Here is a 60059-nt window from a genome sequence, read left to right as displayed (position 1 = left end):
AGTAAAATTAGAGTTTAAGAGAGAGAGAGAGAGAGAGAGAGAGAGAGAGAGAGAGAGAGAGAGAGAGAGAGAGAGAGAGAGAGAGAGAGAGAGAGAGAGAGAGAGAGAGAGAGAGAGAGAGAGAGAGAGAGAGAGAGAGAGAGAGAGAGAGAGAGAGAGAGAGAGAGAGAGAGAGAGAGAGAGAGAGAGAGAGAGAGAGAGAGAGAGAGAGAGAGAGAGAGAGAGAGAGAGAGAGAGAGAGAGAGAGAGAGAGAGAGAGAGAGAGAGAGAGAGAGAGAGAGGTAAAAAAAGGCGCGAAAGTCAGTTCAGATAAGGGGGAGGGGTCATGGAATGGGAAGGAGAACGTCAGCATCAATGGCATCGTCGTCCCCATGATTTCGTACAAAAACAACTCAGTTTCTGTAGGCAGTAAGCACATGATGGCCCCTTTTGTCTTCTCTCTTCTCTATAGAGTGCGCTGCAGCAAAAAAAACAAATCATAAAGCTATGTATTCACAGGTCACGTGAACACGATAGCCAAAAACAATTGTTCTAAATATATATCTTGAAAATGATCATTTTAGCTTTGGGATATCATTTTACTTGGTTAATTTTATAAAGTAGTAAGAGTAATAATAATATTTTGATCAAAAAAAAAAGTAAGAGTGATAATACAAGTTTGTCAAAATTCAGACATCAGTAAGTTCGCACATGTATTTTTTTTGTGCAACTTTCGCACGTGTATAAATTGTTAGATAAGAACCATAACATTTGTTCAATCAACACGACAAAAGGTAAGTCTTGTCACGTGAAAGGAAACATAGTTGGCGCGTGACTTTCACTGCCAGTTCTTTGCCCAAATTTGTTTGGATAATATTTGGAAGATTTTAGAGATTTATGATCAAATTTATCTGATGATTAGTGTTATTGTAATATTTAAATTTGTATAATAATTATATATTCATGTATTTTGAAAAAAAAAATTTATGATATTTCTGTTGTCTAAATATAGTTTTAAAATATGTTAAATTTTATATTAAAGTTTTCTATTTTATTTTATATGTACAATTTAAATTTATAAAATTTAATTTGAAATATTTATGAGATATAAAAAATTTAAAGGCTTAAACGATAAACGAAAAAATACTTAATATTTTTTAAATATTTTACTTTTTTGAGAGCAAAAATTATATATTAAAGTTATTGTGTTTCGGAGATGTTACTTTGAGAATTTTGGTTTTGATAAATGATTGATAAATTCAAGCACTCTTTATATTATGAACAATAATTATTCAAATGATATAAATGCGCATCTCTTTGGGCAGCAGTTACATCAAAAGGCTAATTATTTTGGACAAAAAGAAAAACAAAATCAGTCAGAGCTATAGATAGAGTAGTTGTGTCAAGCTCCTTTATTTAATGATCTCTTTGTAGCCTCGTCCTCGTGCATCATCTAATCACATCATAAATATGGCTGCCAATAAAATATTGCTACTTTAGTACTATTTAAAAAGAAAACAAATTTAAATAGTAAAATCATAAAAGGAAATCCAAAACGTAGAGAAGGCTATGGCTGTAACACAGTAGGGGTTACGTAAGCATCCCTATGCAATGCACATGTCCAGTCAAAGAGGCGGCACCTTATGTTCCCTCTTGGTAAAATACAAAGCTCTTGGTCTTTTTCTTTCTGAGAAAAGCATCGACGTTGTTTCGATCAGTTACTTGAACTGAGTTTTTGTTATGTTAATTTTCATATATGTATAACATTGTTTGTGTTTTCATCAAATGTTAAAATGATTATGTGTAGTCTTTCTTTTTTACCGTTACAACTTACATTTAGATTTATGGAGAGCATCAAGATTTTTTCAGTTCATCGATTCTCTAAAAAAATATATTAAAACTAAGAAATTTTTGACAAATGGTGTGCTTTTTATGGTTAGAGCATCTCCGACTTACCATATGTTTGCTTTTATATGCTATAATAGAGTAAAATCTATTTCATTTCACTTCTATTTTTTCCTCTAAAATAGAGATAGTTATTTTATCTTCTATATTTAGGGGAAAAATAACATTCATCTATAATAGAGGCATACTTTTTATTTACATAATAGTCCTTTAACTTTTTATGATTATAACTAAAATACATATTTATGTAGAAATACATTATTTTTACATATAAAACCCAATTATTTTTGTTTACATATATTCTTAATTATTACATTTATAAATAAAATAAATAATTAATATTTTATTTTATTTGAAAGTCAATTTTTAACAAATAATACTTAAATTTTAAATTTAAAACTAAAATTATTAATCATAGTTAATTAAAAATTTCACATATATTCTACATATTGATAACATTTTTAAGTTGAACTTAAATATTAATTAATATAACATATTAAAATAACTTAATATTCTGGTAAATTACTTTAGGATCTACAAAGATCGTTAGAATATTGTTGTCCAAACGAAATGGATGGACATGGAACTTGTTGATTTATTGCTGGTTGCTTCAAATATTAGATGATGAAGATAGCCAATTCCAAAAAAATTTAAGTCGATTCAAAAATATCAAAGATAAAAAAATTCTCATTTCATAATGCATTAATTGATTATTTATGAGAAAAATATAATAATAATGATGGTTAGATAATGTCTACTTTGTTTTATTATTTTTTTAATATTTTTGTAATAAAATATTTAAATTAAATAATATTTCACTTTTATGAAAAAAATACAAAAAATATAATGAATGGGTTAATTTTTAACATTTATAAGTTAAAAGGGTGTTAACTGTAAAATAAAAAAAGAATCTTTTAAGAATATTTCTTTTTAGAGGAGAAAATAGAGAAATAGATTGGAAACAAATTCACCTCTGTTATAGAGTTCATCTATTATAGTTTTTCTATTATAGATGACAAAATAAAAGAATTTTGAATAGAGTAACTCTATTATAGAGCATCTCCATAGGGACTCTATTTTTTTCTCTATAATTTACACTAAAATAGAGTAACTCTATTATAGAGTTGAATTTGCTTCAATGGTTCACTCTATAATAGAGTTACTCTATAATAGAGTGAAATATAGAGTAATCTTATTTTTTTACTCTAAATATAGAGTGAAAAAAACAAGATTACTCTATATTTCACTCTATTATAGAGTAACTCTATTATATAGTGAACCATTGGAGCAAATTCAACTCTATAATAGAGTTACTCTATTTTAGAGTGAAATATAGAGAAAATTATAGAGTGTCATTGGAGATGGTCTTAATGGCTTACTCTACTTTTTACTCTAAAATAGAGTAACTCTATAATAGAAGTTGAATTTGCTCCAATGGTACTCTATTTTAGAGTAGAAAATAGAGTGATGAACAAAAACAAACAAATTACTCTATATTTGGAGTAAACCTATTTTTTACTCTATTATAGAGTGAGAAATAGAGTACCATTGGAGAATTTTTTACTCTAAACTCTATTTTAGAGTGAAAAATAGAGTGGAGTTGGAGATGCTCTTAGGAAGTACAATGTGCCCGATTTAGACTTAGATCATCTCCAATGGAACACTATTATTTTCTCTATATTTTACACTAAAATAGAGTAACTATTATAGACTTAAATTTGCTCTAATAGTTCACTCAATAATAGAGTTACACTATAATGGAGTAAAAAAACAACATTCTTTTATATTTTACTCTATTATTGAGTGAATCATTGGAGCAAATTTAACTCTATAATAGTTACTCTATTTTAGTGTAAAATATAAAAGAAAAAATAGTGTCCCATTGGAAATGCTCTTATCGATCAATATAGACATTGAAAATGTCTTTTTTTTGGGTGCACCCATCAAAAATGTTATTTGTTGTATTATCTTACCCCTAAATTAGATATGTGCTACTTTCTATTATAAGTATTTTCAATAAAAATATCACTAATGTTACAGTTGTTATAAGAAATAAAAAATTACAGTTTTTTTTGGGTGAAGATTACTGTATGGGCGCTATCTTAGTTAGCTAGCAATGATTTTCATTTTACCGTATGACACTAAAACAATTATGCGTTCATTAGCTTCAAAAATCAAAAGTAAGTTAATTTATCAGCGAAGACAACTAATATTCCATGGCTTATGATTGGGAAACACGATTTTTCGCATCTGGACAAAAATAGTTCATCAGTCAAATCTTAAATGCAATCTGTTTGAGAGTGGAACTAGTTTGCTTAATAACTTACTTATGTTTTAACAGAACTTATAAAAGGTAAATAAAAAGCGATTAATGCATACTGTCCGCCGTTAAAACTAATCACTTTATAAAGTATGTTATTTGCAGATAACATAATATTCAGTACATTCAATTATTAGAACACTATACTTTGGTGTAAGAACACCCACGTGTAGGGGATCGTTCAGTATAACCAGTCACATCGGCAAACAAGCAAAAGAGATCAACGGTGCTTGATCCTTCAAAACCCTAGATGGATAAAACAAGCCGAGGATTACGGGTGTCTTAAGTGGACCCCAGAGACACCTCTTGTTCTTTTAAACTCTCTCTCTATCTCTCATTTTGAGTCAAACAAGTCAACAAAGCAAAAAACTCTCTCTTCTATGCTCTCTCTCTAGATATATCTAGAACAATGGCGTCGACGACTTGTGGAAAGGAGGTGCATTACAGAGGAGTAAGGAAGAGACCATGGGGTCGTTACGCGGCGGAGATTAGAGATCCTTGGAAGAAAACTAGGGTTTGGTTAGGCACTTTCGACACTCCCGAAGAAGCTGCTCTCGCTTACGACGGCGCCGCCCGTTTCCTCCGTGGTATCAAAGCTAAAACTAACTTCCCTTCTCCTCTCTCTCTTGACCTCAACCACATCCCTTCTCCCTCCGCCGCCGCCGCCGCCGCGGATAACCACCACAACCATCAACTCTGGTTCTCCGCTCCTCCTCCTCCTCCTCCTCCTCTTCGCATCCCCGGAAATTACCGCCACCACGGTCTCTATCTCCGAACCGGAGTGCTTAACGGGAGAACCCCCTCTACAGAAGCGCCGCTTTACTTCGCCGCCTCGCCTGCCGCAGCTACGTCGTCGCCTCGAGTGCTTGAGTTATTGAGTTCTTCTCCTTCCTCCCCTACGGCGAGACGTGGCTTAGCCATCGATCTCAACGAGCCGCCGCCACTTTGGCTGTAAAACAGACGATGGAGACGGAGATTAATGGCGCCGTTTGCAACACTTTCGACCGAACTATTAGGGTTTATTTTTTTTGTAACTTTAGTTTCTTTTAGCAAATATCTTTTTTTTAGAGTCGTATGAGTAGTTTTCTTTTCAATTTGTACACTTTTTGGTTTATGTAAGAACGGAGATTGATTGTTATGATCCATCTTGTGGAAACAAAAAAAAACTCCTTAATTGGCAAAATGAATTAACGCTTCGAAGGATTAGGAAATGAATCTAAAGAAAGTAACTTTGATTGATGTTGTGGATTGTTACGACCGTCGCTTATGTCTGGTTTCGAGGGGTTTTTTTTAACCTTATTGTATTCTGTGGCGTGTCGTGAAGTACGGACTGACTTGTGTTGGCTCTTTCATTACTTCGCATTGCGTTCTGTTTGACTCACGCGCCTCCCTAACAACGACAAAAGACTGAGAAAGAGAGAAACAGACAAAATAGATAGTGACTAGTGAGAAGAATAGAAACAGAGCAAGCGTGTGAGTTTGGACTGCCATTTTCACTTACGGACAAAATATCTTAGATATGTATTATTAGTTTTGAGTTTGTAAATACTTTCATTTACCAAAACATTGTGCCATGGAACCATTAACAAATGTGTTACTTGTATGCAATAGCCAATACTAGGGACAAAGTTCATGCATTCTTCTCTTTCTTTTTTGAAACTTTTGCATTCTTTTGTTTTAAACCAAAATTTATTTTATGTTTAGAGGACTCATTTTTATCATATTCTATATTTTTTAAGAGACTTGTGATTGGACTCCTGTTTAGTCATGTGATATTAGAGATTAGAGATAGAGAGACAGAGTTGGGGAGTATATTTTTAGTATATGATTAGAAAGTAATAAAAGAAACTTTAAACTAATCTTGTTTACACATTATGAATATATTTTGTGCTCAGAAACCGGTTGTAAATTTTGAATTTAAACATGTCTCAGTCTCTATGACAAGCGCTGCATGTGTTTCTGCGATGACATAATTTCATTTTGGCTCTTGTGGAGACCCCACGCGCCGTCGCCTGACTTCGCTAGTGTTATAAAAATATCAATTTCAACATTGGGGTTACTTCTTTAGTTATTTTCTTATACATCTATTTCTTTAGTTGTTTACTAAAGGCTAGCTAGGTGTTTAGTTTGGTCCTTCTTTGTGAGTCTCTTGTCGTTTTGACCTCTATCTCTTTTACCTATCATTTAATTGAGGTCTCTATTGTCTATCCACTACATATCTCCAAGTTTTTGTTTAATAAACCTAAGGTATAGCATTAAATTATTTGACAAAAAGTTCTTTTTATTTAATAACAGTTTAGAAATGTTTAAGTTATCATAAGTTTGGCGGCAGTGGCCGACCATAAGTTTTTGAGGTGTTTTTGAGGTGTTTTTGTAAAGTTCAAGAGTTTGAATAGCGTTGTAGACAACTGTTCAGATGGTGTATTTGTACTATACTTTTATTAAACGTATAATTTTCTAGGGCTACTCCAATCCGATAACACTAAATTTAGTGTTTTGATTTCTTATTTTATTTTTCATATTTAATCATAACATCAAGATTATTAATTTTTAAAATTTTAATAACTTTTAAATTTTAATTATTTATATTTAATAATTATTATTTTATACCATTTATAGTCTATGTTTGTTCGTCAAAGTTTTATATTTTTGTTTTATAAAATATTTTAAATACATCTAAAATTTTATTTTATTAAAACATAAATACAAAAGTATCTAATATATTTTATTTTGTTAAATAATAATACTCACATAGTGATACTATTAACGAAAAATTAATTTTAAACTTTTTGAAAATAAAATAAAACCATAGCAAAACAATGCAATGTATTTATTTTTAGTTTCAATTAATTATTATTAATACTAGCTCAACTATATTATTAATTAAACATAATATTTTCTAAGATTTGGTGGAAATTAATAAATTGATGTTTCACAGGTGATGAAATTAAACCAAATTAAAAAGTATACCAAATCTAATGTTTTAATGTTTATTTTAAGTTGGTCTAAATATAAACAATTGACATATTGTTAACGCCTTACAGGAAAATTTGTTGGTTCGGAGTGGAGCAAATTCCAATAAATATCATTTCTGAATTCAAATTCTATTCTTATAGTTCCAACTTTCAAGATTACATTTGGTCATATGTTTGGGCCAAAAGATTTGATGGGGTGTTACGAGGTTTGAGGTCAAAATTTCCCGTTTATTTTCATTTTTGAAATGACAATATTTTTTTTTTGGCCATTTGTAATTTTATTAAAGGGACGAGACCCGAAATCAAACCTAAACACCAATACTACAAAAGCCCATGTACATAACTCAAAATTACATTAAAACCAATGGAACAAAGCCCAAAGAAAACCCATTACAAAAGAGGTTCGACCCACCTACACGTGTAAGAACACACGCCGATCAACTTGACACGTGCCCTAACGAAAGTCACCCTTCTTTCTCCGGCTTCAGAACAGCGACACGACGGCTCTCAGTCGACGGCGAAGTTGGATCCGGGACGAAAACCAACCAAACTTCACACTAAAGCTCAAACAACGAGCAATCATACCCACACAGATCTACAAAATCACCAGAGAAATTAAACGCCTACAATCAATCCTCCATCTCCAACATACAAACATGCGGTAACATATATTAGATCGAGAGGCATATTTGCAGATGAAGCTCAGAATCATAGATCAACAAGAACAAGATAAGCCCGAGGAAACAAACCGGCGATAGAGATGCTAAAGAAGCTACCACTTCCCAGGATCATAAGACGGCGATAGCGATGCTGAAGAAGCCACCGCCTCCCGGAATCATAAGCCAGATGACCACCACCGTAGATTAGGTGCACCTCCAAAACCAAAATAAGAGCAAGCAAGCGAGGCAATAAAGAAACACAAACTGGACTGACGGTGGCTAGAGGACCCTCGCCGTCGGCCGAAACGCAGTACAACTTTTTATTTTTGTGGAGGTTTTGTGGAACAGCTAACTATGAAATGACAATAAATGATTTACGTAGGTTCCGAATAAAGTCTAATAAATACTCCTCTTAGTCCTTATTAAAAATTAATCAACGTAGATTTTATCAAATTGTGAAAAAATTTATTTCAAAATGTTTATGAGTTCCTAGATCTCATGGCTAGTCCTACATTGGCACTATATTTAAATGTGCCTTTAAACTCCAAACAAATAAAAAATCATATATATCCTAACAGAATATAATATCTATATAAACACTACTAAAATGGACACTGATCTTATAAACAGAATAATTATGAAACAAAAATAGAACTATTACATCAAATTTTAGCATCACATATACATTGTCTTTGACATTGATAACCATAAAAGAAGAACTGATTGGGTGGCGACATCCCCGATAATCCATAACATAACAATGCTGGATGAACAACCGTTTATACAACTCGGAGGATGAGTGATAAAGATTTGCTTTGGACAAGACCCTTAACCCAACAAGTAACAATGCTGTTTTTTTTTAACAAGTTATTTCAAGTCGACTTTCTCTCTAGTGAACAAGAGCAAATCTCAGATCTAGGGTAGCCACGGCCTTCCGAACGGCGCGTGAGCGTCCGTTCCGGTGCCGACGGCGACCCCTCTTCTCCCCTTCCATCTCATTTTTTCTTTGCTTCAACCTGGCTTCTTCCACTCTCCTCGTCTTGCTTGGTTCTCTGCTCTGGAGGCTTTGCTGGATTTATCTTTGCACGTGAGAAGCTCTGAGTCCGGTGAGGTTTCAGCCAGCTGTTGGAGTCTCAGCACGAGGTGGGTGTGGTTTCTCTCGGTGAAGTCGGTTCTTAGGGTATGGCAGGAGGCCCTTTTGCTTCATGTAGGGTCAGCTGCGCGTGGAAGCGTAAGCTTGTTAATCTCCCCTTCCGGTTTCAGTCTTGTGCTGCTGTTCGGATGGTAGGTGAGTGGTAGGTTAGAATCGGTTTCATTGTTGCTTCCTTGGTGTCTCGGAAGACGCGTGTTATGTTTTTGCTTGCCTTAGGAATTCTGGAGTTTCAGATTTGCTCAGATGCGGGTTTAGTCTGAATCACTGGCGTGTGTCGGGGCTTGTGATGTGTGTTCGTGGTTGCGGCGATGTTGCGGTGTCGGTGGTGGTCGTCTATGGCTCCTCCGAGGCGGCACAGTCTCTCCCTCTCAATTTGCTTCCTCTTCTCGGTTACTCGTTACGATCCTTTGTGGAGCTATGTCGACTTAAGCTCTCAATTGTGTGTGCTCTGGATGTTCGTGAGATTGTACTATGCCACTAGTACATCTCTAGTCAGATAAAGCTTACCTCCCTTCGGTTTTCGGAGATGGCGATTGGCATTTTGGGAGGAGGCTTCTTGTGGTCTGAGAAGTTCTTCACTCATCGGTGGCACACTCGGCGTGTAGCATATGGATGTGCCGTGAGCGGAGCTCTCATGGTAATGCTACACAATAAAGCTTTTGCTGGTCATGGAGCACTATTCAGTTTCGATGTAGCAGCGGTTGGCTCGTATCCGCTTTTTTGTTTCATCGTTTTCAGGTTAAAGGCCTTTTGGTCTCAACGTCTGTGGGGATTTGGTGTTGTGGATGTTGTGCGGCTGGTTCAGCTGGTTATCGAGCATTTTTCAAAGGTCCGTGTTCTTTAACCCTCTTCTACACTGCCTTCGAGCTTAATGATAGAGAAGACTACAAGTCTTGAGGCGTTCTTCGGGAACTAGCTACTCCGGAGACAACATGGGTAGTCCCGGCATCCGAGACAACGAGGAGAACCTCACTTATCTATAGTCATCTTCAATGGTTGAGAACAGTTACTGATTCCTAGGAATTTCAAAAATGGACTAGCAGAATGTCCCGGGTTTAGTGGGTGGACGAAACTGGTTTTGTAATACATTAACTTAGGAAATTTTGTTCAGTTCGGGCTTGTAATTCGGATCTGATTCCCCGTCTTCTAGTTTAAATTAATATAAGATATAATTAAGAAAAAACAAAGACAATGCTGGTTTTACCCAAAAAAAAGACCTAACAATTGATGCTGGATGAACAACCATTTATTCAATCGGGCTATGAAGATGCGATATGTTGTTACATAAAGATAAAAACAAATAGTACTCTCTCTATTTCATAAAAAATATCATTTTGATATTTTTCACACTGATTAAGAAAATGATTGAAATGCATTTAAATTCTTATTAATTACACATATTCAGCTAATAGTATTTCAGATAAATGAAATTATTTATAAAATCAATGCATTTGTAATTAATAGTAAACTAAAAATTGTATTGGAATTTTAAAATGATACTCTTTTTGTAATAAGAAAAAAATATTAAATTGATATTTAATATGAAACATGAGGAGTATTTAATATATAAATTATACCAGTGCCAATTTATTTTATAGTTTTTTTGTTAGCTTTTGAAGTTAGTCACTCAAATTCTCTAATCACTTATAGCCAACGTTGATATGTTTTTCACTTTTTTGGATTACGTAATTGATTTAATTAGATCGCTTACAATCAACAATGTATAGTTCTCATATTTTTTTAACTAGGAAAATAGATAGTTTGTTTAAGAATCTGATTGACAAAAGCTGTAGCTTTACTTTTTTGCGGTAAAATTATTGCTCTAAACTTTTGACGTAGCTGTAAACTTTATTACTCCAAAATTTTGGTTGTTATTAGCTGTATTTTTTTTTCTTTAAAAGCATGATTGTTATAATTAGCTGTAGATTGTAATATGTTCATGTATAAAAAAATATTTTATAATTATGAAATAAAAAATGTAATAATTTATAATTATATTAAATAAATAAGATAATATTTTTTTAAAAATTCCATAAAATATAATAATTTTTAAATATTAATAATAAATAAATTAGAAATAACAAACAAATACATAACCATAAGAATAAAAAGAAAATATTAATTTTTAAATTAAAATTAAAAAAAAAGAAACATATAAAGGATATGACATCATATATATTCAGAACTAGGGTTTTGTTGCTTACAAATTAATATTTAAAGAAAATTAATGTAAATATACTTTTAAACCGGGAAAGTCCATAAAACTAGGCTGTGGATATACTGCTCTCTAGAGTAAATTTTTAAGAAGCTTTAAGAACAAATTATTATTTTAATAAAGTTCGATTACTGTCAATAAAACTGTGGGCAGCATCTACAAAACATTACCAATCACCATTGGAGTTTGATTGGTTGAAGTTGTGGCTTTATGGTTTTTTTGCTTTATGATTTCAATTTTGAATTTTGAATTTTGGATTTAATTTGTTTTGCTGTACAAAAATTTCCACAACGCTAAATAAAAACTATAGAGAAAATGCCTTCTAAAGCTAACATATTTCTTTTTATAATGTTGGCTTTAGATTTAGTTTTAAAAATAAAAGCGCGATTGTTTTAAAAGAACACTGTAGAAATTAAAGTCGCTGTCCATGACTCTTACAGCCTATACTAATCAATCCCAATATCTTTGGATACCATTTACAAAGATATAGGGCTTGCTTGATAGAAGATGTAGCTTTTAGTTTTGTGCTTTAAATTTTAATTTTAAATTTTGCGACTTAGACTTTAGATTTTAGTGATGTAGAATTGTTTCAAAATTTTTAAAGCACTAAACATAAAAATATTACCTTTTAAAGATTTTGTGATGTAACTTTAGTTTTTTTTATTAAACTTGATTATTTGATTTTATTGTTGTAAAAATAATTCGTGTTATATAGAGCACTCAGAGTCATCATCAACCACTCGGGTAAGTTTCTGTTCATTATTTTTCTATCGATCTCTGAAAATCTATGCAACATTTATATGTTTTAGTTATTTCTTTCGTAGCAAAGAAAAGTCTGAAACAAAGTCCAATTTTGTTGGGAATCCATAAGTCGGAAAGGAAGCTTCATATCAACTATCAACTATTCACTACAAGAAAACATATCATATTTTGACCATATTTCTGACTTATAAAAATGATCAAAAATAATTATAACCTTATCAGGACTATTTTGTGATGACTAAGAAAAATGGCTAGAAAATGGTTAGAAATTTTTAATCAAAACATATAGTGAAGAAATGGTCAGAAACAAATATTACATTTTGACCATATTTCTGACCAACATAAATCGTCAAAATTAATTATGACATTATTTTAACCACATCATGATGAAAAAAAAATTGGTCAAAATATGGTTAGAACTTTATAACCAAAAATGGTCAGAAAATTTTGACCACATTGTTACTATTTTCTGACGATGTCTTTTCATTTTACCTAAATCTTAGATGATATGTTATCGTTCTCGGGTGTGACTGGTAACCATCGAGAAACATTAGGAATGAATAAAAAAAGAATGAATATGAATAAAATTTTGGGAATCATGAGGAATGAGGGTTCCTTATCAAAATTAATAAGGAACAAATTTGCATTATAATTCTCTACAAAAAAGGAAATGAGAAGGAATGAAGAGAAAAAAATATTCCTCATGAATGGTAACATTTTTAAGGAACGTTAAGGAATGTAGTGTTCCTCTTCATTCCCTTGGTTACCATTCAAAGCCCTCATGAATCTAGGGTTTGATTTAGGGCTGTGCAAATAAACCGAACCCGAAAATCTGAACCAAACCCGATCCGATAAAAATGAATCCGAACCGATCCGAACCCGACATAAATACCGAATGGATCCTGTTTTTTGGTATATTGAGTTATGGGTATTATCCGAACCAAACCAGACCTAAATGGATATCCGATAGAACCCGAAACATTTATAATAACAAAAAGAACTTCTACCAAATATGATTTTAATTCTTAATATGTATCCAAAATACTTTAAGATATTATTGAACTTCCAAAATAATTATCTAATACATGAAGGTTGATGGTGAAATGTAGCAGTTAAAGCCTATAGTTTTTTTTATTTTGGTTTTGTTTTCATTGAATAGTGTTTCTCATTTCATGAGAACTTAGTTTTTGTTTTATGATTTCATTTATATGGTTTTCTTTCTATCACTAACTATGTTTATGTTTCGTTTGATTTTGAATGATCACGTTTAATATTTTTTCTTATTTTTGAATCGATTTTACTTATGTTTTGGGTATTAAAATATGTACAAATCATGTATTTTAAATCTGAAGAACCGATTTCATTTATGTTTTAGTTACAAAATAGGTACAAATCATGTATTGTTAAACCGAAGAACCGATTGGGACCCGAACCCGAAAATACAATGGGTTATACCGGTTCTTTGAAGATTTACTAACCCCGACCTGAACTCGATATAACCCGAACCGATCCCGAACCGAACTTTTATATAACCCAAATGGGGTTGATTTTGATAAACCCGAAAAACCGAAACCCGAATGGATAAAACCGAAACTCGATTGGGACCCCGAATGCCCACGCCTAGTTTGATTGGTTGAAGCTATACCTTTCTATTTTTTGCTCTAAGATTTAGGCTTGAAATTTTTAACTTTGGCTTTCATTTATTTTGCTGTAGGAATTTTTTCAGAGCACTAAATAAAAACTCTGGAGAAAGTGCTTTCTAAACTAAAATATTTTCTATTTTAATGTTTTGGTTGTAGATTCAATTTTAAAAATAAAAACATGATTAGTTTAAAATGATTGTATAAATTAAAAAACTGTCTACAATTTTTGAAATAAAAGCATGATTGCTTTAAAAGATGGCTCTAAAAATTAAAAAGGTTATCCACAGCTTTTACAGTCATTGCAAATCACCCCATAGTTTCATCCTCAAGCGGCACCGTTGAGCATCTTTTTCATTTTTTTTGTTTTACTGCTTTTCTCCTAATTTGAGAGACCTCCTTCGCACCCCTTCTCGATCTAGTTTCATTTTTTATTTTCTTCTCTGCTATTCCATCATCATAACTTATTTTTTCATTCATTACAGGTCATGTATGAGAAGCTTCAGTGTTTCTGTTGTCACTGTCCATCCCAGCCTTGCTCCAGCCATAGTTCCTCTACTCCTTGCAAGGTTAGATCCATGCTTTCTGTTTCAATATTTAGCGTCACAAAGAGATCCCAACTTGATTATCCAAAATCAATTATTAAAAAGGTAGTCAGAAATTTATCAGAAACTGGAAGATTATTTTTTGACCATTTCATGACGATAGTTTATGACGACATTTCTAACCATTAGTATAGTCAAAAATTTCTGACCACTTTCCAACCATTATCAATTTCTGACGAAGTTTTTGTCCATTTTTTAACCAAAATGAAGTCAGAAAATGAACTATTTCTTGTAGTGATTGCTGGGTGGTTGGCAACTCTATCTTCGATTGCTATGACTCATCCGCTTTGATCGATCACTATAACTTAAAAGCCTTGATTATTTGACATTTTTGACTATCTAAGATATTTTTCTTCGAATTTTGTCAAACCCTAGCTAAATGCTAACACATGTATGTCATGGTGTAGAGTTTTTTCATTCACTCGTTAACCATTAATTTAGTTAGCGGATTTTTTTTTTTTTTGACAACAATAACTAAACTATGATAAGAAACCTACCGGTTCGGAAAACCAAACCGGTGGAGTAGAATCAACATAAAACACAGCTGAAGGGGAACTCCGAGCACCTCGTGCAAGCTTGTCCGCCACTAGATTAGTTGCTCTTGGTATATGTCGAATCTTGAAGGAAGGAAAGAAACACTTACTGCGTCGAAACTCCTCCATGTGTGTAGCAAAAGGTGGCCATTCGTCTGGTGAGGACATCATCTTCACCAATTGAGAACAGTCTATTGCAAAAACTACGTCTAAAAAATCAAGGGTCTTCATGCACTCCATAGCCATATCAAAGCTTCACATTCGGCATGTAGAGCTGATAAGCTTCTTCGGAGATTCATCGCCCCCATCATCTTCTCTTCTGATCCTACTACTCTGCAGAACCATCCCTGCCCCGTGAATTTGTCATTCTCTTTCCACGCACCATCTACAAAACAAATTCTTGACTGTCCTGATGCTTGTCATTCAAAGTTTTGTGGGCCCAAAACTTGTTTTTTTTGGAATTGTAGTCTGAGCTTCCGCCCATACCTCGCTCTCCACTTCTGCATATCTAAGTATTTCCTGAGGATTTTCATCCCTATTATTGAAAACTTTATTATTTCTATTTTTCCAAATGTACCACATAATCCATGGAAAGTTACTAAAATCATGCTCTTTTGGCAATCTCCAGAAGAGATAATCCATATTGGTAAATACCGAATTCGTTGGAAAAACACTAGGGGCTGAGGGGATTTTTGATAAAGCCCAAGTTTGCAGAGCTGGAGGACAATCAAATAAAGCATGATTAACTGACTCTTCCTCTGCGCCACAAATACTACATCGGGTATCACAATTAATCCCCCGTGACCTTAAGTTTTTTGAAACCGATATAGTACATGAGAGAACTTGCCAAACAAAATGTTTCAATTTCGGGGGACATTTAAGTTTCCAGCAAAAAGCCAAAAGTGGTTTGATATTCGGACCATAAGGAACTAAATCATGTGCTGTATCTGGAAATAATGTTTCAACCCTATATCCAGACTTAACATAATATTTTCCTGACTGTGTGAAAGACCACCCAAAAGAATCCTTCCTATCATTCCGGCTTATAGCCATGCCTCTAATAATCTTAACATCATCCGGATGTATGTATGCATTGAGCAAATCCACATTCCAAGACTTAGTCAATGGATCGATGAGATAATCCACCTTTAAAGAAGGATTTAAAAATTGGGGTAGCGTTTTTGGTTTAGCTGACCTCGGGCGAGGAGCAGGAATCCACGGATCATTCCATACGGAGATGGTCTGTCCTGATCCTACTCTTTTGATTAGCCATTTATTAACCAGAGATCTAGCTGACCAGATACTTCTCCAACCATAGGAAGGTGAATAAGATCTGTGAGGATCCAATGGATCAGTATTCCAAAAATATCGGCCTTTAAATACCTTTGAAAACAAACAATCTGGTTTATCTATCAACCGCCATAATTGCTTAGCCAATAAGGCCGTATTAAAATCTTGAAGATCAGGAAAGCTAAGACCTCCCTCCTCCTTAGATTTACATACTTTATCCCATGAAAACCAATGTATACCTCTCTTATTGTTACCACTACCCCACCAGAAGTGAGAAATAGCCCATGTAATTTTCTTTATAACTGTCTTTGATAATCTATAACAAGACATAGTATGATTTGGCATTGTCGAAACCACTGAATTTATCATCACCTCTTTCCCGCCCTTAGTTAGGAACCGGACCGTCCAACTGTTCACCTTATTATTTACTCTTTCATTCAAAAAACCAAAAATTTGTATTTTAGATCCACCCAAACTTTCTGGTATTCCCAAATAATTTCCCATACCACCTAATTTAGTTATGTCAAGTTTATTTTGAATTTCCACCCTTTGTGACTCTGGTACCTTATGACCAAATTGCAAAGATGATTTATCAAAATTTATCAGTTGGCCCGACATAGCTTCATAGTCTTTGAGGAGCTTGAGGATAACATCACATTCAATCACATTCGCCTTACAAAAAAACAAACTATCATCCGCAAAGAGAAAATGTGAGACCGCAGGTCCTCCTCGCGATATCTTAAGTCCTGTTAACCTTTTGTCTCTCACCTCTTTCCTAATATTTGCAATAAGAGCTTATGTACATAAAATGAATAAATACGGAGATAGGGGATCCCCTTGTCTCAAACCCCTTTCTGGAATAATACTTCCCTTAGGTTGTCCGTTAAGTAAGACGTTATAAGAAACCGAAGAAATGCATGTCATCACCCTGGCTACCCAGACAGAACAGAAACCCATTTTCAATAATAACCGCTCCATAAAGGACCATTCTACCCTATCATAAGCTTTACTCATATATGTTTTGATTGCCATAAATTTTTTTTTACATGCATTATTTGTTCGCAGTCCATGAAACATCTCCTGAGCAATAAGAATATTATCCGAAATTAAACTTCCTGAGACAAATGCCGATTGGGTTTCTGATATAAGGTTTGACAGTAAAATAAAAACGGATACTATAATTTGTAACCAAATAAAGTCTATATTTACCATGGATATTTTTTCTTCGGGGTTTGGTAATGGTATGCAAATACATAGTGTCCATCATTTATCTATAGATCTGTAACTCTACCAATGTTTATATGTTTTACTTATTTCTTTCGTCGCAAAATAAGTCCGAACAAAGTCCATTTTTATTGGCAATCCATCGATTAATCAGTCGGCAAGGAATCTCAATTTCAAGCATTGCTTGGTGGTTGGCGATTCTATCTTCGATTGCTGCGGCTCATCCGTTTTGATCACCAAATTTTAAAGACCTTTATTTGTCATTTTGATGATATAAGATATTTTCTTCGAATTCTATTATAAGCCCTAGCTAAATGCTAATGCATGTTTTTAAATTCACTCATTAACAATACATATTCTGATAGTAGACTTTTGGTAAATAGAATTAGATACTTTATAGTTTGTAACTAATAAAAGTCAATATTTTATCATGGATATTTTTTTCCGGGTTTGTCATTAATGTTTTTTTAACGCTGGATAATTATGCTATTACAACTATGAGAAATATTACAAATGATTTTACAGCCGACAATTCTACATGTCGTATGAAGATTCATGCCTGACAGCATCACCTGAACCCGCCTTATGAGATCTATGTTTGACGGTATTCCTTGCGCCATGCTGCAGATCTCTTGTAAGTCTTTTTTCTTTTAATTCGCATAGTTCTAGTTGCTCCGGAAATTGAAACACAGACCTCTTGATGTAGAAACAATAATGAACCTTTGGTTAAACCACTAGACCAAGGGACTTTCACAGTTTTGTCATTAATTAACCCTAGCTAAATACCTTTTTTTAATGAATAACCCTAGCTAAATACTATACCCCGTATGACATGGTCTCAGGTTGTTTAATTCACCTTTCAACAATAAGTTTAGTTAAATAGCTTTTTGATTTTGAAGGATATCCTTGTACTAAACATAGAAAAATACAGTGCAAAATTAGATAACCAAAGATAAATTTATAGTGGAAAACAAACCTCTAGAGTCTTAAAGAAAGCGAAAACTGATAGGTTCTATTTCACCGGAGCTACATATGATTACAAAGTAAAGCCCATAATATGTCTTAAGCATTGGAAAAAAAATAAAGGGCAATTCTCTCGAATATTATTTTTTAAATTTTTATCACAAAATAGTCTTCAATAAAAAAAATGATCAAAATAATTATTTTTTATTTTAAAATTTTAATTTTAATTTTTTTTTTTTTAAGTTTGAAACTTTATCCTGAAAATCCTACTCCTTAACTCTAAATCCTAAATATATATTAGTTAAGCATATGATATAAATATATTTTTACTCTTTAATAAAACTTTTTTGGTTGTTATTCTCATTTAAAACTATTTTTGTGATTAAAACTTTAAAAATACTATTCGAAGAATTTCTCATAAAATAATTTAATACTACAATCAGGGATCAATACGCACTATTAATGGAAAGCACGAAGAAGAGAATGCTGCCAAATGGATCTACAACCTAATCTTCTAAAACGGAACAACGAGCAAAGAACCAAATACGACGATTAATCAAACAAGAAACCACAATAGATAATCAAACTCCTAAACACCTGTTTACCAAAAAAAAAACTCTTAACCACCTAATCTTCTAAAACTCAAATTTCAAATCCTCATAATAGATTAGCCTTATTAGAAGTGGCTAAGGGAGACAAAAAAAGACTGCTTATCCAACTACATTAAAAATGATGAATGAGGCAAATGAGAGTCGGAGATTATGATGCACAATACTAACGAGTAACGAGACAAACGACAAAGCTTGAGTTTCTCGAGAACAAGAGCAAAACTAAAGAACAAAGAAAACAAATACGTCAGCTGATTAACCAAAAAGCAGCGACATAACAGTTGATTATCGTAAGATAATATGATAAACGTTTATTTGTATCATACAAAGGCAACATGATAGGGTTTATATCTATATTCTATTAGTGTCACTTTTCCGTAACAACAATAAATAAATCAAAAGATAACCGTGTGCACTTTTATCCGAGGCAGCAAAATTCTGTTTTTGACCAATGATCCCATCGTCGTAAATAAAATTATTCTCCTTCTGTTTGTGCCAGCAAAATAAAAATTATCCCTTCCCCTCATATCAGTTATATATAGATTTATAAAAAAGCAACGACGTAAAATCTTTTAAATAATTGATGCAAAAACAGTTAACTGAAATCATTCTTCTACTGTTTTATTTTCTCCCACATCTCTATAAAATAGATTTTACTGTCAATTTTTTTTTTTTTCGGTTTCTGGTAACCTCACCATTACTGTGAGGGGACCACCTTTCTTTCGGCTAGCGCTTTATCTTTGGGCTAGAATTGTTCTAAATGGCAGATCAGTGTGGTGGATCATGAGTGCCTTAATGTCTCCAGAGTTGTTTTGTGGTGGTTGGGATGCAAGGATCATGCATGTTTCCTCACAGATGTTTCATTCCTATTTCTCATACTTGTGACCGCTTACGGTGATCGGTGCCTCCTCGCCTGTGGAGGGGGAGAGGCAATGAGTTGTTTGGTGGTGGTTGTTGCGAGAAGGTTTGACGGCGCTTGAATTGTTGAGGATGATAAATAAGCATACTGTTTTTGAGGACGACAGTGAGTCTTGAAAAAAGTTTCCTATAATAGTTGACTACAACAATGGTTAGATCCAACCTGATCCCGATTCTCACTCTTCTTTAACCATTTTCAAAGAGTCTTTCTACACATAGTCTTCTTCCAGTATTTGGTGGTTCAAGCTCTCAAGTGAAGGTTATACTGTTGTGATCTTGATTTGGTTTTTCCTGGATTTCCCTTCACATTTTGTTGTTGTGTTGGTGGTATTTGTTATAGCCTTAATTAGGCTAGGCTACTCTGGTTATAGGTGTAAGTCTTCGGTAACGATTTATTTTAGAAAAAAATCGATTAAGATTTTCCTGCAGCAAGTTGGGCCCTTTATTAGGCTAGGCTACTCTGTTTTGGGAGCTGTTTTATTCAAACCCATAAGAATCTTAATTTATTCATATCAATTTTTTTTTACAAAAATTGCATCTATAGTTTGAGAACAAGAGAATGATTTATCTAAGATTCCTCATCTGTTTATCCATAGTTATAAGAATTCAAACCACACTTGCATTGTCCCTCCTAGGTTCTTGCATCGTCCTCCTTGTAGAGTAGATATAAGATTCCTCATCTGTTTATCCAATTATTGAAGCGGCTGCATTGAAGACAGCTCCCTATCACCTACTCGACGAGCATTCCTTTGGCTCCAAACCGAGTACACCGCCAACTGGAACACATACCAAACCAGAAACATTGTTGTTGCATCACGAGAACCATTCACTAGAATCTGTTGAATAAGATTCCATTGATTAGAGTAGCAAGTTCCTAGTAGCCTACCTAAGAGTCCCATTCTTACCACCTCCGTATAAGAGCAAAGGAAACAAAGATGGTCTCTTGATTTCATTGCATTCTTACACAACAAACATTGAGCATCAGTTTGCAGATTCCATTTTAAAAGCCTTTTCCTGTGGAGAGACGATCATGCACTGCAATCCATCCGATAAAAGTGTACTTTGGGGTCCATTGAACCAAACCCCCTTGCACCACAGTACTAGAGGAAAGTGATGTCACGTGATGAGCCATATCTGTTTTTAATTGAAACAGATTTTAAACCCGTCCACTGAAGAGAGACCCTTGGATCATAGACTAAGGATCTTTTCCTCTATCTGAACCAGTACACTAACTTTGTGCCTATGCCTCCAGTAAGTTTGTACTACCATCTCCACTTTTGTTAGAATCAAAGCAAGCAGACGCAACTTGAACAGCTTCTTCCACATCCAGAACCTCAAGGAGCTATGTTCACTTAAAGCATGATTAATGGGGAGTTCTTTGAGATTCTTAGCAGAATATAAGAAACCGTTTCTTAATTTTTAACTAAAAAAACTAAGAACCGGCTCTTAAATAAGATATTTAAGAGCCGGTTCTTAGCTTTTTTAGTTAAACATTAAGAGAGAGTTTCTTATATTACGCTAAGAACTCCACTCTAAGAACATTCCATTAATCATGCTCTTACATTTTAGCAGGAGCTCATTAAGAATTTTAAGTTGACCATGTATCTTTTCTTTTCTATTTTTATGGTGTTTTTTTTTTGCTTTTTAGTGTATCAAAAAATATATATAAAAATATATATATATATATATATATATAAGCCTTATAAACAAATAATTATTTAAGTTTTGATCAGAAAATACAAAAGAGTTTAAATTAATGATAAACAACAGCAGATGAGAACATAACACTAAAATTATTCTTTAAACTTTCTGCTGACAAAAGAAGGCACCAACTTATATATGATGTACTACAAGCTTCATCTCCAGTTTATCAAATAGTTCAATTCAGATATTTATGAACATTAAATTCATCTAAAAGTTATAAATGTCCAATGCTATTATTAATTATCAGGCGTTGGAGGGAAATTGAGATCGAAATCCAAGGGCACGCGTGATGGTTTCTGTGGACTACGGTCCATCACCACAGATGACTCCTCGATCACCATCATCCCAGACTTGACCTGAATCTTCGGGAAAGGGAACCTGGTGTCAAGATTGAGATTGGTGATCGTCGAGGATGATCCGACGGTGCTGCTTTGGTTCGGACTCTCGTTGTCTACCAAGGAAGGTCGAGGGAAATTGGTTTGGGCTTTTGCCCCGCGAAAAGCAACAGCGGCTTTGTCATAGGCACGAGCCGCTGCTTCGGATGTATCGAAAGTGCCAAGCCAGACTCGAGCCTTCTGCACCGGATCTCTGATCTCCGCGGCGTAACGACCCCGTGGCCTCTTTCTCACTCCTCTATAACGGTTTTCTTTCTTTCCGCCGTCGCTGTTGTTTGTTTTAACGGCCGCCGTTTTACCTGTCGTCGGCGGCGCCATTTAGACAAAACAAAAGAAAACTATTTATTTATTACAAGAGGGAGGAACTCGAGAGGTTACGTTTGTGAAGTTTGTGGGAGAAGAGAGGTATATATATATACATATACATACAGTGAATGAAGATGCTTTTTATTGGGGTTTTTTCTCGAATGACTTTTAATGTCTTTTGTCTATTTTTTAATTTTATATTTGCAGAAAATTATATTTAATGTTTTTTGGTTGCTTATAATGGCTTTTCCAATAAATTTATTTCTTCCTCTATTGGTAAGCAAACTGCAAACAGACACAACGTGGCAAATAATTAGAGTTGATCTTTTCTATAGATTTTGTTTTTGTTTTAGTAAATTAATGCAAATAAGTGTGTAAATCATTATAATAATTAATTATATATTTTTATCAGCTAAACAAATATTTACTATACACTTTAAGTACATTGTGATTTGCAGATATACATTTAGAGGGTGTTTAGAGGAAAAGCAATTGATTTCATGTAAAGTTATTCATATACTTAGAAATTTATTAAAAAGATAACTTTTAAAAAAATATTGGAAAACCCACTATAAGCCATCAAAATATTAACAAAAATTTTATAATTATAATAAGTAGATAAAAGACATTTAATGTGGTGCTACATTGACCTTCCACAGCAGGTCTATGAACACCGATGGGATGACTGCTCCACAGTGAGCTGGATTACTAGGATCACAGTCGCGACATCTACCACCCAAAGAACATTGTGTCGGACCAACCTAGGCGATCACATGGAGACTGTTGTAATCTGAATCTGACTATTGTGACCATTCTATATTACCCATATTTGTAGATTTGATTCGTGTTTAATTTGGCTCGATCCATTCTCTTAATTTTTAAGACCCCTTTAAATATTTGTTTAAGCTAATGGCTTAGCTATGTTTTATCCATTGTACAAACCTAAGATCCTTGATATTTGTCTCTACGTTTTATGGAATTTCATCTTGTTAACTTTTTCTCCATTGTACAAACCTAAGATCCTTTTCTCCATCTTCTCTGTCATTATTAAACAAAGTATCCTCATGAGTATTTATGTTTTCAGGTTAATTAGTGAGTTGACAATCCTAGATATTTAATTAGGTAGATTAAAATGACTAAGAGATGATTTATGATGCTTAGAGCGATATTATAGTTATTTCTTACTTATGAGATGTTTTTAATGCTAGGTTGGCTTTGATCATGTGGATCTAGAATTTACGTGATTTCATGTCAGGAATGTGATTGATGAAATGGTTCAATAACTATCATAATGTGCTTAGTATGCTAAGCCAATGGAAACCAATGTCTAAAATAATTAATGTTTGTTAAGATTTGTGTGTATTAGACTACACCAGTGATCCTAGGGTTAAGTCACTTTATTTTAATTGATTATGTTAGTATCCATAACGATTACCAAAATTCAAAGATTTATTTCTTAAATATTTGTTTGAGTAGCTTTGCCTTTTGTCTTTGTTAGCTTTTTTTTTTTTTTGGTCAATGTCTTTGTTATCTTTGAAACTTGTTTTAGTGACCTGTTTAGTATGATTGCTTCGATTGTGGCTTTATCTGATAGTACTAAACATCAACAACGAAGCTCGTATTTAAGGTAAATAGATAAAACATGAATTCGAGGTTCTGATCTTTACAAAGATGTTTTTTTGTAAAAATCTTTACAAAGATGTAAAGATCACTTTTAACACGTGAAAGTACTAAGAAATTAACCAAGTAGTGATAGCCTAATAGCAATCTTTTGGGGATTGGTGTGTATTTACATCGGTCCTCGGTTCGATTAACTAAATTATCATTATCTGATCAGTCTGGATTCGGGTTTCGCCTCAAGTAGTTTACATAGTGGATCGTAACAGATAATCGGTTTACCCCCTAACATTTGTTGGTAAGTATACCAAATTCGGGTCAGACAGTATGATAGCCAATCCATTCTGTAGCACTCCCGGAGCCGACAAGATCAGCTGATAGGTTTTATCAAAAAAAAATTGTAATAGGTAGTTACCATGGGTTCAAGCATTTTATTTTAATAGGAGTCCATGATAAAATATAGGTTTTGTTTGGTAACAAATTATACTGTTAAAATATTTATAAATCCTAAATAAATTAATAATACTATAATTGTGTTAGTTTACTGTTGTAATGTTTTTTTTGTAACTGATTTTTCATTTTTTTAATATTCATTTAGTCTTAATATATAATATCATAATTGTGCTAGTTTAATGTTACAAAATAAAACAAAGGATAAGAATTTTAACATGTTTAAAGTTATAGGTTGTGTATAATAAATTGATAAATAAACATAAATTTATACTTGGAATATTCCTTTAAAGTAAAATACATTGGAGAAAATATTTTTCTATTTTTAGATTGAAAATAGAGATAACTATTAGAGATGATTGAATGATAATATGTGTTCTTTCAAAAGTCATAAATGACTTAATATCATGATGACTTTTTCTAATTTCTAATAAATTAGAGATAACTACTTAATATGTGTTCTTGCAAAAGATTGAATGATATGACAAAACAAAGTTTTATTTATGTTGATCAGAAAATACAAAAGATATGCAATTAATGATAAACAACAGCAGATCATGAGAACACAAATACTTTTTTAACTCTCTGCTGACAAAAAAAGAAGAAGATTTTTGGCACTAACATTTATGAATAAGAAGATACGACATCTTTAGATTTGGATTTAAGAACATTTAATTCATCTGAAAGTTATAAAATCCCATGTTCATAATGATATCCAATTAATAAGAATTAGGTCTCAGGCATTGGAGGGAAATTGAGATCGAAATCCAAGGGGAGGCGTGATGGTCTCTCTGGACTACGATCCATCACCACAGACGATCCTTCCGATTCGCTCCTTGACGTCTCGATAAAGAACATCCCGGACTTGACCTGAACCTTCGGGAAAGGGAACCTGGTTTCAAGATTGAGATCGCTCATCGTCGTCGTCGATGATACGACGGTCCTGCTTTGGCTCGCACTCTCGTCGTGGACGAAGTCAGGATAAGCAAAATTGGTTTTGGCTTTTGCGCCGCGAAAATTGAGATTGGCTTTGTCGTAGGCACGAGCCGCCTCTTCGGCAGTGTCGAAAGAGCCGAGCCAGACTCGAACCTTCTTCACCGGATCTCTGATCTCCGCGGCGTAACGACCCCATGGCCTCTTTCTCACTCCTCGGTAATGGTGCTCTTTCTTTTCGCCGACGTTGGTTTTAACGGCCGCCGTTTTTACTGTCGGCGCCATTTAGACAAAACAAAAAGACTCTTTTTTTTTTGTTAAGCAAAGTACGAGAACTTGTTTTTGTGGAGTTTATGAGAAGAGAGTGTTCGTATTTATACAGACAAGTTATGAGGAGTCTGAAGAAGTTGTAGTATTTCGTAATTATTAGCAATTTCGTGGCATCTTGTTTTTTGGTCTTTTTGCTATTTTTACGGATTCTTTTCTTTAAATGTCTTTAATTGTTTGACTACTTATAATGGCTTTTTCTAATAAATTTCGTGCGGGCATAAGTCAGAGAGAAGACCACGCGTTTACTTTGGTACGTGTCGTTTTGCTGCGGCGCACATCACTTTCTATATTTTCTTCCTCTATTGATAAACAACAAATAGACACAACTGCCAAATCAGTTATAATTTTTATTTTCCTATAGATATATTTTATTTATTGCCAAAAGATATATTATATTTTGGTTTATTGAAATTAAGTCTAATTTAATTTGTAACTTCATAACCCGATATAATAATACTCCATCCGTTCTTAAATATAAGACATTTTACACAAAAACACATTTATTAAAAAAGTTACTTTTTACTTATAAAATATCACTAAAATTATAAATTATAAATTAATTACAAAATAAAACTATTAAATTTGATAAACTATACAATTTTTGATAACCTTAAAATTACCTATAAATATAAAAGCATCTTATATACTAGAACATAAAAAAAAATTAAATATTTTGTATTCCGGAACAGATGGAATATTGTCTACTAATTTCAGTTTTACTACATTGATAAGAAATTGAAACACTGTAGCTTATCTTAATTTGGGTTTTGTTTAAAAATCACTTTTTACAGAATTCTGGATTTAACACTGTAGTCTCCCTAAACATAAGACCACAGTATTGTCATCCACCATTTATAAATGACATTATGGTTTAAAAATATTTTTCTATAATAATTGTCTAAGTATATGATTTACAGTACATGAAATCAATTGCCTTTCATCTAAGCACCCTTCGAATTTACATTTACATATAATAAGGTAATAATAGCGTATAATAATATGTGCTAAGCTAATAAAATATTGAAGTAATTATTATAATGATTTAAACACCTTTAATATTTTATAGAAAAATATAACTAAAGAGATGGAAAATTAGATAGCAATTTACGAAAATTTTCTCTAAATATATTAATAAGAAGATAATCATATTCTAATCAAATAAGCTAATCAAATCAACAATATATTAGATAAACTTATACAATATCAGAATAAATATAGTATATTTCAAAAAATAAATAATATATACAATTGCTTATCTTATTATTCTTAATTATAATTAATATATATATATATATATATATTTATTTATAATTGCTAAATCTTCTTAATTCTTAATTGTACTCTTTATATGCCAGATGCCATGCGAGAAAATTTTTAACTTTGAAATACATAACAAAATTTTCTAATTATTTTTAAAAATTAAAAATAAGTGATATGCTTAAGTAATGCTAATTTTAGGTTTAATTTTTAAATATATTGTATATATCTCTATAATATTATTTGAGAAGTCGGTTTCCTTCGTGTCGCATTCATGTTAATTTTCATGGTGGTTGATTACGATGATACATTTAATAAATTAAATATATATAATTATCATTATTAAATATATTTTTTATTTTGTTTTATTTTTCTTTTGATTTAGTTTTCTTTTTTTTTCAGATCACCTATGTATAAAGAAATTTTCAAAATTTTAACAACGAAAATATCTTTTATACATATTGTAATTCATAAAAAAAAAAAATTACAAAATAATCTTGATTTTAAAGTAAAGAAATAATATTCTCTCTTAAAAGATAATCTTAAACAACATAATATATATTTTAAAGGTATTAAGCATTTTATTTTAATCAATCTATTTTTCAAATTATTACAACATAAAAAGATGTCTTGAGTGAATAATTTTTTTTATTTAAGTTCCCTTTTATATTTTTCAAATAACATATATGATAAAAAAATATTTATAAATTTTTTAAAAAAATATTTTATATATATGATGTGATTTCATAAAAAATAAAGCTTAGAAAAATAAATTTAATATTAAAGTAAAGAAATAATCTTCCTTTTTTAAAATATATCAGTTATGTTTTTTTTTTGCAGTTTTGTACATATCATCACTTTATTTTTGAAAATTAACATATACCAAATTAATAAGAAATCAAAAATATATTTACACATCTATAATAAAGAACCAAACTAATATAATGAATAGCGTTAATACGATTTGGTTGAATTAGATTAAAAATAATTATACTATAATTTGCTAAAATATATGTAACACAATATACCCACAAAATGAGTAACTAGACCAATCTGAATTTTATATACAAATAATATATTTTTATTTATAGTAATATTTTATACATATAAATTATATAACGACTTAACATATTACTAAATAAATATGAATTCTCAACTAATAATATAAATATATTATCCAAATATTGCAATTAAGTATTTTGTGTAACTTTTATATATATATATATGCATAAGGTTTCAAAAGACTATCATTGTTATATTTATTTATATAATTTTGAATTGATCAACACTTTAGTTTACTTTTACCATTTGATTTTCAAAACAACATATATTAAATTATGCATATTCTTACTAAAATATATTTACAAATCTAAGACCAGAATGAAACTACATGGAAAAAAATTAAAAAAATCAAAATTTAAATCTGTATAAAAAATATTATAGTTGAATAAAAAAAAGTAAATGTTATCTAATATATCCAAATGATAATGAGATATTTTATATCTAAAATTATACGTCTAACTAAAATAACAAAATATTATTTAAATAAACTATGCATATTAATAAAACATAAATAACAGAATAACTAAAATTAAAAACAAAATATTCATAAATTATTATAATGTATTTACTTTCTAAATATTATATCCACAGATGAGCACGGAAAAATCACCTAGTATTATATAACTTTAAGGCCACCACCATAGTCTAGTCAATTATTAAGTCACTAAAATACATATTATTCTGGAATATTTATTCATGGTTATGGGTTTTGGATATAGCGTAACCAAAGTTGCTGGTGGAGTTCGACCCGTTGTAGTTTTGATATTTGATAGACGTCTGATGAGCATCGAGACCAATGATACTTAAAAACCCGCTTTTGACTGTCGTGGATCTGGTGTGAGATTTTCAATGGCATCTTTGACGTCTTTTTTTTTTCGACATCCTTGATCCTTTGAAGAATTTTTTTGGTCGAAACGTCTATTTGAGATTCAGATTTCTTTTCATTACATAATTTTGTATAATTACCAGAATTTTCGCTTTACACCATATTTTACATTATTTAATTTTAAATTCTTGCGCGTTTTATTTATTTTACCAGTTTTACACTATGAAAGTAACGGTAACCATCATATGAATATTGAGAACAGATAAAAAAATGGGTAGAAATAAAATTTTAGTAATGATTCTTATCAAAACTAATAAAAAAAATTTATTTTATAATTTTCTACAAACACAGTAACGAGAGAAAATGAAAAAGAAAAATTATGCCTCATAAATGATAATTTTTTTTAAAGAATATTAAGGAATATAGTATTCCTCATCATTCTTTTGGTTACCATTATATATCATCCCTGACAACCGTTTTGGATGTCCTAAACAAAAATAATATAATCCACAAGTTCAAACCTATTTTTTAAACTACAAAAATTTTAGTTTAGTTCACAAATGTCTAATTATTCATTTATTTCAACAACAATACGTAAGAAAAAAATAAGTCTAGTTCCTATAAATAAAATAGCACATTTCTCTAATTAAATATAAGTTGAATAAAAAGCAGAATTTTTAGAAGGAGTTGCATATAAAACTATATAAAATGGAAAAATAATTTTGGAATTCACTAATTTGTTTATATAATATGATGCCATAAGCGAATGTTTTATTTTTTCTTTAGTGGCAGGGCTATGATTTATGTTCACAAATAAACTAGTGATATTATATTTTTATGATTGTTAGCTCCATAAGATAGTTGTTCGGATATATTGTTCTGTACACCTTCATTTAAATTATTATTATTCTTATTAATATTTTCAAAAACTTTTATTTATTTTTAAAAATCAAATCAAATACATAAAATACATTAATCTTATAGCCTGATTTTTAAAAAGAATTAAATGAATAGAGAAAGTTATTTTATAGGAAAATTTTGTGAATGCTATGTTTGAATATTTTCTGGTCAAGCTTCCAAATTTACTCTATTCTAGAGTATTAATGCTTTAATGTCAATGTTCTATAACAGGAAAATGATGTTTACAAAAAGAACCATCCATAAGTTAGTTTCAGAAATCATGATAATTTTGACATGTGTTGTGATTTATAAATGATTTTAGCTTGAGATTTATAGTACGCGCCTAGTAAATGAGATTTGGTCAAAATTAATAATGAGATTTAGTCAACGAGGGAGACATTCTGATCCAAATGTCTCAATTGTTCCCATCTTGACCACCAGAGAATATCCAAAGTCTCATCCTTTGTATTTTTCCCCAATGGTTACGTTATACTTCTAAGTTTATGACTTGTTAATATTCCTTTATCACAATGGTGATGTTTCATTCATGTATAAACCCACTCCTTTGTCCCCTCTCTGAACCATTAACCTTAAAAAGTTAAAATGTTCTGACTAGAAAAAAAAAACATTTAACGCGTATGACGTAAGTACATATCCGATTCGGAATAGTACGTGGTCCAAATGTTTTTTTATTTAAATCGTGATAATGATGCGCCACCGTGTATATAAATGTGGGTCTATGGATGAATAACTTTTTTGAATTTTTAATATACTATCTAGGTTTAAAAGTCTAAAATCCCTTTCTTATTAAAGGAGGAGCATTGATAAAAATAAACCTTGGCCTCATGTGTTTATTACATGAGTGCCATTTCCTAGGTGTCATCACCACATGCATTCTCACCAACTTTTTTTAAAAACCCTTTCTCAACTAGAATAATTACAAACAAATGCCACTGGTCATTATATTATACTATATGGTTTTCGGATTTCAAAAATAACTTTCGGATTATGTTTGTGGTAAGTCATTAATGCTTGATTAAATTCAGATTCCAAAAAAAAAAAAACGGAGATTTAACTAAGGCAGCATATTAACTCCTTCCTCAGAGAGACTTTATGGTATGTTCGAAAATTTGGAAGTGTTTCATTTAAATAAGGCAACAAAATACGGTTTGATTGTGAGGCGATGATCATGTGGTAAGTCATTTACGCTTGAGTACAGTATTTGATTCTTTAAACGTGCTACAACTAAGTTCTTTACGGTTTGAATTGATTATTTTAACCTGCACGAAAGTTCATATCATAACCTGTACGAATGTTCATATCTAATCTTGCAACAAATAAACCAAGAGTGATTTTTCTTACCTATTTCACGTCCAGGCATCACGCAATTTATAAAACAGGCAAGTGGTATATACGGTATCAATTTTCCATCATTAATATCGGTTTCAGAAATAGACTCGTGGTGAGGAATTACAGACATAGTATTATGTGTTTTACAGTGTTGGCAAATTAATTGGGGACAAAGTAATCTATTGTATTTATTGTATATACAATAGATTATGAAATGCTGATATTATATGTATATTTTGCTAATATTTTTCATATTTCATAATAAGGCCCACTTAAGAAGGTTACTAACATTGATGGGTTTTCCAAAATTGTCTTCGACCCCACTGGTGTTCCAGAAATTGATGTTTTACGATTGAGGTAATACATGCATTCACATATTTTGTTAAATAATGTTTTTAATTTCTCAAGATGATCTCTTTGCTATTGCTCATAATAGGATTGCAAACGAAGACTTCTGAAGGCATTATTGACAACAGTTATTTTGTCTCTATTTTTCATTTTCTTTTGTTTTCTTATACATTGTTTCTTTTATATTTTATTAGACTATTGTTTATGTTTCATTTAATATTATATTTATAATTTACCCGCATGCAAACAAATATACAATTTAATTTTAAAGTCCATCGCATATAAATTTATATTGACATACTTAAATTCTTAGCTATAATCCGTACTTTCTTACATATATTTTTCTTACTATGACTTTAACTTTTATTATGTTTACATATTAAAAGTTATAATACTTTAAAAAATTTCTCGCTCCGCGCAGGGCGCGGGTTATCACCTAGTTTTTGGTATAAGAAAAGTGAGATCATTTTGCTACAGCTTTCCTATAACAATCAAATATACTTGCAACATCAATATATATTCTAACATCTTAATCTCTTATTAAATAAATATATATTACTCTTGCTTGCGATCTAAATAACATGTATGAAATGAGTCGAAGCTAGAGATAAATTTTCATGTGTCTGTTTTATATATGTTAAAGTAGTTTAAATCTCTTTCTTGACCTCTACTGCATTTTTTCCTAGGACATACGTACAGTATGTATATTGTATTCGATGACACGCTCAAGGCTTGTATACGCGCGATCACGAAGATTCTTATTGATGACACCCAATAAGTGGAATGTAGTGGTGATATTCTTTATGACGTCACCCCTCATTTCTCTCTTTCCAAAAATCGCAGACTGCCATTGAAAAGTCAATTTGTGAGAACATAATCGCTTGCCCGGACTGGGAAAGATCAAGTCATGAGGTAGCGGAGCGTGTCTAACCAGTCTCGGCGTCATGGTGATACACAAGACCTTGCCAAAGAGGTTCTACCAAACTATATAAGAGAAAAGGCAGTGTTGGTTCCTAATCTAGCAGTCACTCCAGCCAAAGAATGGTTACAACTCGACACAAACTCATGGGCCGAAGACAAGTAACAAGCAAGCTCGAGGTCGACAGTGAACTTCGAGCTCGATCTCGACCAAGTCAGGAGAAATCCCAAGAGATTTCTGCAATCAAGTTATCAAGATGAGAAGTTTTTTTTAAAAGTTATCAAAAAGAGGAGATATCGAAAGTTCGGAACGAGATAAAAGGAGTGGAGAACATGAGAGGAGGGACACACATTCCAGCTTACACATACACATCTATGACCTCGAGCTCTTACTGCCTAAACACTTCGACCTCGTTTACACCTTGTTCTTCATTAGTTTTAGTCTCATTCTTGTTCATAAAAACTTGTAAACTCTTTGACATTAATATATAGTCCATTTTCGTCTACTGAATCTAATTACATTAATGTTATAAGGATATTATTGTTTGCAAGTTTTTTTACCCTAATTTTAAAAGCAAACATTATCAAATTTCTAATGTAGGTTTTAGGATCCACATGCAGAAAAAGATGACCACACGTCTCTTTAATTAGGTTTTCCGCAAAGGAGACAATTTTGAGAATGACTCCCTTGTTGCTAGCCGATCCTTCATATCAGGCCGAACAGCTATATATGAAAGTACCGCTTGTCAAAACCAAAAGCAAACGGAACCATGAGGCAATTTGGCGAATGTGTTCTGATTTGTTCCCAGGTTTGACGAGATGAGAATTGACCTTTATATGAATCCAAGCTGGTTTGCCATAGTATAAAATCCAGCCCAGTACCAAACTGACCGCGGTAACACCGATTATTGATGCCATCCCTGCGGGTTGGTAGTTTGGTACCATGCAAAAATTGAACTATAGAGCTTTGGTTAGTCTACTTGCTGTTGGATCACCAACCACTAGGATTGTTGACTGATGTGTTCAAAGACAATATGAAAGGATGGATATTTCAAATAGATGATGAGTTAAAGAAAAAAATCCAACCCGGTCTTTAGTTGGGTCTTTCGCAACTGATGAATTATATGCGTTAAATATTTAGGTTTCAGCATTGGTTGGGTCCATCGCAAGTGATGAGTCATGCGTGGCTGAGTTCTATTTTCCAGACAAACTAGAAAAAAGAACGTGAAAACAAATCTATCCCTAAGTCACTTCGAAGAGTTTAATAACCGACGCGATTGCTTTGCCAAGTGTACATATGACGTGATAACCAAACCAGCTATTGACTCCTGAAAAGCCCTCTCTTCATTACATTATACCTTTGATACAAAACAAGTTAACTGTATGATATTAAAAGAAGACATGGGCTGTAATCCGCTATCCAATCTGGTTTTAAATAGCCCAAAAAAGGCAGGAACATCGCACATCCTAGGAGTCTTGATGATGGTTCCTCGTGTTTCTAGCATGTCTATGTTTCTCATAACTACCTTTGCTATTGTCATCATCTCTACCGTCATGGCAAAACCCACTATATCGACTAACAAGTCTCCATCCCAAGATTTGGAATCTTCCTATAAGGTGAAATCCATGAGCTTTTTGTCAAAGTTATATGGCGATTACGGGTTTTGGAACCCTAACCCAGATTACAGAGAAGGTTTTTCTAATCCCGGTCCACTTCCACATGGCAGCTTAGGTCCCAAACAGACACACATAAGAAACCAAAATGAACCCCAAAGTGGTAACTTGTGTCGGATATGTTCTTCAACTTTGCTACTCTCGGCTTTTGATACATATGGGTGTTATATAAATAAGGTAGTGGTGATAAGGCATGTATACTTACTGCGTATGAATATGAAAAATTTACGCTCTAGCATACTTTATCTTTTCTCCATAACATTCTAACATACTTTCTCCATGTGATATACTTTCTTATGTGCTATTGTCTTATTTACCCCCGAAACTAGAAATTATTTAGTTACCTTTTCTTTCTCTTTATTTTTCTTTTATCGTGACCCAACATCTCATTCTCTGACCTAGATCCCCTTCATTTTATTGTTCTAGCGGAATTGCGAAGGCAGCCACCTCCTCCTTCTCGACGAAAACACAATCTCCTGTCAATGTTTCACCGGTGTTAATCGTTGATTATATAAATCATAATGAAGAGTATGACCACTCTTACTTGATTTTAATTTCCTCATCCCATGATTATGGCTATTGTTGACAACTAGATCTCCTTCTATGGTTATGCAGAAACCGGAGAAAGTTTTCGTCAAGATACGATGTATTGTTTGCAGGATACCACTTCTACTCACCCAGAAAACCCTGACCACATCAAGAACTCAATTCAGGATATCGAACCTACTTCTCCACTTAGCAGCTAGTTCAACGCTGAGCAGTTTTCAAACAACCCTTGGTCTAGCCTACTAACCACCGACCACATCTTGCTTGACCACCCAGACGAAATCATCACCAGCGATCATCCTATCACTGCATACAACCCAGTGTGTCAGCCCTCCGCATACCCGATACATTTTTCACCCGACCACGATTCTCCCACCCACACTTCACCCAACCACACTTCTACACAACACAACTCTCCTGGCCAGCCTCCGCTGCAAACATGTCCGCTGACCACAACTCGCCCAACCACACTTTCCATCTCTTGACCATGCGGACCTGCACACCGAGCAAGGAATAGTCAGAGACCAATAGCACAATTACTTAGAGATACCAGTTTATGTTGAATCTAGGTTTCGAATCCTTAGCACACCTTCACTGAACAGATATTGTGTTCTTTCCCAACGAGAAAGAAAGCCAGCAATTACTTCATCTAAGTTATCACTTTTAGATAGTAGGTTTCTACTTGATGTAACACCAACCATCCGATTCGTTTTAAAATAACTTAATCTGATGGTTCACAACATATCTCATATTTATTAATAAACCTAATAATTTATTGCAAGCAGAGGAATAATACAAGTATGGTCGCTTTCATACTTTAAACTTGAACAGACTGTGAGATTTGGTTGAAAAGTAAACGTAACATTTAGTAAAAATTCGTTCACGAGAAAGGTATTTATGGAAGTGAAAAATCAAAAGTAAGTAAAATAGTACACCTCAAATGTAAAGTACCTAAATATGTTAAAGGTCCATGACAAAGTAACCCATCATGTAACTCTCTCTATAAATATTGTGTTCGTTTGTGTTTTGTAGTAGATATATTATATTATATATATGCAGTTTGTTCACTCTCTATAAAAATCATGTATGTGTGAATATAATCTTAAGAACATTTCATTACTTATAATGATGAGTAATAGTTGTTCTCAAGAATCATTCCTATAAAAAACGGATTGAAGAGATAGACAAACCCCCAACAAAATTACATTCCTTACTAAATTATTCAAATAATACCCCCCCCCAAAAAAAAAACTCTTCACACTCATTAAGCATTTTGGTTAGTTAAAAATATATTTTTCATCAAACAATCAAGATAAAAGATTCGTTTCTCCTTCTCAACTATCAGAACAAACCAATGAGGAACACAACAATCTAGAATTGCACAGTAAAAAACAAGAGAGTATGGTTTTCTAGCAACTGTGTCTCCTTTGCCCTTAATTACATTATTAGAGAGGATATGCAGAACTTCTTTATGTGAGTGTATGAGATTCAGCTAGTTTAGAAACAGGGGCCTAGGTGTTTGCTTGTCTCTCTTTAAAATCATTCGAACATATTTTAAATAACATTTCTAAATGATTAAATTGTTTTCTAAATTTTAAGACTATTATTATGTTTTATAAATTGTTAGGAACCCTATCATAAAAAGCATTAGTTGTAGTTATTGTATATACTATATACTATACGATGGTGGTATTGTGGCATACGAGTTTTAGGCTGCTAATCAACTTGAGTTTAAAGGCATTTTATTTGTTAAAGAGTTTAAAGGCATTTTATTATACATGATCACACGGATATATGTCCCATTGCTGAGATCATTTGTATATTTGGAGAAAAAGTTCATATGTGGATTGTATCTCCTATCAAAATTAGGCTGCACAATTCCATAGGTTTACGATACTACGACTGTAACTGAAATATCATTTTTAGAATAAATTGTTTTGGAATGCATCATTCCACTGAATTCTAAAAAAATATTTACCAGTCACACTAAAAAGTTGTTTAAACCAATTCTACATATTTCATTTTTGGAATAAAACAAAAAAAATAAATCATTTGTAAAATTTATTTCTTTTATTTAGGAGTTAAAATCTTTGTGAATCAATAGAATGCATGGAATTCATTATTTCATTATAAATCTCAGTTTTTATTCCACTTCATCCAAAAAGGAAGGAGGATTGGGTTCCGATCGTTCGAAGAATTTAATATAGATTTATTAGCTAAACAATTTTGGCGATTGGAACACAACCCAAATTCTTTACTTACCAGAGTCCTTAAAGGGAGGTATTTTAGAAATTCACATTCTTTCAAAGCACCAAAAGCTTCAAGACCATCCTATGGCTGGAGAAGCATTATGGCTGCAAAAGATCTTGTCACTAAAGGTCTTAGACGAACAATAGGAACAGGGGAATATACACTGGTTTGGCAAGACCCGTGGATACCGGATGAGACCGCCATGCCTCCTACGATAACACTTGGTTATGATCCGAACCCGAGAGTGTCTGACCTAATCGATCCTGTGAAAAAATAGTGGGACAATTCTAAACTCAGGAAATTTCTCCACCCCAACGACATACCGTTGGTTCGAAGCTTAAATCTCAATAGAAATCCCAGTCGGGATGGATATTGCTGGAACCTAACCACTTCTAGGAAATACTCGGTCAAGTCAGGCTACATGCTTGCAAGATCAAAACCAGATGAGGATACTGAATTTAGGAACCATCTACCTTCCCTCAACCCGCTCAAGGAAAAAATTTGGAAAGTCAAAACCGGAAAAAAATCTGCCATTTTATGTGGCAGATCCTATCGGGGGCAATTTCAGTCAATGAAAACCTTTTCAAAAGACACATTAGGAATGATCCTAGCTGCCCAAGATGTGGCTATGCTGAGGAAACGATTAACCATACGATTTTTACATGCCCTCCCGCTATGCAATGCTGGGCCCTCTCTACGGTTCCTTCGGCTCCGGGAGTCTTCCCATCAGAAAATCTCTATACCAACATGGATTACCTCTTTTCAAGATCCAATACGGGTGGAACTATGGAGGAATTAACCAGGGTCTTCCCTTGGATTATTTGATATATATGGAAAGCCCGGAATGAAAACTGTTTAATGAACGTGAATTTTCACCTATGGACACAATTGCTTTGGCGATACGTGAATGTAATGCATGGTTTTTGGCCAATGAAGTGATCGATCCAGGCGAAAGCACCATGGACTGAGGTACTTACATTCATATGTAGGGTGGACGAATCGTGGAAAAATGATGAAACCACGAGTGGAGTAGGATGGATCCTACAGTTACAAGACGGCTCAATAGATATCCTAGGGCTCCAAGGCTGTCATAGACAAATCTCACCGCTTCATACTGAACTACGTTTGATATGAGCTTTGAAATGTTTACTTCGCCATCAGTGTTACTGCAATTATTTTGTTACTGACTCTCAAGAGCTAGTCAAAATGATCGCTACGGCTGAAGACTGGCCGGCCTTTGCAGCTGAACTTAACGAGTTTAAAACTTTATAGACATCCTACCAAGATGGACAAGTGGCCTACAAGAGCAGATCCAGTAACACCAAAGCAGACTTCCTGGCAAAACAAGCTCGAACAAGGAAGCGTGTTTTCTCATATGTTAACACGTGTATGCGACACTGGATCGACATTCGCAACTCAGCTTTCGCCGATTCGTACTAAGATTTATCTTTGTATCTTATCGTGAAAAAAAAATATTCCACTTCATCCATTATTTCATTTATTTCTATTCCACAAACAATCATTCCTATTATTCATCATATTCCATATAAAAAAACAGTTACAGCCTATAAGTTAACAGAAGTTATTGTATAATAATACTTGAAAGTCTAATATCTCGTCTAACGTCGTTACTGTTTCGATCATACATGTGATGAACTCCGTGTAAAAGATACAATTTATGTATTTGTTAGCTCTCTGGCAATTGCAATTTTCCATATGTACCAACTATGGTGTGGTTGACACTCAATCAAACAAAATCAACGTTCTTATGGCAAAATCCTACACAGAAATAAAGCATTGAATCGTGATGTAACGCCTTTCCCTCACAGCATTGCACTATGAGAAAAGTCTTCCAGCGAAAGTGTCATGTCACTACAGGTTTACATCAAATTTCGTCAGAACATTTGACCTATTTATTATAAAATGTCCCCAGCAGCTTGGAGCATGCCTAGGCTCATATTCTGCTGAACCAGTTTTAAAGAATAAGCGGCCTTTCATTCACACGTTTGGTCGTGCATACCATACACATTTCATTTCGCAAGGACTGCAGCATATCTACGATGTTCTCTCTTTTCTTTAAAGAAGAATGTTCTATATTAATTTATAATCTTTTTCATTCCGTTATAAATATATTTTTTACAACACATTATAAATACCATTTTATGCATAGCAATATGAATAACAAATCTATAATGTTCTTTGTTAATACTCTATATTTTAGTTCTCTATTTATTAAATAAAGTATCATAATACAAATAAATCTAAAAATTTGATTTTAAAACAAATATATACACACATATATGTTCCAAAAATATATACATATATGTACAGATCTACTGATTTATTTGATTGAAATGTAACTAGTATCTTTAGCTATAATTGTTTTTCTACAAATATAAACTAACCAATTATGTTTTAATATTAGCTTTTAAAGTTATTTCAAAAAATAAAAAATAACTCTAAAAGTATTATTTTAATATTAAAAATCTTATTTTCTAAAGAATTATAGTAGTAATTAAAAAAAGAATATTAATGTACACATATATTTTTCTGTAAAACTGCTACTCCCTCCGTTTCATCATAAGTGTCACTTAGACATTTTTCACACATATTCAGAAAATGATTGAAATGTATTTATGTTTTCATTAATTACGTCTAATTGACCAATAATATTTGAGATAAATAAGTTTATTTAGCTGAAATTAAGTAAAAACTGCATTGTAAATCTAAAACGCATAAGGCAAAGGTTAAATGGGAGGATCTCTGCTACCCTAAATCGGAAGGTGGACTTGGGTTAAGACGGTTAAGGGATTCTACAAAAGTGTTTGCTTTAAACCTGATTTGGAGGTTGTTTACGCTATCAGATTCTTTGTGGGTTTCTTGGATACAACATTACCTCTTGCAAGAAAGCTCCTTTTGGGATGTTAGAGATGATTCGAACGGATCTTGGATATGGCGGAAACTACTGCAGTTGCGCCCCCCTGGCTTATCAGTTCTTTAGGTTTGAGATAGGCAATGGAAGAAGGGCTTTTTTCTGGTTCGATGGCTGGTTTCATGTGGGGAAAATAATCGACATTACTGGAGCTGTTGGTACACGCTATCTTGGCCTTAGACGGAAAGCGCGGGTATGTGAAGCAGTCTCAAACTCCCAGTGGAACGTAAGAGACCAGCGGAGTAGACACTATCACAACTTGCATACGATAATACATGACGTACCAGTTCCTGCACTTGAGCTTGGTGAGGATGTGATCCTTTGGCGGCACTCAGAAGATGATTATCACGATAGCTTCTCTGCTATTAAGACGTGGCATCAGATTCGACATAAACGAGATGAAGTTAAATGGAGCACCAGCATTTGGTTAGCTCAGGGGGTACCGAGGTTTGCATTCATAACCTGGTTGGCAGTTCTGAACAGACTTGCTACTGGCGATCGAATGCGAGCATGGGGTCTTCATCAGGAGTGTGTTCTATGTGGTGAGAATGATAAGACGCGCAATCATCTATTTTTTGGCTGTCCGTACTCATACACACTGTGGGACAAACTGGCTAGCAGATTGATTGGTCCTGGAATCAACCCTGATTGGAATGATAATCTGATGATGCTTCAGACAAGGCGCTTTACTAGAGTGGACAAAGTTCTTGTGTGTCTTCTGTTTCAGGCGACTATATACCACATATGGAGAGAGCGGAATGCTAGACGACATCACAAAGGGCCTCAGACACTGGAGCAGGTGATAAAACTGACGGATAAAGCGATAAGGAACAGGATCTCATCTCTTAAATATGCAGGGGATCATAAGTTAGGTGGTCTTATGAGTAGATGGTTTGAGATTAATGGCATTTAGCAGTTTCTTGGAGTCAATTTTTTTTTCCTAGTAGGCTTTAGCAATTCTTTAACATTCATTTACTTGTAAATGTCTTTTGAGTGATCAATAAATTTGAAATTTCACCCAAAATAAAAAATAAAAAAAATCTAAAACGACACTTTTTATGTAACAAGAAAAAAAAACTAAAATGACACTCTTTAAGAAACAGAAAAAGTATTACATATAGATAAATAGAAAATTCTACAGACCAAATTCTACGGCTAACCAATATGATGTGTAGGCCTGGGACGGATCCAGATATCCGGGAAATTTAGGGTACCCGGATCCGGATCCGTTGGATTCGTTAATTTAATATTCGGATCCGGATTCGTGGCTTCCGGATATTTGAAATCCGGATATTCGTCTTGATATTACATTACCCGCGGATATCCGGATCCGAATCCGTTAAAATAATTAAAAATAAATATTTTTTTTATAAATTACATATTTTTAAATAATACTTAAATCGAATATTTATTTAAAATTTATAAATATATTTTTGTATAATTTTTTTAAAATTAAAATATAATATTATAAGACTAATTTATGTATAAATATCAATATATCAAATATAAATATCAATGAAATTTAAAAATTTAATATACTTTTAAAATACGGATTTGGAGTCGAGATCTAAAAATTAAGATATTCGGATTCGGTTTTAACGGATCCAAGATTTTGCTATCTGATCCAGACACCCCAAATATCCTATTTTTGGAACGGATCTCAGATCGGATCTGGATCTCAGATAATAATCTCAGGCCTTAATGATGTGCATTTTGGTAGTCAAATATCATCAAACCTTAAAAAATAATACTGGGAAAAAACCGAAGGATATAAAAAACATTCTCTAAAAATGATTCCAATTTCACACTTAAAAAACCATAAGTCAAAGTAATGGCGTGTTGACTATATCTTCTTTCGTTGACCCCTCTGTATGTTTCTTCTTCTTCTTCTTCAACACTCGCCACAATCTTTTGAAATTTCTTCCTCCTCTCCTCTTCCCTTCCTGGTTCGTCAATCGATGGCTTCCAATAACTCCCGCCTCGACGCTCAATCCGCCGCCGAGAAAGCGGTATCGGTGATCGGATTAGGCTACGATCTCACCTCCGATATCCGTCTCTCCGCTTGCAAATCTACACCCGACGGATCCAGCCTTCTCAAAATTGACCCGAGCCGGAACAGAGACCTGGTTTTCCCCGGAGGGATCGTCGTCAACAACGTCTCGAGCTCGATTAAGTGCGATAAAGGCGAACGCACTCGTCTCCGCTCCGATTTACTCTCTTTTAACCAGGTTTCCTTCGTTAACTTCTTCCACAAGTTATCAAATTACTCCTTTTAGAGTTTTCGCAAATATTAAGAAAATATATAAGTATTAAATATTGAGGGTTATTTTTTTTTGGTCTGTCGGCTGTGTAGATGTCGGAGAAATTCAATCAAGACATGTCTCTGTTGGGAAAGATTCCATCGGGGGTGTTTAATGCTATGTTCGATTTAAGACAAGGATGGCAAAAAGATGCGAGCTCTGTGAAGACGCTTGCTTATGATGGATGGTTTATTAGCTTGTTCCGTGTAGCGCTCGTTAGGGAGTCGCAGTTGACACTCCGTGATGATGTCAAGCGTGAGGTTCCTTCTTCTTGGGACTCTGCTGCACTTGCTGGGTATGTTTGATGAATCACAACATTAACTGATGCAGTGTAGAATTAAAATAAACATGAATATTTTTATTATTATATTATTTGTGTTATTAACCCAAGTTATTTATATATATTTTAATTGGTTTTCAAAATTTTATCTACGATTTGGTGTTTATTTAGTTGTAGGAATTTGTCTATAACATTTTTGTATTCTTCATTATTAGTCAGTTTTTGATCTATTAATGAAAGTGATTTTTAAACAAACTTTATAGTAAGAAAAAAAGTATTTCCTAACCTAAGAACTTTTCATAAAGCACCGAGAATGGTATTATCAAACTCTAAAGCTTCCGCTCCATCATTAACACATAAATAATTGTAGCAATTGTGTAAAGATTGAGATATTTGGTGTTTCTTTGTTTCAGGTTCATTGAAAAGTATGGTACTCATATGGTTGCTGGAGTTACTATGGGAGGCAAAGATGTTATTTACATGAAGCAGCTGCGTAACTCGACTCATGATCCTGACCAAGTCCAGCAACAGTTGAAGCAATTGTGTAACAAAAGGTTTTCACCTCAAAGTATCTCTCCTGCTGCTGGTAATTACCCAAAGGTAAACAGTCTTAAGAAGTTGTCACTCTCCATTTGCATTCTCTCAGTGCAAAAACTGAAACGTTTTGATGGGTATATAGGAGGAGAGTCCTATCCAGTTCGGGTTGCATTCACAGTTTGGTTCCTCTCTTAGTCGTCCTGTTGTCATGCACTCCAAGAACGAGGTCGGATTCTTTTCACCAGTGATTTCACTTGGGTTTGTTTTATAGTTTAAACCTGAATAGACATGTACGTTTGAATCTACAGGATTTGGTGAGCATTTGTGTAAGAAGAGGAGGTATCGAAATGGGACAAAGTCATGATCGTTGGCTCTCAACGATATCACAATCGCCCAACGCCATATCTATGTGCTTTGTTCCCATAACTTCACTCTTGAGTGGTCTCCCAGGAACTGGATTTCTTAGTCATGCAATGAACTTATACCTTAGATGTGAGCATTTTGGCTTTTGTAGTTTAGTTACTCAATGGCTTTATTCAGGTAATAAGTTTGTATAAAAATGTTGTAGATAAGCCACCGATGGAAGAGTTGCATCAGTTTCTTGAGTTTCAACTTCCACGCCAATGGGCTCCAGTGTATGGAGATCTCCCTCTTGGACTACGCTGCAGAAAACAAAGTTCCCCTTCACTTCAGTTCTCTTTGTTGGGTCCAAAACTATATGTCAGCACATCAAAGGTACGTAGTATATGTGTTCTTCACATTGTTTTTTTCTCTTCACATTGTTGTATTTAAAATAAAAAATTTTAACTTAAAAAAAAAAAAAATTTAACATGGTTTTTTTTCTCTTCACATTTGTTGTATATAAAAATAAAATAAAACTTTTAACTTGATTTTAAAATATATAAAATACTGTTTTAAAGGTTGATTCTGGTGAGCGACCAGTAACGGGAGTACGTTTATTCATGGAGGGGAAGAAAGGAGATCATCTAGCTATCCATTTGCAGCACCTCTCCTCGTCTCCTCCAAGTCTCCAACTCTCACAGGACGATACCTACGAACCCATCGATGAACCATCAGATAAAGGATATTATGAGGCTGTGAAATGGGGAATATTCTCACATGTATGCACCTTCCCGGTTCAGTACCACGGAGCACGTTCTGATGACGCAGCCTCTATTGTGACCAAAGCCTGGTTAGAAGTCAAAGGTATTGGTATGAGGAAAATTCTGTTTTTGAGGCTCGGTTTCTCACAAGTTGCTACAGCTAGTACACGTAGATCTTGCTGGGATAATCTCTCTTCTGATTCACGCAAATCTGGTATTTTCTCGATGATTAGTACAAGACTAAGCGGGGGGTTAAGTTCAACAACCCCGACAACAGCGAAGCCAGTGTCTAAGGTTTATATAAACTCGGCTGTTTATCCTAAAGGGCCATCACCGCCTGTGAAACCGAAGCTGCTGAGTCTTGTTGACACTAAGGAGATGGTGAGAGGTCCGGAAGTACCACCTGGATATTGGGTTGTGACTGGTGCTAAGCTTTGTGTAGAGGCAGGGAAGATATCAATCAAAGCTAAATATTCTCTGCTCACTGTTGTCTCGGAGGATTCGCTGGTCTGAGAGATTCATTAAGTTACAAGGACATGGAGGGGTGTCGTCTATGGGGAACACAAGTTAGTGTGTCTTGTTGGATTTTTGCAGGTTTCAGTTTGTGATTAGCTTTGAGGTTGATCTCATCAGGTGTTGTGAAAAGATTTATTTATTTATAAGCACATGAAAATGTATCATTGTTAATAATAACTCTTTGTTACACAATTTGGATTTGAAGGAGAAGACTGAAAATCCTCAAAAACAAGGCATGTCCTGAATAGCTCTAGCTCTTCTAGTTAGGTGTCCTTGTTCTTTGATTTATACTATTTATGAATCATAAGTTATGATGAAGGAGGGAGGATGGTGAGGGTTTATAGATTGGCAACAAAACAAGATGGTGATTGTGGTAACTCTCATGTAACGTACGTAGATAATGATCCCCCAATTTACGTCTCGTTCGTTCCCGAGTCAATCAAAATACAGATTGGTTACTCTCTAGTCTCTCTATTATTCACCAATCGCATTGGCCTTGTCGACTCTACGCTCATCACGTGTCATTTTAGGGCTTTCCGACCTCTCTGGCTCATTTGTGGTTTTACTTTTGGTTAAAATCCATAAACTTATATGGTCGGCAAGGTTAAACTTATAGTATTAGATTTATACAACGGAAAGAGCTTTCAGAGAGCAATGATACCTCCATGTTTTATTTATCAATATCTAGTAAAATTGTTTATAAGCAAAAAAACACCTCTTAATTCTTATGGTTCAAGAATCAAAACAATGTGGTCTTAAACACACTTCCTCTTTTTTACTGCAAAGGCGAGAAGGAAGGGGAGTCATCCATCTACAACACACCATAAACAAACGATGCATGCACTCCATTAGAAACTTTCACCATAGGAAAAACAAAAGAGACCTACAAACTTTTATTTGTGACCAAAGAGACGCAAATTGTTTCTTTTATAAACTGCCCTACGTTCATGTTCAAGAAACCAAGAAGCTTCTCTTTTTAGACTGAAGGCATCGCGGACCTCTCCCCAGTAATCCATCATACAACATCATCATTGCAATCTGAGTGAATACAATGTATCAGTGCTAATGCATATGCTAATGACAAGTGTTCTAATCCGAAAGGTTCAGAGAAATTATAAATAGTTATATCAAACAGCAGAAACAACTAAGACAACCACGCAGAATTAACCACAGGTGACTCATGTTATCTAGGAAAAGAATTGCCTAAAGAAACAAGTAAAACACCAAACTCCCAAAGACTAGAGGATAAAATAGACTCACACAAGTTTTGTTGATTCATCTTCATCTAGTCTCGTCTAGACCTACAAAGCAAAAACAAATGATTTGTAAAACAATTTTGTGAAGATAAGAAACACTAATAGACCTTAAGGGAATAGACCACCTACTATATAGAAAACGCAAAGAACCTTGTTTCATGAATTCACGAGACTAGAGTAACATGGTAGGATACAAAGCAACATATAACACTGGAACATTACTACAAATCTCTCCACTAAAACATTCAAGCTACACTGAACATGTATACTAACTACTATAGAGAATCGCGATGAGAACAGAGTGTTGGATAAGCCTCAAGAAAGATTACTTGTGTGTTAAGTTATTAAAGATAAAGATGAATAACTTAATAGGTTTAGGATAAAGATAAGATTCCTAGATTAACATGTAATAGGATAAGTTAAGAAGCTCATATATAAAGAGATCTAATGTAAGATGATCTCTACAACAATAGAGAAGAAAGTTAAGAAAGAAATAAAACGAAGAACTGTTTTATAGTTTTGTGTCTTTGAATTAGGGCTGTTCAATATGGTAAAACCGAACCGTACCGAACCGAACCGAACCAAAATAGACAATATAGTTTGGTTTTGGTATATACCATATAAACCGAATGGATATAATTTTATAAAAACCGTAGGATTTGGATATGGTTTGGTATATAACCGATTAAACCGAATAAACCGAATAAAACCGATTAAAAGTAGAAACATGTAAATATGTATCTATTTTATAACAATACATGAAAATCTATTTGTTACATAAGTTAAATTTGTGTTAATAACTATTACCATAATTTTATAGTAATAAAAACCTTAATTTGTAAAACACTTGAAATATAACTAAATAACAATACATCGCAATTCAGACATCTTATTTTCTAAGTCTTTTTTTGATCTTTTTGATTTATTTTAATCTTCACTAAATTAATATGAAGATTATAAATTTGATGGACAATAATTAATGAAAAATTTTCAATTGAAAAAGCATGACTTTAATGAACACTAAATATGGAAGAGTGGAAAAACTTTTCTTTCATATTTCTGTTTTGTTTCATATTTTTATTTTTAAAATTTCAAGCTTTGATTTTAGTTATAGATTTGATTATTTTATTTGATGGTAGAAGCATTTTTACTTTTTTGTTCATTTATTTGAACATGTAATATATTTTTAATAAATGACTATGTTGACAATATGATTCTAAAATTCATATAATATAATCTCAAACAAAATAATTATGTTTTTTAGTATAAGACCGAATAAACCGAAAACCGACGGTATATAAACCGAACCGAACCGAAGTAAATATGGATTTAGAATGGTAGTTATATTTTACTAACCGAAATACCGAAAACCGAAAAAAACCGAACCGAAACCGAACCGATATCCGGATTGAACACCCCTACTTTGAATACTTTATTTGGTATCAGAGCTCGTGTTTATCAAAACGATCACAAGAGTGTTTGATACAGAACTATGGAGGATTCAAAAGCATTGGTGAAGATAAAGGATGGAGTGCCTGGTGCTGTGGTGTGTCCGATGTTGACAACGTCGAACTACACAGTATGGGCAATGAGAATGAAGGTGCTTTTGCGCGTTCATAAGGTGTGGGAAGCAATTGAGCCAGGAATAGAAGATGAAGAAAAGAATGACGTAGCTACCGCTCTTTTGTTTCAGTCGATACCTGAGGGATTGATTTTACAAGTTGGTGACCTAGGTTCCCCTAAAGTGATTTGGGAAGCTATACGAACAAGAAACTTGGGTGCAGAACGCGTTAAATCAGCTCGACTTTTAACTCTGATGAATGAGTTCGACAGAATGAAGATGGACGACTCAGATAATATCGACACGTTCTCAGGAAAAGTATCAGAACTTGCATCAAAGGCGAGTTCATTGGGTCAAAGCATCGAAGGACCCAAGATTGTGAAGAAGTTTCTAAACAGTCTACCTCCAAAGTTCATCCATATGACTGCATCATTGGAACAACTCTTGGATTTAGAGACAACAAGCTTTGAAGATATTATTGGAAGACTTAAAGCTTATGAAGAACGAATAAAGGGTTTTGAAATTTTTGAGCAACAAGGAACGCTTCTGTACTCAAAATCTGAAAAATCCTATGATAATGGAGGAAGAGGAAGAGGACAGAACAGAGGACGCGGTCGCGGTAACAGAGGTAGAGGTCGTGGCAGGAACAATAATGATGAGAGAAGCAAAGAAAAAAGAGACTACTCTCAGATTGTATGTTACAACTGTAAGACGAAGGGACACTTTGCATCGGTTTGTACCGAAAAGAAAGAAGAAGAAGAGCTCAATAAAACAGAAACAGAAACTGCTGAAGCAGTTCTGTATATGCATGAACTTGTCTTTCTCAACGAAGAAAAGGTTATGCCTAAGAAGCTTGAGATTGATGAAAAGGAAGGAGGAGTTTGGTACCTTGATAATGGTGCCTCTAACCACATGACAGGAGAAAGATCGTACTTCTCCGAGATCAACGAAAACATCAGAGGGAAAGTAAAGTTTGGAGATGGCTCATTCGTTGACATAAGTGGAAAAGGGTCGATTCTTTTTGAAGCTAAGACAGGAGAACAGAAGCTATTAACTGACATCTACTTTATTCCCGAGCTACGGAGTAACATCCTAAGTTTAGGACAAGCAACCGAGCAAGGGTGTGATGTTCGAATGAAAAATAACTTTCTAACCCTTAGAGATCCTGAAGGGAGATTACTCGTGAAGGTACTACGATCCGCAAACCGGCTCTACAAGATGAAGTTAAAAGTAGGAAGAGCTGTGTGCTTGCACGCGAGAATGGAGGAGGAACCATGGAGATGGCATGCTAGACTTGGTCACGTAAGCTTCAAGACAGTAAAAGCTATGGAAACACACGAAATGGTCTATGGCCTGCCAAAGATAAGTGAAGAAAGGGGACTCTGTGATTCATGCTTGGTAGGAAAGCAAGCGAGACAATCTTTTCCCAAAGCAACATCGTTTAGAGCGTCTCGTCCTCTTGAGCTTCTACACGCAGACCTTTGCGGTCCAATCTCACCGGCAACTCTCTCCCTCAACCGCTATATCTTTGTCATCATTGACGATTGCACAAGGTATATGTGGTCGATTTTATTGAAAGAAAAGAGTAATGCATTTGAAAAGTTTAAAGTATTTAAGAAGCTTGTTGAGAAGGACTTCAACAAAGAGATAGTGACGCTGCGTACTGACAGAGGAGGTGAATTTACCTCACATGAGTTCAATACTTTCTGCAACAACAACGGAATTAGGAGGCATCTTACAGCACCCTACACCGCACAACAGAATGGTGTGGTGGAAAGAAGAAACCGTACACTTATGAAGATGACACGGAGCATACTAAAAGCAATGGGTGTGCCTAATTACTTATGGGGAGAGGCAGTTCTTCACGCCACGTATCTGATTAACAGAGTTCCTACAAGGGCTCTAATCAATCAGACTCCCTACGAGTGCATAAGAGGAAAGAAACCAAGTGTATCTCATATAAGAGTTTTTGGGTGTATGGCTTATGCAAAGAAGGATGCAGGACAGTTAAGAAAGCTTGATGATAGGTCAGAAGCTGCTGTTCATCTAGGTATTGAACCTGGAACCAAAGCGTACAGACTCTACAATCCTACTACGAGGAGAGTTATTGTTAGTAAAGATGTAGTTTTTGACGAAAAGGCTCGTTGGAATTGGAAGGGAGATGGTAAGCAAGTCCAAACAGAGCCTGGGATGTTTCATATGACTTGGGAATCTACAAAAGACAATGGAAGTGGTCCTTTTGTCGTTGGAGCTACTAGCGAAGACAATAGTACAGAACCAGCGGCGAACTCTACTGAAGAAACAGAGGAGATCAGTCCACAGGTAACCGTAGATGAACAAGAGCCTACACAAGAGGTAAGACGTTCATCAAGACAAGTAGTCAAACCGGGCTACCTTAAGGACTACGTTCTTCTGGCTGACATAGAGTGTGAAGTGTTGTTGCTTGCACTCAATGATGAACCGATGTCTATACAAGAAGCACTCAAAGATAAAAGATGGAGGCTCGCATGTAAGGATGAGATCGACTCTATAGATAAGAATGAGACTTGGGTTCTTGTGGAGAAGCCACACGGAGTGAAGATAATAGGACTCAAGTGGGTCTTTAAGATCAAGCGCAACGCAGACGGAAGTATCAACAAGTATAAATCAAGGCTTGTTGCAAAGGGGTATGTTCAAGAGCACGGCATAGATTATGATGAGGTCTTTGCCCCTGTGGCTCGGATAGAAACCATAAGACTTCTTGTAGGTCTTGCTGCTGCTAGTAAATGGCAAATCCATCACCTAGACGTAAAGACAGCCTTTTTACACGGTGAGCTGATGGAAGATGTATACGTAACACAGCCAGAGGGGTTTGTGAAGAAAGGTGAGGAGCACAAAGTTTACAAGCTCAAGAAAGCTCTATACGGTCTCCGACAAGCTCCTAGGGCATGGAACACGAAGCTCGATCAGATACTGAAAGGATTGAAGTTTAACAAATGTGCGAAAGAAAGCTCAGTCTATCGCAAAGAAGAAGAAGATAAGCTACTGATAGTTGCGATATATGTCGATGACTTGTTCATCACGGGAAACTCTTTGGAGGCAATAAAAGAGTTCAAAGCGTCGATGTCTAAGAAATTTGAGATGTCTGACTTGGGGTTATTGACCTACTATCTCGGAATAGAGGTGAAACAGAGCTCAGAGAACATTATAATAAAGCAAGAAGCCTATGCTCGACGAATACTGGAGGAAGCAAAGATGAATGACTGCAACTCAGTATGCATACCAATGGAGTTTGGTCTGCAACTTTCCAAAGCAACGGATGAACCAGAAATTGATGCAAGCGAGTATAGAAGGAAGATAGGTTGCTTGAGATACTTAATGCATACAAGACCTGACATGTCGTTTAGTGTTGGTATGCTAAGTAGGTTCATGCATTCACCGCGGGAGTCACACGGGAAAGCCTTGAAGCAAGTACTAAGGTATTTAAAAGGCTCTTGCGGTTATGGCTTGATGTTTAAACGTGGTGGATCTCAAGAACTTGTAGGGTACAGTGATAGTAGTCACAACACTGATCCAGATGATGGAAGAAGTACTACTGGACATCTATTTTGCCTCGGCGACACGCCAATATCTTGGTGCTCGCAGAAACAAGACGTGGTGGCTCTATCCTCATGTGAAGCCGAATTCATGGCAGCAACAGAGGCTGCTAAACAAGCTATATGGCTTCAAGAGCTAATGAGTGAGATCATTGGAAGAAAGATTGAAAGAACACTGATTTGCGTGGACAACAAATCAGCCATTGCAATCGCTAAGAACCCTGTCTTCCATCGATGCAGCAAACACATCCATAAACGCTTCCACTTCATCAGGGAATGTGTTGAGAGAGAGCTGATAGACGTGGAGCACATACCGGGAACAGAGCAACGCGCAGATATATTAACCAAGGCGCTGGCAAGGATCAAATTCAAAGAAATGGCGGAGTTGATCAGAGTACAAGATCTAAGTGAAGATGGCTTGAAGCTTAGAAGGGAGAATGTTGGATAAGCCTCAAGAAAGATTACTTGTGTGTTAAGTTATTAAAGATAAAGATGAATAACTTAATAGGTTTAGGATAAAGATAAGATTCCTAGATTAACATGTAATAGGATAAGTTAAGAAGGTCCTATATAAAGAGATCTAATGTAAGATGATCTCTACAACAATAGAGAAGAAAGTTAAGAAAGAAATAAAACGAAGAACTGTTTTATAGTTTTGTGTCTTTGAATACTTTACAGAGTACCTTCAACGATCCAACCACGGCGTGAAGCGGAGACCATGGAATTGAGCAAGGCGGAAGCAGTGGCAGTGTGGTAAGGGAGCATCGTCTCCACGCAACAGCTCAGTTCTACGGGAGATCTTTCATTCCCAACACAAAAGAATTCATTAAGATTGGAGCTAATCAACAGAATCAGTGTTTCGGGATGGTTCTCACTGGCTTACCTGAAAATGCGGTTTGAAAAAGAGCTCTGTTTAGGCATCCCAAACGCAGACCGAGGTGATGCCGGCGGCATAGGTTTGGGACCGGTGGAGAACTTTGACGCAGCGGCGGATGCTCGGCTTGCGGCGGACCGGAACACGGATCTTGCGGCGGACATTGAATGATTAGGATTTTCGATTAGGCCTTTTCTTTCTTCTCTTTTGTGAGAGAGTTTAGAGTCAAGGGAGTGGTCCAGTGCACCTACAGTAATTTTAAAAAAAACAGCCCGTTTAAACATTAATCAAAATCCCTTTTCGGAAATTCGGTAGGCGCTATACGTACGTTCGGGTTGGGCTTAGCGCCTAACGTAAAAATCGGGGATTAAGCAGAGATTAAGCGGAGCCTAGTTTTAAGTATATTTTATATATTTAAATACGTATATATATAATATGTAGTTTACGTATTCATATCTGAGAAAGTTGCGGTGGCATAGTGGTAACGGTTCTACTCTACTGTCCCTCAAACCCGAGTTCAAACCTCCCATTCGCCTTATTTTTTGCTTTTTTTACCAAAAAAATAAATGAGTGGCATTTTTGTAAATATCTTGTCGTCTTCCTCATTAAATCATTAGGGTTTTCTGGGTTCTGCAATTTTTCTTCCTCGCCGCCATTGATTTTCTTCTTCTAATCTTAACTATTGTTGCTGTTTAGTCACTATTTACACTTTAAAACAACACATTAGCTATCTTATTAAACGATTTCGAGTATCAGAATGACGATAAATGAAGATTTTTTTGTACCAGCCGCCTAGTTCGCCGAGTTGAGATCAATCGCCACGGCCAGGGACCGCCGAGCGTTTAACCGCCGCAAATCCGGTCACGGCGGCCGCGTTTTAGAACAGAGATCAAAATGCATAATTACGGCTTCAATTGGTGACCATGAAAATAAATGAAATAAACATATAAATGTTAAACAAAATTTCATTCAAGTAATTAAATTAAAAAAAAAAAATATATATATATATATATATATATAGCGGAACAACACTCCTCATCAAATTTAGAAGAAGAAAATACTCTTCATTAATTCATCAATATATGAGGAACATAGATAAATATGGTGGGATCCATATGTTCTTAGTTTGACAAAAAATTCAACTTAATTGGTATCAGTTTTGAAGAACAACAAATTCATCATCATTTTTTTCCTAAACTGTCTAGTGATTTTTTGAACATTAGGTTTTTTCACTATTTTTCATGCTTACAACCATTGTAACTTGTGACTTGTGGCTAGAGAAGACTTGCTCCTGCTGTGAATATGGATTTTATAGTAGCTTGTTGAGTTTATGCATTCCTCTGTGCATCCATATTATACGAAAGAAATAGATTCCATTAGGTATGCTATGGAAATCATTTACAGTAAAAGTGTATATTGACCATTTCTTTCATCTATGGCGTTAATCCATTCATTAAGATACGTCTCAAGTTGTTTGTTTGTTAGCCCACTCATTTGAGTCAAGAGATTCATACAAAATACATGTTTCTAAGTTGTCTTCATCATAGTTTTATATACTTTACATGAACACACATTATTTGGAACAAAAAATGAGAGCCTTAAAGCATTAAGCCTGATGCTTCTTGCTAAACCAATCCAGCACCTTTCCTCGGCATGTCTCCAACTTTGGTTTCAGGTTCTTCCCTTAGTATGACACTTTAACCGCATTCCAGTGGTTGCTTCTCGTCTTAATCCTCTGATACTTTTAAAGAGTTTCTATTTGGTTGGTTGCATTCAATGTTAAACCAACTTAATCATAATCACCGAGACGGTTCAACTTAGATCTATATTTTTTTGATAAAATGTTAATGGATTAAATAATAAAAAATACGTATTTACAAGATAGTCAATAATAAATGTTTAACGAACATAAATCAAATGCTAATGGGCTCCTCCATGAATTATGGACGAGCATTAGAATAAGCACTACAACTTTGGTTTTTCAAAGTATATTGTCGACCTAATAATTCTGCTCAAACCGTTTTGTTAATCACTGAAAAATTGGTTGACAAACCATATACTTGCTTGTGCTTTCTTTTGTTTCCTATGTTTCACTACTGACATATTATCTAGGGACAAAATACAACAAGTTTAAAAAATAGATTCAAAATCATAACAAAAATATAAGAAAACATAAAATATCCATAAGTCAAAATATCAAATATCAAACATAAGTTTCAACATTAAAAACACATTTGTTCAATATATTAGAAATAAAAAATAAGCTAATCATCAAATAGCTCATTTTAAAATTTAGATCATTTAGTGAGATGTTGGCAAACTCCAAGAATCCTACATCTTCCATAGAATCAAATCCATCTCCACTAGTAGTCTAGTATCCAGACGCGAAGCCAAAAGATTTATTCTATGAGTGCATCATTTAATACAAAAATCAGTAAAAAGAATCGAACTTGAAAACTATGGATGCATAATATGATTTTTACCAATTTAACTAACAAGTTCTGTTGGTTTTAAGCTTAAAATTTTAATTTTTTTTTATTTTTGTGGATGCATTTGCACCCTTGTTGACAATATGCCTTTGCCCTTGTTAGTATCTCACATATTAGTCTTTTTAGTTTCATATTGGTTAGAATTTCTTAATCAAAATTGTAGGTTGTTGTGGAAGAAAATCAAGTTTTGGACACACTTAACATTTAATTTTCCTTCATTAGTGGATGAATGAATGAATGGGTGAGGACGTACTCCAACTAGCTCAGTCCATGATTCCATGAAGAAGAATTATGTTGCCTTAGTAACTTTTTTTTGTCACAATTTGGAGTTAAAGAGTTTAAGCACAAAAATTAGTCCACCAATTGTTGGGTTATATAGTAGACATCATTGAAATGAATGTGTTAAACTTCAAAAAATCACTGTTCATAGAGAGTAATGCATATTCCTCTTTAACTTTTATATGATCATTATCGATTAATTAGAAATAATTTTTGAAAACATTTCATCCTTTCACGTGAAAGTTTTGCATTTTTATGTAGACCATCATGAAAAATCTTCATTTGGCCATTCATCATTAAAAATATACAAAACAAAAAATATGTATATATACAACAAAAGAAAAATCACATATCTTAAAATCATACATTGAATTTAAAGAATGACCTAGACAATGTAAAAGAATGTTATGTTTTGCTCAGCGAACCACCAAATTTTCATAAATAAACACGAGATTGAATTTAGACATGGGCAATTTTCTCTCTTGTGAATCTCAATCTTCACATTCTCGATCATTTAATCCCACATCCCATATATTATCTCATAAATAGGTCTTGTGAAATCAATAATGTAAGGCATATTTTCATATTTTCCCACCAATGATCATTCACAAAGTTTTCTTTCACAGTGTCATCATTTGTGTAAGTAGTCAACTCTTCACTTATAACTATGGCTTGAAGACTCCTTTTAATAAAATTTTATCTCTTAAGCATCATAGGCGATTGAGGAAAAATTATGGATCATCAACCGAAAGTAATCTAATACTAAAAATTGTTAGACTTATGTTATGGATCATGGTAAAATGTTTTAATTTATTGCAAGGGCCTTCCCATGAATTTCAGTAATTCTGTTACACTCATATGTTTCTTGATTTTTTTCCACATTATTTATAGCACAAATATTCCTCAAAGCTAGATTGAGAGTATGAACAACACATGGTGTCCAACTGATATGAAGAAACCTACCCTTGATAAGGTCTCAAGCAACCATACAATTTGGTGCGTTATTACTTATACAATATTTTGATCATCCATTTGATGAATAACTTTTTTCATAAATTTACCAATGAAGAATTTATCTTTTATTTCACTGGAACAATTCTTAGCCTTAAGAAACACATGACCACATCCAAAAGTATCTATGAAATTAATCCAAGGGTTTCTTAAAGGATCGCTTCAACTATCACTCACAATCATCACCCCTTTTTCTTTTCATGTTGATTTCAGTTTGACATTGTTTTTCTTTTCTTGTCGTGCTAAAGTCATCTAAAGCTTATATAACCTGGAGGTACATAGCCATCAATTTTGTTGGCAGCAACAAATTGATAGGACCAATGATGGGAGAACATCATATTTGGACCTGCACTTTTACCAAGTGCGACAATTCGTACATGCAAACAGTGTTATCTTTCCCCGTTATGAACGATGAATGAACTGTTGTGTCAGCAACGAGGATAGAGAACGACATCGTTTAAGAATGGGTTTGTGGGCAAAAAGAAAAATAACTCAAGACGGCTTTATTTTAGAGTTAAGCTTAAAATTTCTGTTTCTTCTTCCTTTCTCTTCCCCGGCGACAGACTCAAAGGTTTTAGGTTTTTGACCGCAAATCAATAGCTTCTTCATCAAACCCAAACTCCTCCTCTGTATCGATTGAAAAATTAATTCATAGGTTAAAGTGCCCAAATTCTCGTTAGTTTCTTTTCTTATTTTCTTCCGCTCTGCCTTTGATTCTTTGAATGTTGCAGGAAATTGGAGACACAAATGTGAAAAGGACAGAGGGATGCCAAGTACATGTAAGTGTGGAGAAGGGTCATTGATTAGGATTTCTGGAACTGATGAAAAATTATGTTTGAAAAACCTTTGAATTTTGAAAACTCTAATTCTAGAATTTACTTCCTTTTAGGGGAAATCAGAGAGTCTAGATACAATAACTAATATTTTTCTTTCAAATTGTGATTCCTATAAGCTTCATTTATGATTGTGTGTAAAAACTTCGTATTTTAGAGAACTAAAGTTTTTACTTTGAACCTTGAGTCTCCCAGAGAAGAGAAAGGAAGAAGAAACAGATATCTTAAGCTCTAATCTAAAACAAAATCGTTTAGGGTTAATTTTTTTTTCCCACAAACCCATTCTTAAACAATGTCGTTTTCTATCCTCGTTGCTGACTCAACAGTCCAGTCATCATCCGTAACAGGTAGATAACACTGTTTGCTCCAATGTATGAATTAACAACCTTTTTTTATATTTCAGATATGCATATTTGATGAAACCATAGTGAAAGTATGTAAGCGCATAGTTCTAAACTTCTAATGTGCGGGTACGAATCGTCGCACTAGATAAAAGTGCAGGTCCAAATATGTCGTTTTTTGGACCAATGATAGCTTGGATTTCTTACAAAATTAAATAGTATATGTCCTATAAAAAACATTTGCAATTTCTTGATCTAACGAATCTCTAGCTTGAATTCCAAATGATCCAACAATTGGGAATGCAAAATTTCCTTTTCTTATAACCATTATTAACATGCCATAGAAACTTCTCTAGATCCATATTCAATTTTTTTTTTCAGATTAATTTTCTAACTTCCGCCTCGCAAACTTTTTAACTAGTAATTTTTCTCGTCCACAAAGAGAAATCATATGCCCTTTCACTCCAAATAAATGCATGTTGACTCTGGAACATGATCTTTGTTTAATCTCATTACAAACATTTTATTTAGATTTCTAATTCCTCCTGTTACTCATAGCTTCTCCAATTTAATTACATAACTAGAACTTGACTCGCACGCCCGTGCAGTTGTTAATTTTCACATTTTTTATAAATTGTTTAAAGAAAATTTTAAACACATAAGTTATCCTATTTTTAGGTTTCTACAAATTTATTTGGACCCAGAAGGATCTGAATCCGAATTCCATCCAAATATTTACAATATCCGAATACAATTTAGTTAGATTATTTGTTAACAGTAGACTCAACTTGGGGTTCAAAGCGTCTGTTAATAGAAGGACTATCGTCTTCTTCATGCTGGGGTGAAGAATTTAGGTCCATCGCAATAGCAGATAATCAATGGTAAAAGCAATACAAAATCCCAAATTAGATTATCTGCAAAGCGTAAATAGAATTTGGAAATACACAAATTATCAAAGGTAAGGGAATATGTCGATCTTTTTTTGTTTCTATGATTTATATTGAGCAACCAAACATAAGAAGGTGAACGAACGAACCACCAAGCAGAGCCCTTTAACAGAATCTAACCAATACACAAATCACTAACTATCAGAATGAATAAAGACGGCGTGTTACATAATATATGCTATTCAATCCACAAATTTGATTAGATGGCAAGAGTGAAATATGATAATTAATTTCAATTAATTGATGATCTATTTTTAATGAATAATACAATCAATTTGATTTACCTTAGAGGTTTATATTATGTAGATACATACGTGAGATGCACTAATGGAGAATAAGTGTAAGGTAATATCTAAAACCGGTTGGATGTAAATTATGGTTATAAACTATTAAATGTTAGTATCATTTATGGGATCTTTTTCTTAACTGATTGTTTACTTTTAAGGAAAGTCTTATTAATATTGGAGTATTAATTGCCGTAACAAACTAATCACTGTTTTCGATAAAAATTAAAAACGTCTTTAATAAAATAAACAAATGATTGTTTAAATTTCAGTGGTACAAGTTGGTAAATACTAAGATGAAGTAAGGGTGATTCTCCAAATGTAGTTCAGTTTTAATAGATTGGATTCTATAATGGAGGTTATGATATTCCAAGTCCACAAATACTTCAAATAATTTTAATTTCTTTCTATACCAATTTTTTATATGTTCAAAGCCTATGTTACATCTATAAGCCTTTCTTGAGGGTGCCAATAGTTAGACCAAAACATCACGGATTGAGCATTATGTAATTCTATATACGAATAAATTGTGTTGCAAATGGCATTAGTTTAAGAAGTTTTCTCAAAACCCATGATTCATCTAAGGTTTCTCTACATCCCAGAAAGAAACTTATGTCAGCAATTTTAATTTTTTTTGCAACACATTTAGGTAAAAAATGGGTTATATATTCCCTTTTTCTCGTACGATTATAAAACCCATTAGCAGAAAAATGCCATATCATTCTTTTAGTTAGTTATTTATCATTAATAAAGAAGTAGAAGTAAGCTCGTTTTATAAAAAAAAAGAATAAATAGAAGCTAATGCAATTTTCTTAATACAAATTGATATCATGATTAATTAAAATTATTTGAATAAATACGTAAATAAAATATCCTACTATATAAAAGGAGCTACTTTTAAAATGTTTAAAGAGTGCCACGTCAGACGAAATATTCCTGACCAATCATATTGACATGTCATCACGGATTGGCCAATAAAGAAATAACTTGGAAAGAGCAGATCATGTGTTTTCTTATCGAGCAGCAGATCACGTGCTTCAGTCCAATAATTAAGTTAATCTTCACAGCCCAGCTTTACCAAACACTCATGACCCAAACAAAATACTACTGACCCAACCTAATTTTATTAAATAAAATTTGTTTTTCACCAAGCAATATATAATACAATCATTTTTTGTAGATCTAAAGTGGTACGTCTAACTATATGGGACAACGAGATGGCTAATTTTAAGGAGTTAAATCGCATATCTACCAGGAAAAACCAAATCGTAATCATCACAAGTATCATTCCACGGTTACATGAAAATAATAAACTAAACATGAAGTTTATGTCAAATTAAATGCTTACAAATATTTCACTATTACAGAGAAACTATCACTCACAATCACACCAAGATCGCGCTTTTATTTTGACAACGACATTGATATCATATAACGCTTTCAAAAGAGGAATAAACTGATATCCTAAGCCTGATGGCATAACTCCACATTAGATTTTCACCCGCACAACCGTGCGGATATATTTTTTCACATTTTTATATATACATATTTGTTTTACATAATTATTATATATTTTTAGTGTTACTCACATATTTAAATGTTTGTATAATTATGCCAAATATAATAATTTTATAGTTTTCATGCTGTAAATTAAAATCATCACATATATATGTTGCTTATTATATATTTGTCCTATTGAATTTGCGTTTGATTACTAAACTAAAATTTTTAATGCATAAAACAACATATATAAAAACAATTTTTTATTTAATTTATTATAATCATGATCCGTAATTCAAATCGCTAGATTTTTTTAGTAATTTTTAATGTTTATTAATTTTATATAATAAATTACTGTATATTAAAAAGTTTAAGATAAGTTAAATTTTTATACATGTATTATATAGTTTACTAATATTAACCCGTTCTACCAAAATATTATATTTTAGCATAAATATTTTATATTTATGAAAATAAAATATGTTAACTTATCAATTTAAAATAATTTTATCATATTTTGTTCAATATAACGTTTTTATTTTAAAATGATAGATATTATTATAAAGTTGATAAAATAGGATATAATTTTATTCTTTTAGTAACATTTCATTACTAATTACAAAATTAGTTGAAAATATTTATATTCAATTTATGACAATTAAGATCTTATTATAATCTTTTTCAAGAGATTTGTTAGAATTTTAATTTTTTTTAAAAATGAAAAGATATAAAAGATATTATGATTAAAGTAGTTAAAAATATTATATATATTAGCATTAGTGATATACATTTAATATAAAATTTAAATGATAGTCCAAAGAAAAAT

The 60059-nt window shown here is 33.6% G+C and overlaps 6 protein-coding genes and 1 long non-coding RNA gene across 12 annotated transcripts; 4 read left to right on the top strand and 3 right to left on the bottom strand.

The window, feature by feature from the left end:
• Window positions 1–3325: 3325 nt before the first annotated feature.
• LOC103838961 (ethylene-responsive transcription factor 12-like) lies at window positions 3326–11127 on the top strand. The gene has a single exon (XM_033280425.1). It carries the CDS (start codon window positions 4614–4616, stop codon window positions 5157–5159), a length of 546 nt encoding a protein of 181 aa, XP_033136316.1. The 5' UTR covers window positions 3326–4613; the 3' UTR covers window positions 5160–11127.
• A 4226-nt stretch (window positions 11128–15353) lies between these two features.
• LOC103838959 (ethylene-responsive transcription factor 11-like) lies at window positions 15354–23388 on the bottom strand. The gene has a single exon (XM_033279523.1). It carries the CDS (start codon window positions 22164–22166, stop codon window positions 21690–21692), a length of 477 nt encoding a protein of 158 aa, XP_033135414.1. The 5' UTR covers window positions 22167–23388; the 3' UTR covers window positions 15354–21689.
• A 1313-nt stretch (window positions 23389–24701) lies between these two features.
• Window positions 24702–27413, bottom strand: LOC103838958 (ethylene-responsive transcription factor 11). Its single transcript, XM_033279522.1, has one exon. It carries the CDS (start codon window positions 25437–25439, stop codon window positions 24951–24953), a length of 489 nt encoding a protein of 162 aa, XP_033135413.1. The 5' UTR covers window positions 25440–27413; the 3' UTR covers window positions 24702–24950.
• A 9302-nt stretch (window positions 27414–36715) lies between these two features.
• On the top strand, window positions 36716–40460 carry LOC117127796. The gene is made up of 2 exons (XM_033278467.1): window positions 36716–36880; window positions 39480–40460. The coding sequence occupies exons 1-2, from the start codon at window positions 36716–36718 to the stop codon at window positions 40458–40460; spliced, it is 1146 nt and encodes a 381-aa protein (XP_033134358.1).
• A 659-nt stretch (window positions 40461–41119) lies between these two features.
• On the top strand, window positions 41120–44530 carry LOC103838957 (MACPF domain-containing protein NSL1). The gene is made up of 7 exons (XM_009115419.3): window positions 41120–41775; window positions 41901–42142; window positions 42541–42727; window positions 42807–42890; window positions 42973–43156; window positions 43233–43399; window positions 43585–44530. The coding sequence occupies exons 1-7, from the start codon at window positions 41419–41421 to the stop codon at window positions 44278–44280; spliced, it is 1917 nt and encodes a 638-aa protein (XP_009113667.1). The 5' UTR covers window positions 41120–41418; the 3' UTR covers window positions 44281–44530.
• Window positions 44531–44870: 340 nt separating this feature from the next.
• On the bottom strand, window positions 44871–52021 carry LOC103838956 (protein NUCLEAR FUSION DEFECTIVE 6, chloroplastic/mitochondrial). 6 transcript variants are annotated; one of them, XR_004451211.1, is made up of 5 exons: window positions 51559–52021; window positions 51359–51474; window positions 45544–45584; window positions 45227–45321; window positions 44871–45094 (listed from the first exon to the last, which is right to left on the bottom strand). XR_004451211.1 is itself a non-coding variant. In XM_033279526.1 (4 exons), the coding sequence occupies exons 1-3, from the start codon at window positions 51831–51833 to the stop codon at window positions 45565–45567; spliced, it is 411 nt and encodes a 136-aa protein (XP_033135417.1). In that variant the 5' UTR covers window positions 51834–52021; the 3' UTR covers window positions 44871–45094; window positions 45544–45564. The 6 variants fall into 6 exon arrangements, 4 of the variants coding, with proteins under 4 accessions (XP_033135417.1, XP_033135418.1, XP_033135416.1 ...); XR_004451210.1 differs by lacking the exon at window positions 45544–45584; XM_033279526.1 differs by lacking the exon at window positions 45227–45321.
• Window positions 52022–52298: 277 nt separating this feature from the next.
• LOC117128060 lies at window positions 52299–58994 on the top strand. The gene is made up of 2 exons (XR_004451212.1): window positions 52299–55983; window positions 56060–58994. It is a non-coding gene; the product is annotated as an uncharacterized LOC117128060 (long non-coding RNA).
• The last annotated feature ends 1065 nt before the right edge of the window (window positions 58995–60059 follow it).

Source organism: Brassica rapa, chromosome A09 (assembly GCF_000309985.2).
Source record: "Brassica rapa cultivar Chiifu-401-42 chromosome A09, CAAS_Brap_v3.01, whole genome shotgun sequence".
Taxonomy (NCBI): domain Eukaryota; kingdom Viridiplantae; phylum Streptophyta; class Magnoliopsida; order Brassicales; family Brassicaceae; genus Brassica; species Brassica rapa.
This window is presented reverse-complemented; position numbering and strand designations above follow the sequence as displayed.

Bases quoted from the DNA above. Each gene is read 5' to 3' on its own strand.
- LOC103838961 (XM_033280425.1), top strand. From the start codon at position 4,614: ATGGCGTCGACGACTTGTGGAAAGGAGGTGCATTACAGAGGAGTAAGG.
- LOC103838959 (XM_033279523.1), bottom strand. From the start codon at position 22,166: ATGGCGCCGCCGACGACAGGTAAAACGGCGGCCGTTAAAACAAACAAC.
- LOC103838958 (XM_033279522.1), bottom strand. From the start codon at position 25,439: ATGGCGCCGACAGTAAAAACGGCGGCCGTTAAAACCAACGTCGGCGAA.
- LOC117127796 (XM_033278467.1), top strand. From the start codon at position 36,716: ATGGCTGCAAAAGATCTTGTCACTAAAGGTCTTAGACGAACAATAGGA. The intron at 36,881-39,479 runs GTGAAAAAATAG...TTACGCTATCAG, and splicing joins TGTCTGACCTAATCGATCCT to ATTCTTTGTGGGTTTCTTGG.
- LOC103838957 (XM_009115419.3), top strand. From the start codon at position 41,419: ATGTTTCTTCTTCTTCTTCTTCAACACTCGCCACAATCTTTTGAAATT. The intron at 41,776-41,900 runs GTTTCCTTCGTT...TCGGCTGTGTAG, and splicing joins ATTTACTCTCTTTTAACCAG to ATGTCGGAGAAATTCAATCA. The intron at 42,728-42,806 runs GTAAACAGTCTT...ATGGGTATATAG, and splicing joins CTGCTGGTAATTACCCAAAG to GAGGAGAGTCCTATCCAGTT.
- LOC103838956 (XM_033279524.1), bottom strand. From the start codon at position 51,833: ATGTTTAAACGGGCTGTTTTTTTTAAAATTACTGTAGGTGCACTGGAC. The intron at 51,475-51,558 runs GTAAGCCAGTGA...TGGGAATGAAAG, and splicing joins TTTTCAAACCGCATTTTCAG to ATCTCCCGTAGAACTGAGCT. The intron at 45,322-51,358 runs GTACTCTGTAAA...GTATTCACTCAG, and splicing joins CCGTGGTTGGATCGTTGAAG to ATTGCAATGATGATGTTGTA.